General features: G+C 38.7%; 3 protein-coding genes across 7 annotated transcripts; all 3 read left to right on the top strand.

The window, feature by feature from the left end:
• The first annotated feature begins 23,590 nt into the window (after window positions 1–23,590).
• On the top strand, window positions 23,591–35,637 carry LOC105929467 (papilin). Of its 5 annotated transcripts, none has more exons than XM_021318847.2 (19): window positions 23,591–23,680; window positions 23,880–23,956; window positions 24,896–25,005; window positions 25,126–25,186; window positions 25,292–25,394; window positions 25,643–25,773; window positions 25,953–26,273; window positions 27,786–27,962; window positions 28,056–28,206; window positions 28,289–28,366; window positions 29,407–29,512; window positions 29,605–29,683; window positions 31,719–31,955; window positions 33,039–33,215; window positions 33,307–33,457; window positions 33,538–33,615; window positions 33,930–34,086; window positions 34,186–34,264; window positions 34,945–35,637. In XM_021318847.2, exons 2-19 carry the CDS (start codon window positions 23,903–23,905, stop codon window positions 35,245–35,247), a joined length of 2,553 nt encoding a protein of 850 aa, XP_021174522.2. In that variant the 5' UTR covers window positions 23,591–23,680; window positions 23,880–23,902; the 3' UTR covers window positions 35,248–35,637. The 5 variants fall into 5 exon arrangements, with proteins under 5 accessions (XP_021174522.2, XP_021174517.2, XP_021174518.2 ...); XM_021318842.2 differs by having other exon boundaries at window positions 34,942–35,637; XM_021318843.2 differs by having other exon boundaries at window positions 23,607–23,680; window positions 23,890–23,956; window positions 34,942–35,637.
• Window positions 35,638–38,817: 3,180 nt separating this feature from the next.
• On the top strand, window positions 38,818–42,496 carry erh (ERH mRNA splicing and mitosis factor). The gene is made up of 4 exons (XM_012867432.3): window positions 38,818–38,959; window positions 39,449–39,536; window positions 41,606–41,726; window positions 41,820–42,496. Exons 1-4 carry the CDS (start codon window positions 38,957–38,959, stop codon window positions 41,920–41,922), a joined length of 315 nt encoding a protein of 104 aa, XP_012722886.1. The 5' UTR covers window positions 38,818–38,956; the 3' UTR covers window positions 41,923–42,496.
• Window positions 42,497–42,863: 367 nt separating this feature from the next.
• On the top strand, window positions 42,864–61,828 carry smek1 (SMEK homolog 1, suppressor of mek1 (Dictyostelium)). The gene is made up of 15 exons (XM_021318863.2): window positions 42,864–43,955; window positions 44,261–44,316; window positions 44,398–44,496; window positions 45,123–45,740; window positions 46,328–46,405; window positions 46,511–46,627; window positions 49,415–49,531; window positions 49,619–49,750; window positions 51,589–51,691; window positions 51,788–51,946; window positions 54,413–54,582; window positions 57,164–57,306; window positions 57,735–57,925; window positions 59,447–59,658; window positions 60,602–61,828. Exons 1-15 carry the CDS (start codon window positions 43,814–43,816, stop codon window positions 60,719–60,721), a joined length of 2,457 nt encoding a protein of 818 aa, XP_021174538.2. The 5' UTR covers window positions 42,864–43,813; the 3' UTR covers window positions 60,722–61,828.
• The last annotated feature ends 9,955 nt before the right edge of the window (window positions 61,829–71,783 follow it).

The following is a 71,783-nucleotide window of genomic DNA, read 5'->3' as shown; positions in this document are numbered from 1 at the left end:
TCCAGCGCCCTGAGAGAACAAACAAAAGTCCTTCACTTGATGCTACAGACATCCAGACACCTCATCCTCTGGACAAAGAAGCTGGCTTGTTTCCACCTGATCTTATTCAGCTTGCTTAAAGGGGCTTTCTGAGTAACACGTTTTTAAAAAGCAGACAATAGGACTGTCTTAGAATTTATTCAGGAAACAGTGATATCAGGTGATAGCTTGGTCAAAATGTACTGTGATTTTCTTTTCTTGTCGTTTTACACTGCGTATTTGCCAATAAATTTCCTCATATTTCTCTCTGAGTCTGCAACTGGATTACCTTTTTCGCCTCGTGTTGAGAATTTATCACAGATGGATACATTTCAGTGAGATATGAGATGATGTCAGCATTTTTACGTTTTTTTTTTTTTTTTTTTAAGGAAAGCTAAAGTTATTCAGTGTGGAAGATCTCAGCAGGTGCCAAAACAAACTCTGCTGTTCCTTCATCCATCTGCTGCTGTTTGATAATCTGTCCAGGAGTAAGAAAACAAAAAAAAAAAAACTAACTGGATCTAGTTATAACATTATAGCCAGTGTCATTAGAATATTAATAAAAAAAAAAAAAAAACATTTTCAGTGAGATAGTGCTCTTGAAAACTGATGTCTCGGTTATATAAGATCATTTTCATAAAGGGTAAGTGTGACAGTTTATCATGCCTCACCGCTGTTCCTCATTAAAGCTGAACTCCTCGTCCTTTCCATCCGTCCCACAGCACTTAACATTCACCATCTCCAGACGAGAGGCTGTCGCCGCCCCACAGGTCACCCTGCAACCTGTTCCACCATAAATCCCACCCATTATCTTTTATCAGCGTTCATGCGTCTGCTTTTATCTGGGCTCTACCTGGCCCGCACACCTGTTTTGAAAGATCAGATAGCGCGGGAACTGTGCCCCGGGGTAATTCATTAAACACTCCACTCCAAAATGCTTTCTGCTCATCATAGACAAGAGCTGCTGTTATGTTGTCACTCACAGGGTTTCTCTGAAGACGTCTTCGGAGGAAGCTCATATATCCTCGGCTCCCTGCGACCACTGGACACAGGACATCCTTCTGTAATATAAACAAAAAAGGTGGTCAGAAGTCCACCTTAACAATTCACTTCCCTGCACCAGCGCTGTAGCCCAGGTGGAAACTTTCACAATGATATGTCGTTTTTCATTATTATTGGTGTTGCGTCTTGCGCGTGCGTATCAGCTCACGAGTTAAAGTGAGATTTTGCACTAAATTCCCAAACAGACAACTTCTGATAATCACATTCGGTGGGTAATGAATTCACAACTGAACAGATGTATTAAGCAAAATAAAATTGATTAAGAAAGATGCATTGCACCCTGTCGGTATGTCATCTGGTCAGCTAAACTAGGTTGTGTGAAATAATCCACGCATCATCCTAATGTCCTAAGCACTTTACATGCCCCGCCTTAAGAAATAATAAGGATATATTTTTATAAGTAGGGAAATAAGCAACCTTTATGGTAATTTCATTTCAGCCTGGAGGCAAAATATCCCACCACGAATGACGCATTGTATGGAAGTTATTGGAGTTGCATACATTCAATGAAAGTAGCTTTATAATATAATTTAGTGGAAAATAAATGCTGCGATAGACTGCCGAATTGTCTAGGGTGTACCCGGCCTCTCGCCCATTGACAGCTGGAGATAGGCACCAGCACCCCTCGGGACCCCACAGCGGTTAGGTGTGTTAGAAAATGGATGGATGGATAGATGAATGGATGGATGGATGGATGGATGATAAATGTTTTCAGGCAGAGTGTTGCAAACATAGGTTTGCACACATCTCAGAAAGGGATTTTGTCCCGTCTTTCTGGTGGTCCTAAGGATCCACTGTCCTGCACGTTTTAGATGTGTCCCCTGCTCAACCACATCTCATTCAAATAACTGAATTAGTTAGTCTGTGCCTTTTTAGGTGGGTAGGATTGGAAGTTTTTAGATCATAACTGCAATAAATGTTACCAGTGGTGTAACTCACTTCAGACTGTTTACACCATCCTCTTGTGAAGAGGTTATCTTTTACCTTTCACATGATCATCCTTTGAAGTGCAAACCTCACTTCAAACCTCAAATAACTACCTCGACAGTTGCCGATGTTCTCGGTAAATTCCTTGATGGTGTCTTGAAGCTCATTCCAGTGGTTGACCGGCCTTGCTCATGATGGGGGGAAGGTTTGAATGGAATAAATAATCCTCTGTAAAATTTTGTTTTTACAGAGGGATTTGTTTCTTTGGAGAAGTTACATATGTAGCAATATTTACACAGTTGCTGCTGTGGTTTATACAGTGATGTCATTGCACCTCTAAGTAAAATGTTCATGTTTTTTTTTTTTCAAATTCAGAAGTTTGCATATTTTTAAATAATAATTTGTTTTAATTCTTTTTGGAAAGCCCAGATAAAGAAAATAAACCAGACAAGATATCAGGAGAATTGTCCCTCAACAGATCTTGTTCATGACATTTAGAAAGGAGATAGCTTCTGTGTCCCAGAGTTCTGGGTGTGAAGTGAAAGTATCAAAAGGCCCTGTGAAGATGCTGGGTGAAACTCTTAACCATTTCATTATCTGAAGTGAAACATGATCTGTATGAACAAGAGCTGAAAGGTACTCGGAGATGATGCAACTATTACTTTTAAAGCAACATAAAAAGATAGATTACACTTTGTGATTCCACTCAGGGACAAAGACTTTAATATCTGGAGATGTTTCTTTTGGTCTGATGAAATCAAAACTGAAGTGTTTAACCATCATGACCATCACTACATTTAGAGGAAAAAAGAACACCATTTCAAATGTAAAACATGTGGGTGGCAGCATCATCTTTTGCCACAATAAGGACTTCACAACATAGAAGGCATCTTGAGTAAAGATCATTATGTGCAAAACTTTGAGCAATCAAACAAAGTTAAATATTGTGCACAAATTGGTCTTTCAAATGGACAATGACCTAATAGCTGGATGGAAACCCAAAACCTATCAATTGCAAGACAACTACTCTACCCATTGAGCCACAGTCACTTAGGTGGTGTATGAGCCGGGCCCATATTGTAAGAAGCTTGTGCAAGGATACCCAAATATATATATATTTTTGGTCATTTTCATTGTCCTAAAAAAACAAAACAAAATTGTAGCTTATTTATTTTTCCATAGTTTGTGTTTAGAAATCTGATTTCAACTGTGTATGCTGAATGTTAATGAAACATAAAACTACATTTAGTTTCATTACACGTCTATATTTGCCAGGTGTCATTACATGTATAATGTGAAGGATATTGGGTCGTCATAACCAAAGTTCAAGTTTCTTGAAATCTCATTGTTATGAGTATGAAACAAGGATCCCATTATGTGGTTTTGTGGCTTTCCATGCATCTAAGTAAACCATTTTCTTTTGTCCGGACGGCTTTGTTAATAAGCATAATCCTTCCCTTACATCTTGATTTAAAGATCTCATATTTCATCCAGTGAGTAACTGCCTTTGCTGCGGATGAGCTCACACCCTGAATGATTATGCCACAGAGAACGTGCTTCACATTCACGTCCATGCTCTCAATAAAATATCACCTTTCTCTCAGCGAGGTGACTTCACTGCCAACCGAAACCACTCAAATCCTTGGCATTATAAAGGATTTTCCCCCTCAGGTAGCCGTTTGAAAGCGAAACAAGAGCAAAACTGTCTGTTAACGTTACTGTCCTCCCAACATTTCAGTATCTTGTTTTCACGAAGAAAAAAAAAATCTTGCTGGATAATAACTGTTTTTCTCCATACTTGCAGAAGCATGCCCAACCAGTTTCGGTGGTATGGAAATGCCATACAGTGCAGATACTCTGCTGACAGAAGAGGGCAATAAACTGTCTGGGTGGTAGGGGGAAAAAATGCATTCAGTTAGTATGTTCTGAAAAAAACTTGCATGTTCTATTGTTATTTATTTCATTCAATACTAGTCTAACTGGGCGTACTGTTTTTAATGCAGCTCTAAATGGTTTCCAATGAACATTTCAGTTTACAAGTTTGGAAAGTTCAGAAGTATCATGTAGCTTTCAGCAGCACAAGGAAATGATACACTGTTGTAAACAGCCATTTATCCCAAATGACTATGACTGTGGGACACACATAATGACTTCCTGCCCTCCAAATGGAGATTTCCCGCATTTAACAATGTCTGATTAGTGCACATATTAGCTCAAGGAAGGGTTGTCCGTTCACATCTGACGCCTTGTGGGAACATGTTTTTACTACCTGCACTACGTGTTAAATATACAACTTTCTGTGGCAAACTTCAAGTAATTGTTCAAGCTGTGAATGGGAACTGAAGATTGAAATACAGTTTCCCTTTAGTTATTTATTTGCTTGTGTGTGTGTGGGCAACCAATTGGTTATGCTCTCATAATTATTAATAGTTTGAAATGCTAGAAGCACAAATTATAAAACTCTACTTGGTGTATTTATTATCCTGATATGCTTCAGGTATTTTGTCTGTTGGGACATTTTAAGTTTCTGTTGGATTTATTAACCTGATTGTGAAAGGTTTTGGGCTTGAATTGGACCTGTTTGTTTTTTTTAGTCAAAAACTCATTGAGACAGCATTTGAGGAAAAATGTTAATGTATAAATAAAGCGCTTAAAATGTAGGTCAATTATTCCTTAGAAAATATGGATTAGGACAATTAATATGTCATGCCATGACGTTTGATAATTATTGTTAAAAATCTATAGAACATCTGTAGATTATATGTTTTTATCTATAGAACTAAACCAATGAACTTAAAAGCAATGTGCAGAGGCTTAATTTCAGACAAGTATGCAGGAAAGTAAGTGAATACTGTCTGAATCTATTACAGTTTGTTTGTATAGCTCCAGATCACAAATTCTATACCAAGAAACTGCACAGGTTCAATTCATATTGATTTATACGTAATCTTATTTGTTTTCAGTCCAATTTCTAACATTATAATCTAATAATATAGTCAGAATCATAATCAGATTACATACATTTTAGTTCAAGACAAATTATAATACAACAAAATCAAGTTTTTGGTTTCCAGTGATAGCTTGGTCACTGGCTTTCCTGTGTGCTCATTTGATTTGATTTTTGAAGCCTGGAGCACTTTGAGCACCTTTATATTTAATTGAATAGTATTGGTTGTGTTTAGATGTTTGTATGAATGTTTGAACCACTGCAAAACAAAACTAATTACTAAATTATAATTTATTTATTAATTACTGATTAATAAGGTAACATTGAACCTTTAATGGACAAAGCTAAATATATCAGGCCCAAGGGGAAAAACATAAAAAAAAACAATAAAAAAAAAACATAATGGCAGCAAAGCCACGTGTATAGAAGAAAAACAAAGAAGGTACACAGGCTTGCTTTCAATGAAAAAAAAAAATAAACAAAGTTAGTTGGAGCAATAACTACTTCTGTTGAGTCTTTCAAGAAACACTAGCTATGTTTACATGCACAAAATTTCACGATCGGATTAAAATATATTCAGATTAAATAATCTGATTGCACCAAAAATATGGGCACACAATCAATTAATCTGATCATAGTGTGCGTGTATACGCCCCTAGCTTTTTTCAGAATAGAACCACTCTGATGTACACAGTTATCAAATTCCCTTAAATAACCACAGAAGAAGAAGTACTTCCGTCTTTGCTAAACAACAATAAATAGCAAACAAAGCAGCATTGTACGAGTTTGTTTGTCTTCTGAACACCCAGGCTGGACTTGCATCATGCTCTAATTACGGTTGAAACATTACTGAATAAGCAACAATTTTGAACTCTTATTTTTTCGACCAGAAAGGTTGTATCGGGAGCCTTGACAGTTTTGCTATCCGATGTATTTCCGCCACTCGCCAACGTGGAAATACGTCACGTTTTTATCAGATGCACATGCGCACTCGGGTCAATTTGCCACATTAAGAATAACTTGAGTCTGACAAGCGTTTATATGCACGTTGATAGGATTATTAATCAGCATAAAAACCACTCATCACTTTTGGATTACAATTTCATTCCGATTAAGTTCATTCTGATCATCACATTCCGATTGGCTTGTTTACATTACATTTTTATTCCGATTACTTTTGTCCATGTAAATGTAACTATTGTTGCTTAAGCTTGGAGTACTTTCTATGTAAAGAAATACAAAGTACACAAAGTTAAAGGTAGTAGCGTCTGCAAATAATACATATCTGGAAGGTTGCAGGAGAAAATATTAGAATGTAGAAAAGCGATCAGTACCTCCTCCAGCAGTCTATAGCAGCATTACTACAGCTAAAGGGATTGGTTAATTCAAGTCATGTCAACTATAAGCTTTGTCAAAGTGAAAATGTTCATGTTAGAATTTAATCTGATTTTAGAGTTTGTCTTGCGTGGCGACTCTGCTGACTTGTGTAACGCTGCATGCCGTGAGAATGTTTGAGGGAGATCTTGTCTGTGGCAGTCTATGGGGAACACTGTTGATCTGTGTCATGCCGTACGAGATAAATGATGTCTGGTGTTTATTGTGTCAAAGGGTAATGTGACTGATGAGAGGCTAAAAATAGACGCAGTGACTTATCTTTCCAGCAGGCAGGTTGTAACTGAAAGAAAAATGAGGGCAGCCACAATAAAGCATATATAATGGAGGTCCCTTTGTACCAGTAATTTTTGTTTCATGACACATGTCTGCAATGCAGGTTATTTATTTTTGTCAAATCTTGCCAGCAAGATAAAATTGAACAAATATCATTACAGTTTTAAAGCACGTTTACTCAGTTGATTACATTATGCTCATATTATTAAATTGTGTCCTTCTAATTTAATTAGAAATTATTTGCAAATGGCTTTAATATTAGTTTATGAATTCCCAGTGTCATCAGCTGTGAAGTATTTGAAGTTCTGTTCTGCTCAGTTCAGAGTTTCAACTCAGAGTGTGAGGGATAGAGAAAGCCTTTGTTGTGCTGAAGGCAGCTAAAAACTGCCAAATCTGGCTGGATTAATAGACATCAGCACATGAAGTTGTGGAGGAAGCAGGACATGCCACAGGAAATGCCAAAGATGGTGTGTAATGCCATCTCAGATCACTGCCCATTTGCACCCACACTGTCAATGCTGATGTGGTGGGAAAATAGGGGGGTCCTTTGTGCTTTTGACACATGAGTGGGATGTTAAATATACAGTGAACACTATAATGCTGCAGAAAAAATGTAATCGTCCTGTCATTTCTCATAAAACAAAGGTTTTTAGAGGTCTTTCCAATAATTCCTTTGGAAAGCAAATCAGATATATTTGTCCCGCTTTCAGCTATGAAGATTTTCTTACTGTGATAATTGTATTTGATGTTGCACAACTGTAATGAGATATATATATATATATATATATATATATATATATATATATATATATATATATATATATATATATATATATAAATTCTTATGTCCTTTTTTTTCTTTTTTTCAGTCTTAAATGTTTCAGATCATAAAATAAAATTTTCACATCAAACACAGATGACATGAGTAAATATAAAAGGCAGTTAATTATTTCATTTCTAAAGGGGAAAACCAGCATGGCTCTTCAGAAAAAAGTTTCTTTAGCTCCAGTTCCACAGACAATCCTGATTACTGTCAGAAATGTAAAATAAAACAATCACTTTTAAAAAAAAGTTGTTACTTTTCACAAAAAGCAACAAATCATGCCCCTATCTAAAGAAGTTCAAGAACAAGAATTAAGTCCTATGCTTCGTACACATGTAGTTATGTATTTCTAAAAACAAATATCTCCCTCACACAATTTTAAAAAATTATATTGTACATACAGGATCGTTTTCAGAAAAGTAAAAAAAAACAAAATTAACTCCAATAAATATGCTATTTCCCGCGACCCCATGAGGGATTAAGCGGGTTGGAAAATGGATGGATGTAAATATGCTATTGAGCTGTTTTAAACATGCCAAACACATAGGAGGGCAGTGTACTGCAAAGCTAAAATCTACGTCTGCCAATCGGAATCCTTCAACACAACCACAACTTCCTGTTAGAAAGACATGGTTAAAGGGAGAGTTGGTACAAAACGGCTGACCTCCAGGCTCTCTTTCTCAGTTGCCCCTCAGTATATTGGAGCAGTTTTCAAAAACAAATAAGCAAAAAGCCTCTGAACCAACGTAAGAAATCAGCACTCCTCAAATAGCATACAATTTTCTATAGTCTATAATAATGGTCGCACGTGACGTCAGCGCCGCATTATTTGTCAAAGACTGTGACACGCGGGACCCTAAACTCACTTTTGTCATTTAGACATGTAAAATCTCCACTTTGTACAGAGTTTTTATAAATTATCTTGTTTAGTGATGTAAAACGGAGTTTTCATGTGGACGAAAGGGCGAAAACGCACAAAAATCTATTCGGTTTACTAGATATCTGGCTTTTAGTAGCCAAAGCCTTAGATATCTGCATATTTAGTCTGGAAAGTGTTACAAAGTCATTTTTAAGGCTCCAGAACTCCAAAAACCATGAGTGAGCACAACCACAGATAATTCCAGGAACAATCATGGAACATTGATGGACCTTCCCCTGGAGAGGTCGACATACTAAAATTACTCCTAGAGCTCGTTAACAACTTATCTATGAGTTCACAAGACAACTCCTGGATGGACTTCACAAGAGTTCACAAGATAACTAAGAATAACATCTAAAGAATTTGTTTCAGTTAAGGTAAGTGTTCACAAATTGGACTCCATATGAGGCCAAAACCACTGCTGACCAAAAAGAACATAAAGGTCCATCTTACATTTTCCAAAGAAACATCTTCATGTTCCCCAAAACTTTTGGAGAAATATTCTTTGGACTGATGATACAGTGGTTGAACTTTGTTAAAGATGCTTCTTATATAGGAAAATCCTAAAAAAAATAAAGGTGCGGCCATAAGTTCAAGACCTTGACCTTAAATACGGTTGGGTTATGCAGCAGAACAATAACCTAAATCATAATTTCACCTGTGAATAACCTTGAACAGACTGTATGGTCTCAAAAACTAATTTCATAGCTAGTTATGACAAATGCCTGATGGCATTTGCTGCTGCCAAAGGTGGCTCAACCGTTTATTTAGGTTTAGGAGGCAGTTACCTCTCAAATAGAGCCAGGTTAGTTTGGATACGTTTCCCTTCAGAAATGCCGTCCTGATCTGGAAACTGCATTTTTCTTTTTATTTGGGTTATCTCTGCATGAGATTAAAATCTGTTTGGTAATCTGAAACATGTAACTGTAATAAACAAAACAAACAAAAAAACAGACATATCACTATGAGGGTGAACACTTTTTCACAGTATAGGAGATTTCTTATTCTCCCGAATGGCTGCTTACAGCCTCGCCCTCACGGATAAAAGAAATTAAGATAAATAGAGATTATCTGATCAGCGCAGGAAGAATCCTCTGTGAGTCTGTCATCACGCCCTCACAGAATCCTTTGGAAACATTTTCATTCGGACTTTATCAAGAAAAACTCTTTCTAGCGTAGCACTAGGTGAAAGCTCAACATTATGAGAGGGAGCAGGTGGTTGAACGGTCCCAGCCAGCATATCAGGAGTTAAATCATGTATTATTCAGAGCAGGCGTTATCAGCGTTTCACGTTCAGATTTCCTCCCTCAGGAAAGGAGCTCAGAGATTCCATTTGATGCAAAAGAGGTAATGGAAAAGATTCCTGCCTTTTGGTGTGATGTAATAAGATGTTAGCGTGGGAAGAGCACATGCAAACCTGCAGGCACTTAATCCATTAGTGTCTGACCTTCAGGAGTGAACATTTTGACAAATCGCCCTGTTCATAGAAGAAAAATGCACCAAGTACTAACGATTTTCTTCTGTTTTTTAAAGATTTTTTTGGGTTACATAACTAACTGCTGTAGAGCTGTCCAGACCTGATGAGGATGCACTGAAAGAATGATCCTGAACACCTGCGCCAACTGTCAAGGGAATATAAAATAGGATCCACATTTCATCCCTTTGTTTACCCACTTCTCCTCTCTGGCACCAAGTCAGGAGTTGGCTGCACCTGCTGAATATGCCATCACCAACACTTTTGCCATTAGTGCTGAATTTCAAAAGAAAAATGGAGCACTTCCACTGACACACAGATTCACGTGTAAGCTACAAGATTTAAACACTCAGATTTCATCACAAATAATAAAAGCAGTTTGCTTATACTTTCTGCAAAACAACACGGGGAACTCTTAATGTAAAAGGATGAACAACCCGTCTGCGGATGTTTTTGGGAACCTAGAGTAAAATGTTTAGATTGCAGGGAAAAGCAAATCTGATCTTTTTGCAAATATGCGAGCCATATCCGCTTTTTTCATGGCTATGTGAGCGGCCCAAGTCTAATCTTTTCACCCCCCCCCCCCCAAAACAATTGTCAGAAGTGTGCTTCTTCTATGTGTGATACTAATTCAGACACGTATCAGATATTTTTCAAAGCCTCCGCAATCTGAACGGTCATGTCGCATTTCATCCGCCATTTATGTCACTGTCCTGGCTCCCACTACACATCCACACACATCAATAGCAGTTACCGCTACACCAAAGACGCTGAGCAGTATCCACGTTTTTTGATTTTGAACAAAGCTTTATTGAACACTTCTAGAAACTATTACATTCGCCATTACTTCCGTAAACAGTGCACTGCTGTGTGACGTCTTCTTCTGTTATCTGCACATGCGGGTCGCTTTGAAGTCTTAAACTGCTCAGACAGCAATCTGATGGCAGTTGCGTTTCATTAGTAGCATGAACGACCACCCAAATAAAATAAGATTTCAGGAAAAAAATCGGAATTGAGCATCAAGATCTGCAGTGTGAACATTGCCTGTGTTGTCTTTGGCCCTAGATACATATAAGTGCAAAACGTAACAAGATCAATTATTTTAACCTACCTAGATTCAGTCATCAAAAGAGAGAATGTTGTGCAGGGCCTGACAGATTCATAGTTGTACGAGTTTTACAAATTTCTATGAGACTTTACAGGTGAATAGGTTTTTGGGCAGGTGTCGAAACAGCTTTGGAAAAAAACTAAGCGAAAGTCCGCTTGCCTACAATTTAAGTTTCTTATTGCCATGCCTGGATGACTGAGAACTTGCAGAGACACGATTTCAGGTGAACTTTCTCTTTTCCTACAGGAACCTCTTTAAAAACACAAAAATATATCAACATATTATGTGGGAAATAATCTAAATTCATAGCAAGTAATGGGTTTGTTGACCAGTACTTAAATTTATGGGCATGACATCTTTTGCTGTGAATTGACGCATTATGTTAGATTATATTAGATATAGATATTAGATATTATATTAACTGATTATATATATTAACTGATCTATAAGACCTTTTTCTATGATAGTGAGCCAAACTCACAATCACGATCAACAGTCCTTCCTCAATGGCCTCCTTCAACTACAGAGAAGCCAACTTTGTACTCTATCTCTGGTTGTAATTTATTCCCTTTATCTCTCCACTTTTCCTCTAGCCGCTCCACTCCATTTCCAGAAAATGTTGAACCAGGGACTCGGAAACATCTCCTCGCTGTGCATGCGTCATTGCTTGAGAATTATTGCAAATAAATTCCTTGATTTTACCATTCTGTGCATGTTTTTTTTTCCCTGACACCAGGAGCCAGAACTGAATTTCAGAAGTTTTATTGTTCGGTTGTCTTACACGAGACAGGGCTGGGAGTAGGTGACATTTAAAAAGACATTTAAAAGTGATGTGTTTAAAGGTATAGAAAAAAACAGACAAAAATATGATTGCAAAGTATTATCAAACTTCTATTAATATTCTTTTACAATAACATGTACAGTATTTAATATCCGCCTGTTTCTATCACTCCAGTAAAAACAGACATCAGGATTTCTATAAAAATTTTTAAAGGAGAAAGCTTCAGCTATGCACTATTTCACTATTTAAGCATGTTTACCTAAACTCACAACAATGTCAATCAATAATTGTTTATTAACTATATGGGCTGTTTGGTGTTTTGTACAATATGATGTGGTCTCTTTAACTTCACACCCCGCTCCCCACCAGGTTGCAAAGCGTTCCACCTGACCCTGTTTGGCCATTAATGTAGTATCCTGGGGGGACGGCGTACTGAATTGTGTGGGTTAATACAACCAGCAACCGAAAATTTTCACTTATCCACTTGTGCCTTTTGCATCCTTGAGCTTGCAATACAAATTCTCACAGAAAAAAATAAAAATGGCAGCTTTGCATAATTGGTTTGCAGGATATCCTTGTTTAGCAGCTCTGCAGAAAATACTGTGATGTAATTGATCAATAAGCATAATGGAGAATAGAGGAAACTGAACAACTCAGAACATAAAGATATCTGCGCAGCACCCGGTGGACTACATTTAAACTTTCTGCACTCCTGGGGACTCTGAGTACACAACAGAATTTATATAAAGGCCAAAAAAGTTGATTTTGAATACTATGTCCCCCTTAAGCAATCCAAAATTACACACAAAAACATTAAATCGGACACCTGTCAAGGTTATATTATAGACAGAAGCCACTTGTACATCTGGACACGTAAAGTAACTCAGAGGTCTTGCTGTGCTCCATGTTTTTTTTAGTTGTTACTCCTGTGTGACCTGCAAGTCAGTTTCTCAGAAACCTGATCCACAGCTTCCTACAATCCCTGTCCTGATCCATATTTCATCCTCTTTCTTCACAAGTTCGTAAGTCAGAGGAGAACACGCCTTCATTCGCCCACTTAACTTCAGCGCCCGCACATTATGGCAGTAAAGACCTTCTAAATCAGCACAATGACAAGATATGGTCAGTGTTGGGGTTGGCTGCAAGTGGGAAACAGCTTTGTTTTTCAATCTTAACCTAGCAGCAGGATCCATGGAAGTCTGGCTCCCTTTTGATGAACTTTGGTTTCATCTACCACAAAGAAAGCAGTGTTTACACTACTAACATTGCAAAAATAGTGCATGTCTCAAGCCAACAGTGTTTCTGATGATTTTTTATTCTCCAGGATAGAACTATTACAAACTAAATTTGAATAAAGGCCTCCCAAATAAAACTTCTTGCTGAAAAATTGGAGAATGAACATGGACATCTCCAGCAGGCCTCTCTCTGCCCCCCCCAATCCATACTTTGTAGATAGCGTTAGGATGGAACTAGGCTGTCCCTTTGCTAAAGTTAGGCACCCAATTAGTTCAGACTCTAATTAGCTGTGAGAGCAGGAGAGGCATACCAGATTTCCCTGGTGTCCAAAACCCATTTCCCAGCCTGATTTGTGTAAATGAGGTCCTGGCAGAGACATTGCAGTATATCCAAAAACTGTTTCAAGAGAAAACGTACGGGTTCGTATCACACCAAATATTTAGCAGAAAACCCCTCAGAGCTTTTTTTTTTTCAGAGCTTTGCTTTGGAAACAGTGAATGGAAATGTTATTTTTTCCTTTGAGGCAAGAACAAATGTTTTATGGATCTCTTTCATCACGGTGTGGTCCCAAGCAAGAAAACGGAGACTTGACAGTGCTTTACAAGAAAAGTGTGTTCAACGGCAAAAGAAAATCACTTTCTTAACTTTTAAAGTCTTTGCTCAAAAGAATTACTGAAATGCGGCCCCCTGACATATGAAACAGAGATTAACTGAGCAAATATAGCACAATATCTGCATTATGTATGGATTGTACTCGCTGGGTTGAAGACAAGCACAGTAGGTAATAAAACGTCCAGTCTTCCCTTTTCTTCTGGGATAAAATGTCCTTTCACTTGGGGCGGCCAGTTCCTGAAATATCCCCATTCCACATGACTCTATTTGTTAAACATCCTGTTACCGCTGTTGTTGAAAGGAAGAAAGGTGTGTGGTGGGTTTTGCTTCAATATGCGACTCCATATGTGCTGAAGTGTATACAAAGGTGAAGCTGCAAGCCCAAGAATGTGGAAGGGATACGAAACAATCAAAGCTCTGTGAAGGGAGTTCAGTTCTGGCAAACAGCTTGGATCAGGTGCAGCGGGGACCGAAAACAATGAAGCGCTCTGGGCTGGTGAGCAGATCAGTATCAGATGTATCACTTATCAGGAGCAGGTCCAAATGCCTCCCTCAACAGACACTCTCGACACATTAGACATTTATAAAAGGCACGAGTCATGAGAGGGTCATGCTTAAAATGCATTCCACTCTGCAGTGGGACAAGGAAACGCCTCCCATCATCTGAGGTTTCACGAACTGGATCAGCACTCCTGTCTACGATTCCCGCTCTCATAGTCCACCGACCAGGTCACACTGTGGAAGAAGGTTTAAAAGACTGCATTGATGGCCAAGAATCCAACCAGCAGAAGTGATACCATACCAGTAAAATGAGTCAACTTATTTTGTTGTCAGCACCTGTCAAAATTGCAGCCCATAAATCACACGAATTCCACAATCTGGTTCTGTTCTGGAAGTAAATATTTAAAGTTCTTTGCCTCAGACAACATTTAGTAAGAATCTGGTTTCAGAGCAAAGCACAGAACAGATTTCACATTGTTATTTCTGTCGCAGCAGTGAGGAAGTTCTCTGGCTTTAAATCAAAGCATGGGAGGTCTGACTGAGACATTAGAAATTCATGCACTCCCACTCCCCTGAAGGGACGAGATCGGGAATCCCACCCATTTACTGGAAAAAAGCAACGTCCTCAGGAAACCGATCCATATATGAAGAGTGAAACTTAGCGTTGTTTTACAATTTAGAGAACATACAAAATGTTATCGTCTTTGCTGTGTCAGTTTCCATGTCAGGTTGTAAGGGAAATGTACGGTCTCCACAGCAAAGTTTCTATTGACTGTTAATAGCGTCTTCAAAGTGATGTTTTAAAGTAACGGTAAGGATTGGTGGAAGATTCCACTGCACTCGGAACAGATATTAAGTACTAAAAAACAAACACTGAACAAAAACATAAAGTTAAATTCAAAATGATCCAGAATTTTCCCTATGAGCCAAATGGTCAGTTTTAAGCAAAAAAGTGATTTGATTGGGATGTGTAGTAAAATGTAAGTGCTAGGGCTGGACGATAATTCAATAACGATATATATCAATCGATAGACGTATGGTTCAATATAAAAAAACAGGGGTCAATAAAAAGTTCACTTAAAGAACAGTGCATTCTAGCCTATCATGTAGGTTATTATTACTACAGTCATTGCATCCTCCCAACCAATCACAAACCCAGGAATGCTCCATCAGTGTTCAAAGAGTTCACAGAGCACGAGTTCTTTTCTTCTTTTTTAACATTTACAGTTTTTGTAAAAAGTTGGTTGAATAAAGGGTTGTGTTTGAATCCATTTATTTAAAAATAGGACATTAAGTAACAGCATAAAATGTATATTTGAGGATGGCAACTGAGCAAAGAGAATTAATTAACATGTATTAAACTGAACAGAAATATTAATAAACTATCTAACCAAAAATAAATTCTAACAGGGATCTACTCCAAATGGGAACTAGCATTTTTTTGTGTTTAATTTGCTTTAACTGGAATGAAAAACAGCTTATATTTTTTAATTTACTGTCAAGACCTGAGGGTTTTTTAGGAGCAATTTTCCCCGAAGTTATATAACTGATATAAATCAAGTACAGCTCCACAGTTAGGAAGTATAAATGCAAACATCTGGTACCTTTGTAACTGTAAATAGGCTGAGCTGTGATTTTGGCATAGTTTCAGTTTCTTTTTTTCTGAGAAGACATTTAATTTGTCCTTATGGGCACCTTCAAATTGAAAATCAGCTGGAAACCGTTTTGTGTTTTGTTTTGTACTTGCTTCACAGTGATGCGCTTGTTTTGGTCCTATCCAGGTTTCGTCTATAACAAAGCAAACACACACACACATTTATATGTACAGTATATACACATACATACAAATATATATATATATATATATATATATATATATATATATATATATATATATATATATATATATATATAGACACACACACACTTTTTTGTGGAAATTTATGAGCTAATAGTAGCGAGCCCTCATCCCTATGTGTTTGACCTACTTCAGTTACATGTCCGTCCCTGCTATTCCACCCCTGGCCATCCCTTTAGAAAGACCCCATCAATAACTTCATGTCTCAAGTGTCAGCCACAATCCCCCAACAACAGCAAATGGACATACATAAATTTTGGGACCACGTATACCCAGGAGAGTCCAGAAATAGTCATATGGGTAAAGGAGCAGCAGTAACTCGCTCATCCCCTTACAATCCAGAGGACAGACTGTGGGCATCTGGGTAATAATTCTTACTTTCTTTCAGGGAGGCTGAGGTTTCTTGGTTGTATTATAGTTCTAAATGCTAGAAGTAGAAACCTAATAATCTTCAGGTCTATCTTAATGATTACTTGCATGGCCAGCACAAACCACATACAACTTCAAAAAGTAGGTGAATTGATACATTTATTCACAGTGCTATAAAGCAAAGTTGTGGAGTTGAAAGGGTCAGGCAGTTGTTGCGAGCATGTTTCTGTTGAGAGCCTGCGACTGAATCTATTTTCTGAGGCCACAACAATGCCCCCTTTCTCCTCTCTGCCTCACGCTTGATTGGCCCCTCTGAATGAGACTCCAAGCGAAATAATCCATACGCCTGAACCCCCACACAGCATTCTCAATACACACAGGAATCCACATGTTGACACTTAAATGGTTACACATGTTGAGGCTCATGAAACATGGGCACAGCCTCTTGCAAGGTCTGCAGCTATAATCATATCTGTGCTATTTTAAATGTGCATGTTCACAGGCACACAGTTAAGTAAATAAAGCACACAAAAGCAGGAAAATCAGCAGGTCGTGTGTTTTGTTCAATAAGGAGCACATAAATCTCATTTAAGAGCTTGGAGAAACATATTGAAAAGTTATGATTATTATTAGGGCGCCCTCGTGTGAAAAGTTGAAAGAAATGCACAAACGTTTGATTCACACTTAAAAGTGTAGAGAGGATTCTCATGATTTATCATTTTTATTATCTCACAGTGACACCAAACTCTTAAAATACAACATAAACAAATGAACATAATATGATAATAATTAATATCTATCACTTGGTATAGGTGAAATGAATCACAACTCTTCAGAAAGAGATATAACTCAAGAAATTATATATATATATATATATATATATATATATATATATATATATATATATATATATATATATATATATAGTGAAAACATATTGTCTGACTTTTTAGGACAACCAACAGCCTTTGTATTTTTCTAATTTACGTGGACATACCAATTGGTAAGTATTACAATACAAACAATACTGAAGAAAATCCTGATCCCCAGTGGCAAATTTAACTAAATTAAGAAATTTAGGAGTATGGTAAGGGATTACAAAAGCTTTCAAATTTACATTAGCCAATTCCTATCATTTTTAAACTATTGACCAAGACCCTTTTTTAAATCATTACAGTATATTTTCTTTACATTTTGGACACAAAATAGAAGAAAAGATACTTAGTCATTTTAAAAATGTATAACCCTATTACTGTAACTTGTAAATTATCAGTGAGAACAAAGTAGAACAAGTCAGAGTTTTAACAATGTTTACATTTTGAACAGCTCATCTGGCATGTAACTTTAGCCCAATAAGTATTTTACATGACTTTTTTTTTTTAAATGTTGGAGAAAGTTGTGGTCCACCAATTACTGGGGAACCTAAAACAGAAAAATCATTTATATCCTTTACAATCTGCCTTCCATACATTATTCTACAGGCTTATATATGCTTCTGTATTTAATATTTCAAATCATCACGAGAGAGAGAGAGAGAGAGAGAGAGAGAGAGAGAGAGAGAGAGAGAGAGAGAGAGAGAGAGAGAGAGAGAGAATGGGCAGACCCTCTAAAAGGGGAGATTAATGAGTCCGTAGCCTTAGCCCCGTTCTAGACGTCTTGGTTGCAGATCGTTGGCAACAGCAGAAACAAGTAAGAGCTGACAAACTTCCTTGATTTTGGTTTGATCTGAACATAGCTTTAATAATCCTATATTTTTAAATCTAACAGGTGCTGCACACAAAGAAACATACATAGATATCGGCATGTTAAGTTGCTTAGTACGTTTTCAATTAAAACATTTTTGTTCATACTGTTATTTGATTTTAAACCATTAATAATTGGTAGGTCACGATAATTCATTGAAGATCTGTCAGGTCAAGTAAACCTATTTATGAAAGATCTGAGCTTTTATAGAAGTTCTTAGTAATAAAACTAATATGAGAATTTATATGATATCATTTTGTGTCTGTATTGTCCCATATGGCTGTAATACATGTGATGGACTCAACATTTTTATTCAAACGCAAACATTGTCCCTTTTACCAGCGAGTCATAATAAATGAGACTAAATGTTTGTCACAAATAAATGCCATTAAAGTTTAAAAGTCTGTACTTTGAGCCAATCAGAGACTAAGACGAGTTTACCCCGAAGTTGGCCTCCTCAGAGCAAGTTGTTTTGTTTTGATAAGAGGTTTGGGGAGTTGAGATCATCCTTATCTTTACAGCCATTTAAAGGGAAGGTTCTTCTGCTGGCTCTTTAACACGCCTGAGAACACGTGGGTTTTAATTATTACTGCAGTGTTTGTTTTTCTCATTGAACAGTTTTCTTTGAGCAAGAAAAACACGTAGGGTTGCACACCTCTCAGATATCTTATAATAGTTGGAGGTTTATACAATTAACTTTCTTTTTGACAAAATTAATGTTTCAACATTAATATCCTATTCTAACCGAGCTTTCCTTTTGATATTCCATTGTTTCAGTTTGCCAAAAATCTTAATTAAGGAGAGCAGAAACTCTAAGGTACTACGTTGTGCTTGATGTCTCAACCTTTTGGCTGCTTTTATGAATGATGCTCTCCTTGCCCAGCCTGTCAGATCAGTAGGTCGACTGTGTGCTGGCAGGTCTGCAGTTTTTTTGCTCTTTTCATGTTTGGATCAGAACTGAACAGTGAGGTCTTCAAAGCTTGGGATACTGTTTAAAAACTGAGTCTGGCAATACACTTCTCCACATCTTTATCTGTGTCCGGTACCGTGTTGTTCACTGTTGCTTGTTCACTGGTGTTTTCTACCTAAAACCTCTGGGTCCTTCAGATATCAGCCATATCTAGAGGGAGCACACAGAAATAACAGCTGGGACTTATTTTCAGGTGACCATTGAAGACATTTGGGTTCACTGGATTTTATTTATCAGAGTAAATTGGCACAGTTCAATTTACTGAAATATGGCACATTGAAGTTTGCAACTGTAACATTGCAAAAAGTACGGTGGCCCATTGGTGTCAACACTAATGAAAAAGTCGCAACGGAAAAATACAAAAGTTGTCACCTCTGGGAGAAAGGTGAAAAAAGTTCAATGGTTATGAATGCTTCTGCAAGGCAGTGTAAATCCTTTACACGCTCAAAGCACCTACAGTACAACCTTAAAGGAACTGGTTTGACTGTAATTCCTCTACAGTTCACAGGAATTATCCTCACAGTAAGAGCAGTAAGAGGTCACTGTGCGTTGTGTATGTGTGTGTGTGTGAGCATTAAGGCCACCCTCAGGTAACTTTTACGATGACGGAGTTAATCTTTCTCCTCAGACAGTAAAAGCGGTCAGGCAAGGAGGAGGTGCTACGTAATCTCCCGTCCAGTCTGCAATGATCTGCAGCGGGAGGGGCTTTGCTTTGCTTTGGCCCGATGCCCCAAAACCGGATTACGGTTCTTTTGCATGGTAGTGAAAGGGGACTTGGGACAGAAATACACTGACACCTGTGGACAAACGCACTGAACACGCAGGTGCACAAGGGAATGAGATTACGCTAAATGGCCTCTTTCCCCCCACTCTGTAAGGGGATAAACTCCTCACCGTCTAAGAGAGTCAACGGGAGCAAGAGTAGAGCTACCACCTTACATTTCTTTCCTAGAATCAGTCATTCCCTCTTTTTATTGCTTGAATTTCCATTTCCTTTAAGCTAAATGGTTCCTTTTCTTTCCAGACATCGTTTTTTGTGAAATCGGACTGCACTGTCGGCTGACTGGATCGGGAGGATGGAGAAAGAGCTGCAAGCAGAGTCAGATCAGAAGGAAGAGGCAGAGGCCCAACAAGAGGCGCAGGCAGCTTCGGAGCCCGAATTCACGTTGCGGTGCCTGGACAACTCCAACTTCGACACCCTGTTCCAGGACACGCCGGAGTTTGAGGGGGCCGCGGACCGCCTGGAGCAGGTGCTGAAGGGCATGGAGATGCTGCTGACGGACGTGGAAGACCTCAGGAGCCAGTGCAGCTTCCAGGCCTCGGAGTTGATGCAGGCAGCGCAGGATCTGAAGCAGCAGCAGGAGGAGCTGAAGGAGAGCTACGCCGAGATGGCCCGGGAAATGCAGGACATAGTGGAGTCGGTGGAGGAACTGTTCAGCACCAAGAGCGCCTTTGAAGCCAAGGAGAAGGAAACACAGAAACTGAGCCGGCAGCTTTGAGAGACCAAAAGTGGACTTTGTTTTGAGTTGTGGGATAAATGCACTGTGTGGGGTTGCGGTTTGGACTCTGACTGTGTGATAGGCAATTTTGAGCTGTTGACAAACGAAGTAAGGCTTGTTTGATGTGAAGATTGTTATGTTAAGTCTATATCTGATAACCACAATGTGTGAAAAGCCATATGTGATGAATTCAAAGTTGTAGAAATAAACTTCAACTAACTATAATAATAAGTCATGAATTTGTTGTGAACTCCATGGTGCAAATCTGTGTATCATTGCAACTGTTTTGTACTCAGATGTACATTTGATGTAAAGGGCCAACTTTAGCCCTGTCAAGTTGCATTATCATGCTTTACTTTAGTAATGCATACATATATATCTATATATCTATACATAGATATTTAGATATATAGATATATATGGAAAATGCATAGTAGGTTTTGGAGATTTAAGATTAAACTTTTATGTTTTTAGCCAGAAAGACACCAGAATGCTGCTGTCTTTTGCCTTCCCTTGATATATGCTTCAGACTGCATCCATGTGGGGCTTTTCCTAAAATAAACTAACCGAAGCTTAAAAGTGATGTTTTCCTCCCACCAGCTCCACTGCTGTGACTTAGTGGACTGTGTTTAGTGGTTATGAGATGTGTGACAGGGACAATCAGCGGTCAGAATGGCCTGTCGAAAAAAAAAAAGTAGAGGAATAACTCAATGGGAGCCAATGGAATGTTTTTGGCTATATTTAACTTTTTATTTTAGATGTGTCTTTTATTTGTTTTCTAATATGCCGTATTCAATCTCCAACAAACACATGTGCAACCATTAAATGTTTGATGGAAACATGCTATTAGGCTCTTGTTCAAGTGTTTCAGTCAGCCTGCAGAACATTATTCAGATTAAACGTCTGCATTTCTGCATAAACACATAAAAAGCTTTGTAATATAAAGCAATGTTTTTAAAGTTTAAACACCTCCATACAGCATAGCGAAAACGTTTTTGCCCCTGTGCAGATTTATTGGGTTTTGGATTCTTCTGTCTTATACTGTATACTGTAAATGTTTCAGATCCCACCTGAGTAAAATGAAAATGCAGTTTTAAAATGAGGATTTCAATCATAAATGGAAAAAAGCTATCCAAATCTAGATAGATAGATAGATAGATAGATAGATAGATAGATAGATAGATAGATAGATAGATAGATAGATAGATAGATAGATCCTAAAGAGGAAAAGCTGCCCGCCACTTCTTCTTTTAGCCTGCATTCAGTTCAATTGAATTTTATTTATATAGCACCAATTCACAGCACGTCTACTCAAGCCACTTTACAAAGTCAAATTCAATCAAATCATACACACAGATTGGTCAAAAAGTTTCCTATCTAAGGAAACCCAGCAAATTGCATCAAGTCTTAACAAGCAGCATTCACTCCTCATGAAAGAGCGTAGAGCCTCAAAGACAGTCGTCTGCATTGTCCATAGTTTTGCAGCAATCCCTCATGCTGAGAAAGCATGAAGCGACAGTGGAGAGGAAAATTCCCCTTTAACGGGAAGGAAAAACTTCGGCAGAACCGGGCTCAGTATGAACGTTCATCTGCCTCGACCGACTGGGGGTTAGAGAAGACAGAGCAGAGACACAATAAGAGAGACAAAAAAGCACAGAAGCACACATTGATCTAGTAATCTGTTCTACGTTATATGGTCATAGCAGATGATCTGTCTTCCCTGGATGATGTCACAGTTACCAAAATGCTAGATCAGGTGTATCTACTATGAAGAAGAAAAAAAAACATGAAAAGCTGAAATGACAACAAGCAATGCAAATTGGAGAACAGCAGGAGAACTCAGCAAAGTGAGAGAAATAGACCCTGATGTCCTCCAGCTGCATAACTACAGAGATAGCTCAGGATAACCTAAGCCACTCTAACTATAAACTTTGTCAAAAAGGAACGTTTTAAGCCTTAGTCTTAAAAGTAGACAGGGTGTCTGCCTCACGGACCAAAACTGGGAGTTGGTTCCACAGGAGAGGAACCTGATAGCTAAAGGATCTGCCTCCCATTCTACTTTTAGAGACTCTAGGAACCACCAGCAGACCTGCAGTCTGAGAGCGAAGTGCTGTGTTAGGAACATACGGGGTAATCAGAGCTCTGATATATGATGGACCTTGATTATTATGGGCTTTATACGTTAGAAGGAGAATTTAAAATGTTATTCTTGATTTAACAGGAAGCCAATGAAGGGAAGCTAAAATTGGAGAAATATGATCCCTCTTGTTGATTTTCATCAGAAGTCTCGCAGCATTTTGAATCAGCTGAAGGCTTTGAACTGCATTTTGTAGACTTCCTGATAGCAAAGAATTACAATAGTCCAGCCTTGAAGTAACAAATGCATGGACTAGTTTTTCAGCATCGCTCCTGGACAGAATGTTTCTAAATTTGGCGATATTCAGGAGGTGAAAAAAGGAATCCCTGGAAACCTGTTTAACATGGGATGTAAATGACATGTCTTGGTCAAAAATAACACCAAGGTTGTTTTATTTTACTTTATTTCCAGAGGCCAGTTTAATGCCATCCAGATTAGGTGATTAAGAAATGTATTTCTCAAGGACTCTGGTCCAAAAATGAGCTGGACATGAAGGCTCTATTTTAGATATTTCTTCCTTCTGCAGGTCAAGCAGTAATCAGGACTGGGTGAAGCTAATGATATTAAACCAAATAATATGATTAATCTCAGGTAAATTGTGAATTAGCAAGAGGTGCAGTTATGTTTTCACATAGGGCGAAGTGGGTCTGCATTTCTTTTTCACTTTATAAATCATTAAGTCATTTGAAAACTGCATATTGTGTTCATTTTGATTTTAAAAACAAGTGTCTAAATGAACTGAATCTATTAAAGTGAATGCAAGCCTACATTAGGGTGCAAACAGTTGTTCTTTTATGATGCTGTATACAGATGCTGTTAAAAGCAAAAGCTAAAAAAAGCTTTTTTACTGAAAAAAGAAAAGCTGTGTTTTTCCTGTATGGTTGTAACATGACACTTTCTGGGCTGCGGTTTTGGCTAGAAGACCAGATGAGAAGATAGAAATCGCTGCGCCTGTGCCTTTATTTCACCTTGTAGATCCACTGTCTTCTGTGGTGCGGATCTACCAGCTGGAGATTCCCTTAAAGAAGGTAAGGCAGCTCTAACTTCAAGCACATTTTCACCTGTATGTTTTGCGTATGTTGCATTTGCTCAGCATCACCGAATAATTCACCCCCACGTGTCAATATAAATTAAAGTGAACTAAGTATAACAAACGCTATGTGTGTGCTTTCAAAGTGACTCTTTGCATTGAAATTTGAGTTGTTTAGCAGCTATTCTCATTAGTAGTTTATGCAAGGCTTTTGGTGAACATGAACATCCTGCAAGTCCTTTGCATCCTGCAGCTGGTTGGTCCTGCTTTTACGGTAAGTCTCATTTTTGGCATGATAAATAAAGTACACTAACCTACATCTTTGACCAATAGTAGGTTATTTATACAGTTTATGGTAAATTCAGAAACTATATATATATATATATATATATATATATATATATATATATAAACTGCAAAACCTTTTCTAAACAAATGAGTAAAAGTGGCTTTTCTGTTTATTGCATATTTGCCTACCATTTTGAAGTATTTTGGATAAAATTGCAAGATAAAATGTGTTTTGAATTACGGCATTTTTTGTATTTACAACATTATAGTTTTTGCCACGAGGTTACTAGGTTATCTTTTCTGACATTTTCTCAGGTTACAAAATATCACAAGGTTTCAAGGAAGCATTACTTTCAGAAAACTGGATTTTTTTGTAACTGTTAATCCCATCCATCCATCCATCCATCCATCCATCCATCCATCCATCCATCCATCCATCCATCCATCCATCCATCCATCCATCCATCCATCCATCCATCCATCCATCCGCACAGACAAGTCATGTTGACACAGAGATCCCCCAGTTGGTCTACATTTTGTACATTTTAAATTTCAGATTTTAAACTGATATTCCTTTCCATTCTGACCTGCTCACATTTACAGTCAGTTCTAGCAACAATACTAATTTCTTCAGATGAGAATTTTATAAGTAAAGTGTGCTTTTGCTCTCATTACAGAAGTGATTGTGATTATATGCCAAGAAGTGAGCTTACGTATTCATTATGTAACACACAGGGGTTGGTTTGTGGTTTCAAGCTCCAGCTTCTATTTTCTCCTATTGTGCTCTCACAAAAAAATTACTGGTTTGTGGTGGCTAGCATTTGGTTGGAGAAAGCAGCATGTGTTTCAGAGGTGGCACAGGAAAACATTTTTTTCCCCTATGTAACCACATTTCCATTTTTCACTTATGTACTTCTTTTGGAAGCTGACACAGCCTGTGAATGACTACTGGGGGGAGTTTGGGGCCTATGGCCCCTGCAGCCGTACCTGTGGCACCGGAGTGTCAATGAGAACCAGGAGATGTATTACTTCAAGGTAATTTAAACACTCCCAGGAAGATTCTCAATATAATATAATATAATATAATATAATATAATATAATATAATATAATATAATATAATATAATATAATATAATATAATATCTCTCCTGCAGGACAGATGGTGGCCACAACTGTGTAGGATCCTCCAAATCGTTCCTCACCTGTAATACACAGGTAATTAATAATAGTTAAAAAAAAATGTGCACACAGGAGCAAAATACAAAATATGTAGACGTGCAGTGCTTTCTTTTCTTTATTTATTTTTTTTTGTCATGACAGGCCTGCCCAGTTGGTTCGAGAGATTTCAGGGAGGAGCAGTGTTCGGAATTTGACAGAATAGACTTTCAAGGAAAACGTCACACATGGGTGCCTTATTATGGAGGTACGGTCTCTGTTAGACTCTTTAAACACATTACCACAATCAAAAGGAAAAAAAACATTTCTGCTAAATGTAATTTACACTAACCCAATAAAGACACACGTAGTGGGTTTCTCTCTTTTTTTAAACTCCATCTGTATTGCACTACACAATACTTGGATACAAGCTTGTAAAATTACGCAATATTCGAGGAATAAAGTGCAGAAAATGTCTGACTCAGGGTGTTATTGATTATACCTTTATTATTCCAGCCTCCAACCCATGTGAGCTAAACTGTGTACCAAGAGGACAAAACTTCTTCTACCGCCACAGGCCCACAGTGGTGGATGGGACTCCATGCTATGTGGGGCGCACCGATATCTGTGTGGATGGAGTCTGTCGGGTAAGACCTGAAGCAAAAGATTTACGCTGTATTCTTAAAGTACTACTCTTCATTTTAAATAGTACCCTTTTTTTTGGATCGCTCCACACAAGAAACATTGTTTTAAATCTGAAACCTTATTTTTCCATCTCGAAGACGTCACATCCCAGGTCATTGCTGACACTATTGTCCTTTTCCAGTTACTGGTCCATGGGGAGTTTATGGGTTTGGACAACGACACTTTCTCTGTCCACTCCTCTGCTCCCGTCGCTGTTGCCCCCCATCCAAGAGACACGCGCACCTACATCTACCGGGCCGGGGTCTACGGAGAGTGCTCTGCCTCCTGCGATGGAGGCATGCAGTACCGCAGCGTGGACTGTTTGGTTCAGGACCCGTCGAACCCTCATGTGGTGGACGAGTCTTACTGCGTCGCCCAGCGCCTGCAGAAGCCGCAGAGTCAGCAGGCGTGCAACATGCACCCGTGTGCTGCAGCAGAGTACAGCGTCTCCAGCTTCAGCGTGGTTTGTATCTTACAGTGTGGGCATTTCAAGAGAGTTGTACTGGTTAGAAGAAGATTAACATTATGCAATTTTTTTTTACGTTTTATTGCCAGTCTTTGACTTTCCAAAAAAGTAAAAAATAAATAAATAAATAACAACTGGACTTTTTTTCAAAGTTTGAAGACGTTTCGCTTCTTATCCAGAAAGCTTTCTCAATTCAAAATGTCTGGAGCAGCCCAACAAAGGCCTTGTAATGGCTTAGATGACATGCAAACCGAAACAGGTCCACCTCTTATTAATGGGGAGTCGTTAAGGTCACTGTTGGCCTGCAAATTAAACCGAAACTGGTCCACGCCTCTGCAATGAGGAGTTGTTAGGGTCGTTATTGGCCTGGCTTACCAGAGCGATGTTTTGCTCATTGTATGGAAGTGAGGATTGAGGTGAATTTGAAGGAATCAACCCTATAGCTGTGTTGTAAGTTTTTGAGAGATGGAACCTAAGTTGTCCTCTTATGTTTAAGGTTGTTTTTTTCTCTCTTAATGTAGATGGCTTCCTTTACACCCCTATCAAACCATCTGTCTTCTTTGTCCAAAATGTGAACAATTTGGTCCTCAAAAGAGTGTCCTTTGTCCTTAAGGTGGAAAAAAAAACCCACTAGAAAAAATGCCTTTTTTTTTTTTTTTTTTTTTTACTTTTTTGGAATGACCTTGATCTGGATGACTGAGAATCTTCACCAGCATATTGCACGCCATTTTGGGAAGGGCAGTCTTTGATTTATTTTCATTTACGGTGCCTTATAAAAATATTTATACCATTTGAATAAATGAAAATCTGGAAAGAGTTGGGTGGCATTGCATTCAAGCCCTGTGAGTGAATTCTTTGAATTTAGAGCCAGCTTTTGCTGCAAGTCTTTTGAGCTATTTGTCTGCAAGCTTTGCTCATCCTCCATCCCGGTTTTAGTCTTTTTCAGCCTCTCACAGTTTTCTTCTAAGCTAACCCTGCTCTGACCAGCTTCCCTGTCCCTGTTGAAGATAAAAAAAAAAAAAAAAAACATTCCACCATCATGATGCTGCAACCACTATGTTTCATCATGGCTGTTATGTGGAGTTATTGGAGTTATCTGCCCCTCAATACCATTTTGCATTTACATCAGAAAGCTTTGAGGCAAACTGGATCGTATCAAAGATTTTTCTTTCAATAATGTCGTTCTTTTTATTACTCTTCTACAAAAGCCATGTTTGTTGAGTGCATACGTAGTTGTCTCACCTGAGCATAGAAAACCCACCAAATGCATTTATAGATTAGTTATATTTATACTCATATTCATTTACTCACAGATGGATTATTCACTATTTCAATAACTTCTGAGTAAAGTTGACAGAAATCATCCTTATTTATAAAAAAAAAAAAGAAACAACAAAAAAAGCAAACATGAAATGCTTGCGGATTAAAGCTTTGGCTAATCTGTAAATATATTTGGTCATAACACGGTTGAACTGATTGATGATCTGAATCTGTGATTGCCTTTCTCAGTGTTCAGTGACCTGTGGGGAAGGGCAGCAGACGAGGGAGGTGGTCTGTGTGGGAGCGAGAGGGGAACACCTGCCTGACCACGCCTGCAGGGGACTGACCCGACCCGCTTCTGTCCAGACCTGCCGCCGACCTGCATGTCACCAGCGCGTCTCCTGGCATGTCACTGACTTTGGACTTGTAAGTTCAGAGAAAAGTCTCTGTGAATGCAATAAAACCGCTGCGCCATCAGTGTGAGCATCTCAGCACTGACAACTCCTCTCAAATCTGCAGTGCTCTAGAAGCTGTGGCGGTGGCGTGAGAGAGAGGAAGATTGGTTGTTTTGATACGGATCTGAATCCCTTCCCTGAGGATCAATGCGGATTGGATAGCAGGCCCACATCTGCTGAAACCTGCAATTCACAGCCTTGTCATAGAGCACAAAGTGAGTTAAATATTGAGTGTGGATATATGATTTGGTTTGAATATTTGTGTTCTTCAGCCATTATAGCCTCCTTTCTGTCTAGTGGTTCCAAGCATTCAGGACTCAGGGCCAGGTAGAAGTCCCATAAGGTTTGTGCCCCATGTTCCAGGGGAACCGTCAGGTTTGTTAAGTTGTATTTTCTTTCTCTTCTTCTTCTAGTCTGCATGTAAAAGTACTAAATTATCAGTATGTCCAGCTAAAAATGCAGGAAAAGTGCATTAAGAAGGTGTAAAACTAATGTGCAGCCAATTCCTTTCAGCCTGTCAGGTATCAGCCGAATGTATAATTGTTAGACAACAAAAATTGTCTATGACTTCTTGCCTGTGATTGGCTCAAGTTCTATCTGAAAAACAAATAGAAATCCCCCTTTTTTTTAGTTTCTTACTGGTCACAACAGAGCCAGCCAAGATCGTAAAGGCCCCTATGCAGAGTTTAATTTTGGGAACCACTTCCAGTTAAACCTATTCACCGCCGGGCCCCAGAGCATGAACCGTATCTCTTTTAAATTGTCCAAGTTTGACATTTTTTAAGTGTAATTAACTATCCTAAATTTCATGATTCACTTGTAAGTCACAGTTAGTTTATTATCCACTTCACATTATTAACTAAATAGATAGCAGCGGTAGCAGGCAATAATTTATTAATAACACATCCTGACCTACTGATATTGTATTATGTCAATTAAAAATAACTATTAAGATTGTTTTCTTTATATGAATGCAACTATTATTTTTGTTACTACTTTTATACACGAGAACATCTTTGAAGAATTTTAATTTTGCTATATTTTTTTATTCATAAACTTCTAAGTAAATTTAAAAGAACATCAGATATATCAGTATAAACTGAAAGCTTTTAAAATCCTTGTGTGTGAGAGGTCAAATATTGTTGGGGGCAGACAGCACCTTAGTTTGCTTATGCCCCAAGCAAACTCTGGCTCACAGTCATATTTCTAAAAACTATGGCTGATATCAAATGTTTCAGTAAGAATATAGTTCTTATTTGATAGTAAATGATTTTTGCCCCTCCATTTCTACTTCATGTAGAAAGCTGTTATGCAAACGTTTTTTTAGTTTTTTTGTATGCCCCATACTGATCATTTTCTTTGGCCTTAAGAATAGAAACATTCAGTGACATTGGTGTCCTAACCTCGTGTGTTAGGTCATCCTTGTGCGCAGACATTATACGGATGCTGCGCTGACGGCCATACACCTGCAACTGGACCCAGGAACCAGGGCTGCACACAAGATGACTGCGTTCGCAGCAGGTAATGTCCTCCCTGGATTCTGTCTTTTAAACCAGTGTTTGACCTAAAGTAAGGGTTTTTTTTTGTCACAGTTAAATCTTTCTCGTTCTCAGATTTGGCTGTTGCTCAGATGGCGTGACAGCAGCTCGAGGGTTCGGTATGGCTGGATGTCCTGACTACCAACCACCTGGGGTAGGACTCACATTCGGTGGATGTGCTTGGATCTTGAAATCTTAGTTTTCTTGCATTTCTGTGAGGGTGTTGATGGTATAATTGCTCATAGGTCACTTCACTAGACTTCAGCACATCAGGCCATACACTGCCACCTACCTGTCTACAAGCATAAATTCACAATAAACGTCTTCAAGTAGAGCTCGTACAATCACAGCAATCCCAATTAAACCTTGATGACTTATTTTTATTTATAAAATTTCAAATCAAGTTCAGAGTAAATTTCTGTTAATCGTGTGTTCAGTAAGGTGAACATTGTGCATCACTGGCCATATTTGAACTGAAATTCCTAATAGTTTTAGCTGTAAAAAAAAAAAAAAGACTGACAAAATGTTTTCCTTTAACTTTTTTTGAGCCCAAATAAATTTCTTTTGGAGATTATTTTGTGAGTTACAGTTGTCTTGGTTTCATGTTAGAAGTTCAACATACAGTACCTGACACAGCAGGGTGATGGGCAATAGTGTTAGACCCTATCAATGACTCTCAGGAAAGTAAGCAGTGGGATATGCTAGATTGAGTGAAGCTGCAGCTGAGGATGGTGTGGTAGATAAGTAGCAGAAGATTTGACATCTAACAGATTTCATGGGTAAAAAAATGTATATCTAAAAAATATCAGTTCTCTGGATGCTTAGAAAGAACACATTTCAGTGTGGCAGCATTGTCTCTGTTTTTATCCTTTGTAATGACAGATTGTTTCCATATCAGGTGGGCTGACTGGTGACTCATATATTTTCTATTTAGTGCAATGAACTTAACTGGTTCTTCTCTAACCCCCCGTCATTCAAGGCAGATGACCGTTCACACTGAGCCTGGTTCTGCTGGAGGTTTTTCCTTCCCGTTAAAGGGGAGTTTTTCTTTCCACTGTCGCACCATGTTTGCGGTATGAGGGATTGCTGCAAAGCCATGGACAATGCAGACGACGCTCCCTGTGCATCTACGCTTCTCCAGGAGTGAATGCTGCTTGTCAAGACTTTGATGCAATCAACTGGGTTTCTTTACATAGGAATTGTTTTGACCAATCTGTATAATCTGACCCAATCTGTATAATCTGATTGAATTTGACTTTGGAAAGTGCCTTGAGATGACATGTTTCACAAATTGGTGCTACATAAATAAAATTTAATTGAATTGAATTGTTTCACAAATATTGCTGTAAAAAAATATGAGGGGCGAAGGTGACAGGATGTAGAAAGCAAAGGCGGGGACATGGTTCATTTTTTATTCATTACACTAAACAAAACCAGAAAATGGAAGAATGTGTGGCATATCAGTTTAACACCAGTATGTTTTATATTATTATATAGTTTTTGCTCAGTAGATAAAATCATTGAGGTTCTTAAAGGGCCCTGGTCACGTGTTTTGATCATAATGTGAAAACACACAAAAAAATAAAACGGATACTCATCTTCAAATGCAACAATATAAACCAAGCTGTCATCCTTTAGCCTGAAATGAACTTTGCACCAGGTGAGATTAGCAGACTTAAATACTGTTGTGCCATCTGCCGGTGGCACCGCAGCAGTATCAAAAGGCTAAATGACACAGCTTCTTTAAGAGTCAGTAGACCGTCCTGCAATGCTTCGCAGCAAAGTGACACCTTACGATAATTTAGTTGGAAAGCCTTTGTATGCAACCAGAGTGAGTTACTGCCATAGAAATGTGTAAAAATCATACGACATGACTAGGTCCTCTCAGGCTGAAGTTGCCCAGAGGTGGGCATGTGAAAAGCTCTTTGTAAAGAACATAGAGCATTTTTTCATGCCTAATGTTGATTAAAGGTGCATAGAAACATAATTAAGCGTGAGATTATCCGATTTCATGCATGAAAGAGTTAATATGGAGTATTTTTTTGGCCTACTGCACATGAGTCCCTCGTTTCATCATGTCATACCATTTACTGGTATTGTGTGTTTCTTGTCCCACAGTGTAAACCTAACTTTGAAATAGTAATGCAAATAGTTTTGTTTCCAATCTCCCGTTGCTGGTGTCCCCCCAGCCAAGAGAGACGCTCACCTACATCTATCGGGCCGGAGTCTACGGGGAGTGCTCTGCCACCTGCGACGGAGGCATGCAGTACCGCAGCGTGGACTGTTTGGTTCAGGAACCATCGAACCCCAGAGTGGTGGACGAGTCTTACTGCGTCGCCCAGCGTCTGCAGAGGCCACAGAGTCAGCAGGCTTGCAACATGCACCCGTGTGCTGCTGCAGAGTACAGCGTCTCCAGCTTCAGCGTGGTTTGTATCTTTCTCCATTTTATGGTTTATGGCACAGATTGGTGCACGAACACCCTGAACTAAACATAAAACTGAGACATGAAGCAATGCTCTTTTACAAAGCAAAACTCCTTGAGTCACTCTGGTCCAACTAGAATACTGTTTGTTCAGATCCTTTTAGGAGTCTTCCAGTGACGCGCGGTAGGGTTCATAGCTGTTGAGGCACTGACGTCAGTCAGGTTTACAAATACATACACTACAGAGTAGACTCATTGCAAAGTGCTGAAGGAGACTGATTGAGCCAAATCAATTAACCAAGAGACATTAAATGTTTGATTCTTTGTTAAAAAAATAGATAAAACTAAATTATTTGTCATTTGATTGGTAACAGTTTATGAGTTATGATCGATTTGTGCATTTGTAACACATTTAAAAACTATAACCCACACTATGCACATTTCATTACAAAAACAAAACATAAGTAATTATCGCTGTCTTACCTCTACTTATAAATTAAGTCCAGCTGCGCTCTTTTTGAAAAAAAAAATTGTCTTTTTCCGGTAAAAGTTCTCTTTATCTTCTTCAGTTTTAAAACTCTCTCAATCTCAGTGGAGCTCACTGCCAGGGAGGAAAGCCTTCCTTGATCAATCCCGTTCCAGCTGTATGTTTTAAGTCTTTTTAGTGCTTTACTTGTATATCAAAACTCGCTAATAATACCTCCATAACTTGCTTTGACTCTACAATTTGGGGATCACGAGCGCCCCCTGCCTGGAGGCCTCACCTACAACCCGTTCTTTGGCTTTTATGATCGCCCAGCAACACACGAAAAACACACAGTTTTCGTTATATATTTTCTTTCTTTCCATGATGACAAGTGAAGCCTATCCTCACTTGCCTCCCCTGATTGCACGTCACTGGAGTCTTCTATTTATTTCAAATGAGACAATTTTCAAAGAAGTGTATATTTTCCATGCCTCACAAGTCATAAGAACAGTCACTGGTTATAAAAGTATTTACAGGCCTTACACTGCAACCATCCTAAACAATCTGGCAGCAGAAGATCAACAGATTTACATGACTAGGATGTGCTTGTGCCTTTGTCAGTGTTCAGTGACCTGTGGGGAAGGGCAGCAGACGAGAGAGGTGGTCTGTGTGGGAGCGAGAGGGGAACGCCTGGCCGACCACGCCTGCAGAGGACTGGCCCGACCCGCATCTGTCCAGACCTGCCGCCGACCTGCTTGTCACACGCACATCACTTGGCACGTGACCGAATTTGGACTTGTAGGTTAAGACAAAGTATTTCGCCACTATCGTTATTGCTGCCGCTACTGTATCTCCGTCTCTTCCTCCTCCGTCTCTCTTGACCCTGCAGTGCACCAGAAGCTGCGGAGGCGGCGTGAGGGAGAGGAAGGTCGGCTGCTTCGATTCAGATCTCAACCCCTATCTGGAGGAACGATGTGGAGCAGCTAGCAGGCCTCTTGCCGTGGAGTCATGCAACACGCAACCCTGTCCAGGAGTGCAAAGTGGGAAAAGAATCTTCTGAGATCTTCCGTTTTGGTTTAGTTTCTGTTGCTATTTTTTATTTTTTTATTTATTTTTACAGTGGTTCCAAGTGTTCAAAATCCAGGGGCTGGAGGAAGCCCGAGAACATTTGTGCCACATGTTCCAGGAGATCCTTCAGGTATATAGAGTGGAATATATGCTTTATGAAAATATCACATAGTACACGATTATTCCTTGTGCAAAATTGTAAGATTCACCTGGAAAAACTAGACTGAATACTGTCTCCTATTAGATTATCTGGTCTTCTAAAATTTAATACAAGAACAGAAAGCCGCTGCCATTTCTGGCCTACTTTGTTGTGAAACTTCAGATTGATAGTATACTGCACAAATACCCATGAAACTATAGCAAAAGATTACAGTCTACAGCATTTTAATGGGTTTACAACAAGTACCTTAAAGTTGTGCTTGATCTCATGTTTTCTTGCTTTAGTTTCAAGGCCGGATACATACAGTGAGCGGGATCCCTACCCTCCTGTGTATGGTCCTCACTGCTCGCAGTCGTTATACGGCTGCTGTCCTGATGGCCATACCTCTGCGACTGGACCCAGGTACCAGGGCTGCCCACAGCATGACTGTGCTCAGAGCAGGTAACCGGATGTCTTTCTCTGATCTTTGAAACCAGTGAATGAAATCCAGCGGAACGATCGTTCCGCTGGATCGTTCTCTAACAGAAAAACTGCTCTTAGGTATGGCTGTTGCTTGGATGGAGTGACTCCAGCTCCAGGAGCTGGAAGGGCCGGATGTCCTGAGTTTCAGACAACTGAGGTAGGAAGCAAACTTTTGGGCTACCTTTACACAGAAAGGGGAAATTCACAAAGCATAAAGCAGTCGGCACCATTTTTCACAGCTGTTTTGCCCCAGCTGTTTATTTCTGTACTGGACTCACAAGCAAATTACTCTAAATACACGCAGTGCCACAGGCTGATGACCTCCATGACACGCCATATTGGTCCAGCAATTCACGCAAAAGGAGACCCAAACCAAAGAAATTAACATACTTTAAGAAGCCCGACATTGCTATTTAAAATTATTGATCTAATGTAATATTCTAATTTTCTTAGACAATTTTTGTTTTATTATTTGAAAGCCATTATCATCAAGGTTACAATAAATAAAGTCTTGAAATATTAATTTGTGTAATTAATCTAAATAATAGAGAAGTTTCACTTCACTCTGAATAGAGAGAAAATAAATGTAAAGTTTTCATAATATGGATGGAAAAATTCCATCTTTCCATCCCAGTCTGCCCTGGTTCCTCTTAATGGCCTGCTTTTATGTGGGGCTGTAATTAGATGTAATCTATATGCATAAACTGCACATGTGACACCTTCTATAAGACATTAAACGTGTGAGGTATTAAATCATGTCAAGATGTGCAAGCTACTTCCTACTTCCCAACTCTGGGTCTAACCTTTATTGTTTTTTCCCCCTTCTCTGAACAGCAGCGTCCATCTCGCCCTGTCGATCCACCCAGCGGGAATGTGTGCCTCCTTCCCCAGGACGAGGGTCCTTGTGACACGTGGATTGTTCGCTTTACATTTGACTACAGCACTGGCAAATGCAAGGAGTTCTGGTATGGAGGCTGCCACGGCAATGCCAATAACTTCAGGTCAATGGAAGCTTGCAAGAGAGAGTGCAGCGGCGCAGCAAGGGAGCCTGCACCTGCCAGGGGAACGTCCAGAAGAGGGTCACTTGGTAGCGTTGCAAGGGCAAGGGCTCAGCGCTCACGTCTTCAGCATACAGGATAAAAGAAAGGGTTACTGTTACTCACAGATTAGTATTCAGAGAAATTGGAAATCACTGCAAAATGTTTCAAAACAATATCTCTCATGATTACATTATTTTCAGATGAAAATGCTTCTTGAAGCCTTTAGAACTTTCTTTAGCTACCGATACTCTAGGTGACTCTCCAATGTCACCTAGTCTCATTCTCTGCGTCAAATCAACTTAAGACAGGAAGATAATAGTTTTTTTTTTAATCAAATGACATAGTTACAAATCTTTGATCTGATTTTACATTTGATTGTTTTCTTTCACAAATCTATGTTGTGTCCATTATTTTTGATTGGTTCATTCAGATTAACATTAAAACATCTTACAGGCCCAGTCAATAAAGAGTTTACCTGGTAACCTTGCAATTGTCGTTATTTAACTGTGTTCGTGTGTTCATGCAGTCTGTGATTGAGAAATTTTTTGAAGGGGTCAAACACATGCGTTTTAAACTCTGAACTATGATTTTTGTTAAATTGATTAATATGGCATCAACTGAAGATTGGCAGAATTTGGAGTTTCATAAAATGAACTACTTTATTTAGCTACATCATGTAGGTTATCCATAATAAAGTTGTTAATCTTTAGTCTGGCAATAGAGTTATTGGTAGCATTATGTTTTTCTAGGTTAAAAAAGTAACGGGTGTTCTGTTTTCCCTTTTCTAGCCACTTTCACCTTGATCTGACAAAAGCTACTTTACTTTTGTTAATGTAAAAAATATCCAATTTAATTTGTAACTCAGTTTATTCGTGCCTTTCCAAGTAATTTAAACTAGAGGTATTAAATTGAGAAAGCTCAGATATCCTTCATAGAATTTTGGTTTCTTCTGCTCTATTAGCTTTGACTTTGTTACATCTAAATTGTCGCAGGAATTTACCAGATTTGAATTTAAAAAGTTCCCAATTTGAACCATAAAGATGATCAAACTCTGCTTTATGCCAGAAAAATGTAATCTGATTTTTTTTTTTATCTTTGTAGAGACCTCTTTGTAATTTTGTAAGGAGTTGTTCAATTTCCAGTATGAAGGGAAATTAAAAGACTGTCTATTGTCTGAAAATCTGATAATTAGTTCAATAGCTTCATGGTCTGTAAGGGGGGCAGGAAGAGTATCAACAGTAACAACTTCCTTGTTTACCAAATCTGAGATTAGCCAGAAGTCTATGCTAGATTGTGGATTTTGATTTATTACTCCAGGTAAATACATAGTCATGTGGATGTTCAGCCCTCCAAATATCGAGGAAATGTTTCCACAAAGGATTTGATAATCGGGTTTAAAGCATTTGGACTATCAACAGGCCCTTCATCAAGATTACAATCAAGGACAGAGTTGAAATCTCCTCTCATGAGAATTGTGGCATTAGGGTATTTTTTTAACCCTTCTAGAAAGATCATTCCAACCGTGAGAAACTATTTATAATTTTCCCCTTTAACACTGCACTTAAGTAGTTCCGTACTGTACCTCTAGATCTGAAAGGAGAAAAACATGTCTAATACATGGTTGATGGAGACGACCAATTGTTTATATGGAATGTTACTTCTGTTTTAAGTTATTTATCTCCCATTTCAGTGGCTTTAAACATTTGTTTGATTTTATTCCTCATGGCTTGATTGCACAACACTTCCATCCCAGGTGACAAATGGGAATGATTTAGGCTGATTTTGCAGTAAATGTCTTACTTTTTATAGTAGTTGTGGCTTTTCTCATTTGTAAGTTCTAACCTTTTTTTTCTTTTGCTTCTAAACAATCCTTAGAAATATTCTAATTCAGAAAAAAATGTAAGAACTGGATTTTGGGTCAGAAATAATATTAGCAACACATTACTTTGAAGAGAAATATTTAAGACTGAAAAATACTTTTCTGGTGCATTATTACGAGCCGTAGTAATGCATAATGCACATTATTATAGCACATTATTATAACTCATATGATTGTGTCCATGATGGAAGCACTATCTACAGCTTGCTGCTACATGTTTCAATGACTTAGAAAATATCTACATGCTTTTTTAATTACATTTTTCTTTTTTTCCCTTTTTACATCAGAATTTATTTTTGCAGTTAAAAAAAAGACCAGGGGTCTCATTTATAAAGTTTGCGTACGCACAAAACAGGGCCTGAAACGTGCATACGCCACTTCCCACGCAAAAGTTGGGATCTATAAAAAAAAAGAAAAAAAATACTGAACGGAAAATGTACAGTCCTCACGGCAGCTCTGACCCAGGCGTACGTTAATTTATGAGACCGGAGACATTGGCGACGCAGATGGTGAAGTGATGAATTGCAGCCAGACTGCATGAAGATTCCTCTTAGATGTTCAATTTCACTCCATTGCAGACTTCAATTATAGATCATCCTGATCATAAGCATTAAAATCTGCGGTGTTATTCATTCTTGCGGTGTTATACATACAGGACATTCAGTGCCGGCCCGAGCCTCTTGGGGGCCCTAAGCATAATTTGATTTGGGGGCCCCACTTCCACCACTCAGAATCACCTATGCTAGAAGATTATTGACACAAATGTCACGCTATAATGTTATAGCGAATATTATAAACGAATACAGTGAGGTTATGTATTAATACAAAATAAATAAACGACGGGTTTTCTACCATCACATTGCTCTCTCCAATGATCACCAGGATGAGGTATACCAGAAATTAACAGATTATTTAGAAAATGTGTGAGGCAATGACTTTAATTGCTGTAGACACTCAAATGCACTCGTGCGTAATGCTGCTAGGTAGATGCATTGGCATCCACGAGAATTGAGGGGACCGAATATTTCCTGGCCAGTAATGAGTGGCCAATATCCCACTTTTGACGTTCTGCGTTCTGCTATAACCTACAGGGGAAGGTGGTTACACCCGCCTCCAGATGCGGAAAGGAAGCTCTCCAACCCCCAGAGCGCAAATGAGGTGCACTCACCGCTCACACCCTACGCTCAGCGCCCATCGACTCCCTAAAATGCTTTTTGCAGTTTTTCTTTACTTGTTTTTAATATATAATCGTGGGGGAAACCACTCATTTCACCTGGTCTTCCTCCCACCTCTGAATGTCAGTCACAGGGGAATTTCAACACTGTTGTTTACTTTTCTTTTTAAAAGCATTATTTTAACACTTTTATTAACAAATTATTTTAATCTGGGCAGCATATGTGCTTTACCTCTGATTTACACACTCTCTGAACTTTTCTTTGCCTTTTCTCCATGATGAAAAAAAAAACGATCAGATTACCCATTTTAAACATACATTAACTTTCATGAGGTGATTTTCATCAACCAAGGGCTGAACATGAGGGAACCTGGTATGCAAACATTCAAGTAGGGGTGATCCATAAAGGAAAGTTGCGTGCTTGTGCGCATGGTTTTAAAAAAATATTAATATTTTTTGGCGTACGCCATCTTCTTTTTCTTGGCGTGCGTACACTTTTAGTATGGATTCCACGCAAAGTGTTATAAATGAGACCCCAGTTCATTTGACTTTAGAGTAGGGACTTTTATTTTGAAGCCATTAGTTTTATGTTGAAGGCGTGTTGGCATAAAACCGGAAACACGTTTGCGTCATTTCCCTTCAGTGTTTTTTCTAGAATCACTCTCTTGCGGGGTGAGCTGAAAACCGAATAAAAACGATTCGTTTTTTCTATTTTGCCCCCACCGTAAACCCAGAGGGTCTGTAGTGAATGCAGATATGGTGAGTGTTGTTTGTGCTGGAGTTTGAAATGTAAGAATTACTCATGTTAGGCGACACTACTAGTTATTCTGTTATTGCTAAGCTAGCAAGCTGCGAGGCTAACAGTTGCTACTGGTTCTTAGATGTCAATTCTGCTTTTTTTTTTTTTTTGTAGTAGCAAGATTTATTTAGGTTTAAACTTGGCCTATTATTTGATACCCATCATCTCATGTTGCATCTGTTGGATTGGTGTTTGGCCTATTTCTACGATATATTGTAGGTTATTATCAGAAGTCACGGCGTTTGCCTACCCAACAATGGTCTATAATTATAACGTTTGAAAATGACAGAGGCTGTTATATATATATGTGTGTGTGTGTGTGTGTGTGTGTGTATATAGTGAAAATTAAAATATATACGTAGGTGTAGTGAAGAATAAAATATATTTAAAATATAACGTATGTGTCATATTCCTACATTGTGTATTAAATTGAAATTTCTACTTTTTAGTCGCACACAATTTTGCTTGTCCAGCCGACCAAGAGACCAGAGGGCCGCACGTATGCAGACTACGAGTCAGTAAACGAATGCATGGAAGGTATGTTTTTTTTTTCCCCCTTCCTGCTTTAGAAAATCAACTATTTATATAAATGTTAATACAATGTAATGTTTTATTAGTAAATAATGAAGTAAGATGAAGAAACTGTAGCAAGCTCCAGTTCCCCCCCCCCCCCCCCCCCCCCCCACATAAGTTATTCACCAAGTCTCTGTAGGGGTGAAATTATAAAGCAAAAAAATATTAATAATTGTATTAAAATACTTTAATTTAAATATTAAAAATAAAAAGTGACTTGGTCTGATTAAACATGGTCTGTTTGTCCATTGTCAACATATGCTAACAGGTCTCTCTTTTCAATGAGACTTGATGCCTCAATGAGACTACCTGAATAAATAAGGGTTTGATAAAAGAAAAACATTGGTTTAATGTGCTAACCTGTTTGTGGAAATTAATACTGAGAATATATATTAGGGCTGAACGATTTTGGAAAATAATCTAATTGTGATTTTCTTTCTTAATATTGCGATTTTTATTTTATTGCAGGTTAATTTATCATGTGTTTTAAAATGTATACAAACAACAAATCAATTTGTTTCCTCACCATGTGGATTAGTTGCTAAAAGACCCACAGCATCTAAACTCGGAGCCGTAATGATTGCGTTCTGCCTACGATATATTTCAACCAAAATTGCAATTTTGACTTTTCTCTGCATTAACCACAAGCAACAAAAATGGCCTCTAAATAAAGATGTTTGTAAACAAGGACTATTTTAAATATGAACTTTTAATGTTTCTTTTGATCAGAATATTATTCAAGAGAACAGCTTTTAATTTAATTGGACATCAACCCTTGTTGAACATAAAGTGCAAAGTCCAACCAACAAGCAAGTCTATGTATTAAACTGATTGACATGTACTTAATGCTTTGTATGATTATACAAACTCTAAAACAAGTAATAAAATTAGATTATCCCACTACTGCAACTGTTTTCCCTTCCATGTGGAGGCAAACCCACTTCAAACATATTGCTGACACCTAATGGACGTGTCTAATTCCCTAATTGTTACATAGCCAAAAATTGCAGACCTCTGCGATTTGGAAATTGCGTTTTTTCTTTTGATTTGCTGGTTGTGATTTTTTTTTTTTTTTTTTTTTTTTTTTTTTTTTTTTTTTTCTCCATCCATTTGAGTGAGGTATTTGCAAGCAATACCTTGATTGGATAAAAAAAATGCCTATCTGTGATTGGCGGGTGTGGTTCAGATTGGTGACTCTGTGCTTAATTTGCCAGTACAAATATCTGCAAGCGTAACACAGAGAGAACTGAAGATAGAGGAGCGATTATGTAGAGGCAGAAATACAGCCGTTTAATTATTTACTGCACGCTGTGATCTTAAGGTCGGCGGGCAGTTTCGTTGGTTGGCGGGGATTGTCCACCAATGTTAAGACCGCATTTTAATTTTGGCATTCAAACAACCCCATCATGCTTCTGTTTGTCATATAGTCCAAATTACTTTAGGCTTTTTTTTTCAGTCTGAGAAGGATTTATGCAAAATCCAAACTGTCTGCTTGGTGAGCTGTTAACTGCACTTGGCTTGATTTCATATAGGAAAATTTACTCCAATTGATGCACTCCATACTGATAATTACTCCCAATATTTTTAAATACTTGAATATATAGGAATATTTTAAAATGATTGTAAGTATATTTTCAAATTGTTGTATAAATATTTCCTGTGGTCCAAAATGAATTAGTATTGGTATTCAAATTTAATGACAATGGGTTAGAGTTAGCAGTTTATGAATTAGAAGATGAGGCTTTGTCCTCATTGGATTAAGTATATGTTAGTTTATTAAACAATGCTTGTGATTTTAATTTAAAAGCATTAAAGTTAAACAGAGCATTAACAATGTTTTTTTTTCTCTCTGAAGGAATTCAATGTTGTCAAACTCAAAACCTTGTAAAATCCCTTTTGCATTTAAATAGATCGTTGTATTCGCTTTGCCTTTTTTAAAAAAATAAAGAAAATACAGTTTCCCCGAATTTCCTTTTGGTATTTTATTTATTTGCTGTTCATGTTGTTCAAAACCGTTGTACCTTGTCTTCCAGGTGTTTGCAAAATGTATGAAGAACATCTGAAGAGGATGAATCCAAACAGTCCATCCATTACTTATGACATTAGTCAGCTGTTTGACTTCATTGATGACCTTGCAGATCTGAGCTGTCTTGTGTAAGGATGCGTTAAAATAAAAACAGCCTGCGAATTTCTTGAAGGCTGTTGATCGCTCTCTCTAAATAAAAATATTTTTTGTTTTTAATGCAGGTATAGAGCCGACACACAGACATACCAGCCGTACAACAAAGACTGGATTAAAGAGAAGATATATGTCCTCCTGCGGCGTCAGGCTCAGGAAGCGGCAAAGTAAAGGCACGTTTACTTTGCCGCGTTAGCCGTGTTGTCCTTTTACATGCACCTGGAAGGATTTAAAACTGCTCGTTTATTGCAGACTCCTTCAGATATGTCTACAAGTACAACACTCTCAGGCTGGCAAGGGAAGGGTTCATTTTAAATAATGCATACATTGGAAAATGTGGTGGGGTGGAAAAAAATTTGGGGCTTTATATTGAAATTTTGTTATGTCTATTGGTTTTACATGCATTTCCAATTTATTACACACTGATAATTGGGCTAATGGCTGCAAAGATGTTCTCTCTGCAGTATTTGCCTTCAGAAGTGTTTTACGTTACGGTTGGATTTTTTTTTTTTTTTTTTTTTTTTCTGCATTTACTGCCGGCTATAAATGTAGCTGAGTTGTCTTTAAATTAGAGTGAAGTGAAAATATTCATAAGGTAATTCTTTGTCATTTCATTTCTTTTACTACCATAAAACCAGTAATTATGGTGGGAAACTGTTTTTGTAACTTTTAATTTTGTTAATTTCAGACTTTCTAATGTCTTCTATCATCTTTTGAGTTAAATAAAATAAACTTGTTTTCTGACTTTTGTCCATTATTGAGTATACAATTGGTATCATACCACGCATTTCTTTTTTTAAATGTGTTGTGATGGAAGTGGAATGAAGGAATCATGTCTAAATTGCTATTATAGCTAGATAGTATTAACTATTACACTTTGTTAATCAGCAAACTTTTACATTCAAATTAAACATTTTAATTTAGACATAACTGTATTCCTTTAATGTATGCAGAATGATGGTTCAAATCAAGATTGGCGTTATTGGTAATACATAAACATTTTATATGGGAGAAATAATATATAATGCTGTGTGCATTTGTTTTGTAAGAATGTGTTTTTTCCCTTGCCACTGTCTCTTTAAATGTGGCGGGCTGCCCTGTTGTTGCAGCGTCGGAAACCCCGTGCTGCCTGTGAAGGGACCCAAGATGGCTGAAAACTCAAGGGGGGCACTTAGCAATTATCTGAGCAAGACGTCTGCAATGAATGGCAAATAACAGTATAATGTAAAGCGCTGTCTTGAATTAATTATTCTGCTCTACTTTCTTAGTCTGGACTATTATTGGGGCGTCTGAGTATTAGAAATGAGAGGGCGGTCTTTCCGCGGCCCCGAGCCAGAACATGGCGGAATACTTGGGGAAGAGACACCAGCTAATGCTAGTTAGCTGGCGTAACATTTAAAGAAAACCAGACGCGCCGTGCTTGGATTTAAGCAGTGTTTGTTTTCCGCGATTGAACAATAATGCCGTCGGTGCTCAACAGTGGTGAGATTGCTTCAAACATTAGTTTTAAAGTGAATATGTAGCGCGTAGGCAGCGAGCGTACTAGCTAGCTCGTTAGCTAACGTTACCTGTAAGCGTACAAACTGTACTAAAAGGGAACGAGTGCGTTTTTGTGAGGCGGGATTCATTTTGTATTCGGGTATTTCAGCTCAAGACGTAGACTCCGCCACGACTTTCCATTGTGTGTTTTTTGTAGGTAACGGAATATAAACGCCTGTGTCCTTCGTTCAGTTAATTACACTGTCTTTACCTTGGCACAATGGTTTCTGCCTGGCGCACTGCCTGCATATCCCTGGCGAGATAAGTTTCGAGGCAGCTTGGCAGAACTAAGCAAATATACTCATACATGCACAATCCGTAGTCAAAGTCTGCGATTTTTTTATCTCTCTTTGGATATTTTCAAAGCGAAGATCCCCATTTTTTTTATAATTTTTTTTTTTAAAAAGATACTTCAGAAGTGGGCAGGTGTTGGAGGTGAAACTTAAAGTTGTGTTACTAGGTGAGGCCGCCCCCCAGTAAGAGCCGCTGAAGTTCGGGGGAAGGGTGACAATCACCTGCCAGGATGACGGACACTCGTAGGAGAGTCAAAGTCTATACCCTCAACGAGGACAGACAGTGGGACGACCGTGGGACCGGGCATGTCTCCTCATGCTACGTGGAGCGTTTAAAAGGCACTTCTCTCCTAGTTCGAGCAGAAAGTGATGGTAAGTGAGCAGCTGAAGATTACTATAAAAAACAAAACGTCACAAACACTTGTAGAGGTTGTATGCATATTTTTTTTGCACATTATTTTCCAAACAAATGTGGATTTTTTTGCTATTGCTGTTATGTTTCTGTTACCACACAGCGTGTTTGCTTTCATTTCCGCTGCTGCAACAGTGAAAGTTCCCATGCTGGGCTCATTAAACTTCATTGGTTCCAGTGGATGACAACATTGCTTAAAAGGAGCTTTTGGTTTTGTTGCACGTCGTCTTCGCCTCTTACGGCTCATCTTTGTTTTGTTTGGCAGGCTCACTACTGCTGGAGTCCAAAATCAACCCGAACACAGCCTACCAGAAACAACAGGTCAGTACACGGCACAGCACACATTTGGGGAAAAAGAAATGTCCTGGTTTGTAAATTTGATTTTTTTTCTTTTCTTCAAAGGACACATTGATAGTGTGGTCAGAGGCTGAGAATTATGACCTGGCACTGAGCTTTCAGGAGAAGGCTGGCTGTGATGAAATCTGGGAGAAAATATGTCAGGTAACTTATGTTGTGTGTGTGTTTGCCTCTTTCCATCTGTGTCGTGGAGATGCACTAATCAGTCAGACAGAACTTGTATTCTGCCAGTCTTTCCTTTTGATTTGCGATCGTTGATGTTTGGCAGGGCAGATACCGAAAAATATGAATTACTTTTAAGCGTGGAGAAGAAAATGGGCACAAATCACATCTGATATTGTCATTGCAATATTTACCAGTAATTATTGCCGTTGCAAGATTTTTTTCTGTCATGCAGCCCAAATTGTTGCCCTATTTCAATAAATGTGTGAAAACCAAGAAGAGTGTGCTTTTTAATGTACTTTTGGTCATTTTATAACAAAATTTGTAAACCTTGGGGAAATGTTGCGTAATTTTGTCATCCTGTTTTTTACCTTTTGTTTCTAAGCTACATTAATCAAAAAACCTAGAGTTTGTTTTTCTTATGGATGTGCTAATAGTCCTTGGAAAAGAACATGTAATCTATTAAAAATAGAAAACTATAGTAAGAACTCAAAAGAAATCAGGGTCGGCCAGGAAAAGCTTGATTGAAGCATCCCTAGTTGTCATAGTAATATGGCATTTATGAAGCCCTGCTACCTTGTTGCTTATCTGTTCGCCTCATTGTTCAGGTACAAGGAAAGGACCCTTCGGTGGATATCACGCAGGAAGTTGTGGATGAGTCCGAGGAGGAGCGCTTCGATGACATGTCCTCCCCAGGTCTGGAGTTGCCACCGTGTGAATTAAACCGCCTGGAGGACCTCGCTGAGCTGGTGGCTTCCTCGCTCCCGTCGCCGCTGCGGCGTGAGAAACTGGCGCTGGCGGTGGAGAACGAAGGCTACATCCGCAAGCTTCTGGAACTGTTTCGCGTGTGCGAGGACTTGGAGAACAGAGAAGGACTGCACCATCTGTATGAAATAATCAAAGGCATCTTCCTGCTGAACCGCACTGCACTCTTTGAGGTGATGTTCTCTGACGAGTGCATCATGGACGTCATCGGCTGTCTGGAGTTCGACCCAGCGTTGCCGCAGCCGCGGCGGCATCGAGAGTTTCTGACTAAGACGGCGCGTTTCAAGGAGGTGATCCCCATCTCCGACCCGGAACTGCGTCAGAAAATACACCAGACATATCGCGTGCAGTATATTCAGGATATGGTGCTGCCCACGCCCTCTGTATTTGAGGAGAACATGTTGTCCACCCTGCACTCCTTCATCTTCTTCAACAAGGTGGAGATAGTGGGCATGCTACAGGTGAGAAAGCACCGCAATTTGCTTCAACTTGTTCGCCTTAACCCAGTGAGAAGTTTGAGTGTTTATGGTCATTATGACCTTTGTGTTTTTGCACCATGTCAACTCGCCAGTGTTTATGTACGGCTGTCTCCATGGCGATGGAGAAGTGTTGTGTAAATCAGTTTGGCTGCTCTAGAGACAAACCAAAACGCACATAAACACACGTGGTTGACTCGGGCACACTCTGCATGTGGCGCTCTGACACCGAGCTGAAGTTTAAAAAGTCAATATTTTTTACGTGTTTGAACAGCTAAAAGATCGCTCAGTCACTAGTTTTTGGCATAAACTGTCAGTTTATCAACATATAAGCACCTGGTTATCTTGTGGTTAAATTTCAGGCTCTCATAAAGGGAAATATAAACATTTATTTAGATAAGTTACTGTCATATATTGTTTTATTTCTTTTTGTGACCCAATACTATTGCAATTAATTACCTGTTGTGTTACATGTTGGAAAGTGATGCTGTGATCTTATTATCATTGTTATTATTATTATTATTTTGTAGTAGCTACTCACCGCTTCATAATGTCTGTCCTTTATGTGTCAGGATGATGAGAAGTTCCTGACGGATCTCTTTGCACAGCTAACGGATGAGGCTACTGAAGATGACAAAAGACAAGAACTGGTATGCAAAAAGCTGATTAGTGATTTATCTGTTAGCTTTTAAAAGCGAATCAGACACATTTTCTTTTTCACAGTTCAAACAGCTGTGCTTTCGTATTTGTTTCAGGTAAACTTTTTAAAGGAGTTCTGTGCATTTTCACAAACATTACAACCTCAAAACAGAGACGCCTTTTTCAAGACGTTGTCAAACATGGGCATTTTACCTGCACTGGAGGTTATACTGGTGAGTAATTTGACATTTATGTTTTTTTTTTTGCTAACTTCAGAATTTCCTAATGTAAAAAAAACAAAGCATGTAAAGAATATAAATTAAAGCATTTAGACCAAAGAAAACCTTCGAACAGATTTTAATCAGTGAATGCAGTTGTCTTGCTACACAAAGTTCACAAGTTCATGATGCTCAGAGAGTAAAATTTTAAACTGATGCGTTTTGCAAAACTTTGGAGCAGAAATAGACAGGATCTGTCTAATAGATGATCTATGTTTTTGGAGATAAACAGGTTCTAATCTCTCATAATCAATTATTGGTATATCTTTCACCTCTGCTTAGATTATAAATTAGGTGCCAGTAGCTTGATTGAAGATGCTTTCCTGTTTAGATACACCTCCAGGCTTCTTGGAAGTAGATATTGGGCAATCCTACATTAGCAGATATTTTAAAACCTTAAATGAGGACAAAATGGTCTCAGTTGTGGATAAAGTTAACATGATTTGTGCCTGAAAAGAAGTATTTATGAGCAGCTCGTATGAAAAGGCAAAAATTTTAATAAATCTACTGTCTGTATGTTTTTCTAACTATTAATCTCTCGTCACAGCCACTTGTAGGGTCTGTAAAAATTCCAGTTTCAGACTGGGATATAATAAAATAGCCTTTTCTGCATAGGATGTACTATAGCTGTACTATTGCGATATATTTCAACCGCAATTGTGATTTAGTTTAGACTTTTCTCTGCCTTTCCACAAGCAGCAACAAAAAATGGCCAGTAGATAAAGATATTTGTAAACAAGGACTATTTAAAACAAGAAATGTAACTTTTTATTTATCAGAAAATTCTTTTTCAAGAGAATAGCTTGCTGAGTTGGACGTCAATCCTTGTTGAACATAAACTACAACCAGCAAACAAGTCTGCATTAAACAGTTTAACCGGTACTTAATGCTATGTTGAGATTCCTGAAGTTTCTGGTAAAAACAGTATGATTATATAAACTCTAAAAAAAATAACTAAGTTAGATTATCTCACTGATGCAGCTGTCTTCCCTTCCATGTGGAGGCAAACCCACTTTAAACACGTTACTGACACCTGAAGGATGCGTCTGATCCATTAAATTGTTACATGGCCAAAAATTGCAGATATCTGAGATTTGGAAATTGCGATTTTTAAAATTGTGATTATATTGCAAATGAGATTAATTGTGCAGCCCTACTAAAATAAATTTGGCTTTAAACACCCAGCGTTTGTGCTGCAGATAATAGTTTAGATTATTAATGAGCCTCTGTCTTTATGAGATAATTACTGCACAATCTCCTCACTAACATTGTAAAGTACTGTAAACTTTCTGTCATGAAAATATTTCTTTGGCCCCATGTAACATTTTGGATGGTAGAAAATATAAGGTTTTTGAATGTTGTCATAGTTAAATAGACATTAATACTTTATTGACTTTAGAGAATTGTCTTAAAATCTTATGATTTTGTTGCTGCACTCCTTAAACATCACTGTATAGTTGAGTGAGGACTTGTTTCACTTTCACTCTGTAAAGAAGGGATGGGAAAGATAAGGTATTCTGTTTTGTTACTTTTGTTTTTTATATTTCCATATTTATTGGCTATTTTCCCATTGGTTTAAGGAGCTGCTTTAAGGATTACAGGTACAAATCGAAATTTGATTTCAAGAATGGCAATTATTTTTCTTTTTTTACATTGCACAGCTCCGTTTTCATTCCCTTTTGCATAATTAATCTCTTTATTCAGCAAAGAAGTGAAAGTGATAGCTGAGGGCTAAATACTTATTCATTTTGGACCACAGGAAACATTTATACAGCAATTTGAAAATATATTTACAATCATTTTAAAATCTTCCCATATCTTAAAGTATTTAAATGTATCGGGAGTCGTTTTCTGTACGGAGTGAATGAGTTGGAGTAAATGAATCTATATGAAATCAAACCCAAGACTAGAAAGTGTTCAGAGTAACGTCTGTGATGCTGGTATTGTGTTCTTGTGGAGGTCTGCGGCCCAGGAAGATCGTTTATGATCTCAGAATGAAGAGTTTCTCATTGTGTCTTTAAAACACATTTCACCTGTTAAGTTTATCGATGCTGTTTTAAACGACTGGCAGTTGTGTTGTTTTTTTCTGTTTAGTAGTAAAAGCTGTGCTAGATCCTTGTTTTTAAACATCTTGGTTTTGTTAATCTCTATTGCTAATCCCTATGTAGCAAAGTTTTGTGGCACCAGTTCTTTGGGGGCTTGTGTTGTTTTTTTATTATTTTTTTTTTGTTTGAAGGTCAAAAAATGGATAACAAGTGGAAAGCTCAAATAATAACATATTTATGCTGTTTAAAATACATTTGGCTAAAGTGGGTCAGATAATGGATGGATGGATGGTTAAAAATAATGAATATTAGCAGATCTAGTCTTGCATACAAGTTAAATCACAAGATGGAGAATTCACAAATCAAATATTTATTAGATCTGAAGTATATACTCCCACACTGAAGTGAACTCGAATTGAAATTGCAGCTGTGAAACATGCAGAATTTAAAAGTTTATTGTAGATTAGATTGTTTTTTTTGTAGATTTTTTTTATTTTTATTTGGAGCTGAATTTGAAATCCAATACAAACTTGATTAATTGCTAAAGCCCGTCCACACCAAAAGAGAAACAAATAGCATTAAACAAAAAAAATCAGCTGTTTTTGTTTTTTGTTTTGTTTTATTATATTTTTAAAATCAAATTTTCTTTGTTTGAAGAATCTGGCCGATAATGAACAAATGCTTCTATGCCAAACAGGGAATGGACGATGTTCAGGTGCGCGGGGCGGCCACAGATATCTTCTCCTATCTGGTGGAGTACAACCCCTCCATGGTACGAGAGTTCGTCATGCAGGAGTCTCAGCAAAACGATGACGTGAGTCCGTACGAAACGACACCCTGAAATAAAACAAAGTTACAGCCCTTTGCCACAGGCGGGTACGAACTGTTTTTTGCCTTGCAGGATATTCTTCTCATCAACCTGATCATAGAACACATGATCTGTGATACTGACCCGGAGCTCGGCGGAGCGGTGCAGCTGATGGGTTTGCTACGGACTTTATTGGATCCTGAAAACATGTTGGCGACTGCAAACGTGAGTTGCACGCTGCTTTTTTTGATGCATCGTTGTAGGGGTGGGCAGATACCCCGTCATTTATGGGGGAATTAAATGTTTGGGACAGCTTTTATTTATCTAGACTACAATAAGCTATGAAGGAAGATGTTTACCAGTTTGAAAAGCTCACAGTTGGTCCTGTAGCGCTACCGTTTCAAAATATGATTGAAAGCAATTATGTGGTGCTTAGTGGGACAATTGCGATGTTGCACAAAAGTGACCAACCTGATAAGGGGTGAGTTTCAAATTTAAAGCCATATCTTTGTTTGGGGCCTTGACTGGAAGTAGTGACAGATTCTAAAAACACTTATTAAATACATTTTATCATCACCTTTTGTCATTATTTCAACAAAAACATGTCACAATAGAAATTTGTAGTCCATGTCGGCCATCCCAACATCAGCTTTCAGTCACAATAATTGGATTCCAAGACTATGCAGCATATTTAAAATGATGTTGCTCAGTTCTGCTTTTATCAAATGTTTTTATTTTTTTTCTTTAAACACAACCCTTGTTCCAATGAAGAGCTTTAACAGATGAGACAAGTAGACAAATCTAAGTTTATTGTGTCGTAGTTCTGGCATCAGTTGATTAGATAAAAAAATAAAATAAAAGACTGTGACCATTGAATGAATGAGAGCACATTTACTGATTACATTTTCCTGTAATTGAAGTTAATTTAGGTAATGAAAGCACAGACTTAAGCTTTGCCTATTTAATCAGTGTACATCTTTACATACCAGAAATAAACTGACTTCTTGTATGATTGGTTTCTCTAAACCAGCGGTTCCCAAACTTCTTTTTTTTTTTTTAGCTGCGCACACCCTTTTGTGTCCCAAATGGGTTGACGGTTGCAGTTGCAATAACATAACCATCATAACAAAGTTCATGGAAATAAAATTAGAACATAATTTGAATTAAATTACAATAAAGTTGCACACAACATCCACATCAGGACCCGGAGGATTTTCAGGTGCATCGGTGGCTCAGCCTGGAGCGATCCGTTGCGATTCTCTCCTCTGTTTCCTCCGATTCCTCTCTTTTTCTCGGTTCCTGTCCTCCTTCATCCCCAACTTTGAGCTTAGATGTCTCACCTGACAGTTTCCCTGATTTCAGCCATTTGAGCATATCTGCAAGAACAAATCAACTACACACAAGCTAGGTGCGCATATACAGCTCAATGCGTATATTTCATCTTAAATAAAGCGTAGAAGAAGACTTAATAATAATAAATACATTTTCGTGTGAATGCGTCTTTATTTATTTATTGAATTTACAGTTTTTGATTTTAATTTTTACAAATGAAATGTTTATTTGCACATCTTTATGGTGTGGGGAAATAAAACACTGTCAGACCACCATTAAACTTTTCAGCCCATGCGCCACACTGGGAATCCCTGCTCTAAACAATACGCCAAGCTGTGCCTTAGACCTAAATTGCACACCAGTTAGTATAACTTACGTAAAAGAAGAAAAAAAATGTTTTTCCACAAGTATTCTTGTATTGCAAATACTTTTAAACATGCTTATAAGACTACTTCAATTTTACAGTCATTTCCAAGGATGATGTGACAGTATGATTGCTGCTGACCCACATGCTGTTGCTTACTAGGTTAAAGGTTCTTGTTTTTTGCAGCCTTCTGCTCAGCCTGCAGTTACAGCATGAATATAAAAGTCACAATAAGCCCTGGAGTAAATTTCTCACAGCCAGAATAAAATGTATCGAACCAACTTAAATTCAGACCATCAATTGGGCAGCATATTTCAAACTAGAGCAATTCTGAATCTGCTACAACTATTTTGTTTTTTGTCTCCAGAAAACAGAAAAGACGGAGTTCCTGAGCTTTTTCTACAAGCACTGCATGCACGTCCTCTCGGCTCCACTATTAGCCAACACAACAGAGGAAAAGCCCAGCAAAGGTACTGAATGTTTTTTAAGATGTAGAAAATGTTCATTGTTCCTTTTTAAAATGTCATGTTTTTTTTAATGTAGTTGTCATCTTCTGTCCTCTGCAGATGATTTTCAAACAGCCCAGTTGCTTGCCCTGATCTTGGAGCTGCTAACGTTTTGTGTTGAGCATCACACGTATCACATCAAGAACTACATCATCAACAAAGATATTCTAAGGAGGGTTCTGGTTCTCACTGCCTCTCAGCACGCCTTCCTCGCTTTATGTAAGTCCCATTTGTCTCAGCATGTATATTTCCCCCCATTTCCTGATAACCTATATACAGTAGGGTGTGAATGTTCATTACAGTTTATTTATAAACACCTGAATGACCCACGTGTGTTTGTAGAGAAGCCATTATTGGCTGCAGTTTTAGGATGAAATCTAAATTTATAAAAAAAAAAATAATAATAATTAATTTGACCAGTTTGAAGGGAAGTTTGTAACTTATGCCAAATGCTATCTCTGATGTAGAGCAGAAGTATCTTTTTCAGTAGGGAAGCCTGCTGTTTGTAGAGAAAACTACCATAAGTGTGGTTTGATAAATGTTGAAAAATACATTTTCTAGCATTTATCAGTCGATTATTTATTAGTCAATAAAAATAGCTGAAGTTAGACTTTAATGCTCGGGTTGTGGGGAGATTACCCGCCTGACTGAGAGAGACCAGTGTCCTTTTTTTTATGCTATAGAATTAATTTTTATTTTTTTAGTCTCGGTTACAAGTTTTCACCACAGCTAAGCTATTTTATCGTCATAATTAAATGCTCTTCAAATTATTGATTCATTAATTTAGAGGCGTCTGTGACTAAAGCGTACAGAAAATTATGATGCAGGCCTATGTTGTGAAATATATTAGGGCAATAAATTATGAATAATTCTTATTCTTTGTTAAGGCATTGGTCTAAATTGTGGGGAGGCGGTAAATCGTTAATAATGTCTTTTTTATATTTATCGTATTGGATCGTTGGCAGCACTTTAAGACTCATATCAACTTGGCCACAAATGTCATCAGGAATGACATTAGTCAGTTTTTGCTTGAAGACACAGAGGAGACTTAGAGTTGAATTTTGGCCAGAAAACAGATTTCTGGACCTCAACTGTGGGTAGTTATTATTTGGGGCCTTTTGCTTCAAGATCGAACGCTTCCAGAAAGGATCTCTAGCCACTCCTTGCTGCCGTTGATTATTTTCAAGATGTACATAGGGCTGGGTGATATCGACCAAAAATAATATCTGGATATTTTTAGGCTGAATGGCAATATACGATATTTATATCGCTGTGTTTTTCTTTTCATAAAATAATTATGAAAAGGCATCTCTGAATCAAAGCTTTATCCCGAATGTCTCACAGGCAAATATTCCAGCAAAAAGCTGTTGATACAATATGAAAAACAGCTGAAAAATAAATTGCAGAAATACGTAAAAGTATGATTATAATGCAACATAGACCATCTCGATATAAACGATATATGTCTCAGCTTATATCTCTCTTTTTTTTTTTTTTTTTTTTTTATCTCAATATTTTTACAACCTCGATTTATTGCCAAGCCCTAGATATACAGGGCTGTTCAAAGGTTAGGACTTCCCTTTTATCATTTAGTGGCTATTTCTTATTTTTATTACATTATACATTGTAGATACATAGCTAAGAAAAAAGCAAAACTAGATAGTTATATAACTCAAACCATGTTTTAGATTCTTCAAAATAGCCTCGACTTGTTTTGATTACTACTTTGGGCAGTCTTGGCCTTCTCTCCATGAGCTTCATGAGGTTAGTCAGCTGAAATGGTTTTCCAACAGTCTTGAATGAGTTCCCAGAGTTAGTAATAAAAATAAAGACAAACCACTGAATGCGAAATTATGTCCAAACTTTTGTCTCGCGGTGTATTCATTGATGTGTCAAATTCTTATCATGTGTTTCACACTACACCCAGACATTATAATGCTATTTGAACTAGGGCTGCACAATTAGTGGCATTTTCAATATAATCTCGGTTTAAAAAAACGCAATTTCCAAATCGCAGAGGTCTGCAATTTTTGGCTATGTAACAATTAGTGAGTCAGACGTCCTTTAGGTGTCGGTAAAATGTTTAAAGTGGGTTTGCCTCCACATGGAAGGGAAGATAGTTGCAGCAGTGAGATAATCTAATTGTATTACTTGTATTAGAGCATATATAATCATACATGGCATTAAGTACAGGTCAATCAGTTTAATACATAGACTTGCTTGTTGGTTGCAATTTGCACTTTATGTTTAACAAGGATTGATGTCCAAATCAATTAAAAGCTGTTCTCTTGAATAATGTTCTGATTAATACAAACATTAAAAGTTCTTGTTTTAAATAGTCCTTGTTTACAAACATCTTTATCTAGAGGCCATTTTTGTTTCTTCTGGTTAATGCAGAGAAAAGTCAAAATTGCAATTTTGGTTAAAATATATCGTAGGTAGAGTTTAGATGCTGTGGGTCTTTTAGCCACTAATCGGCACGGCGAGGAAACTAATTGATTTGTTGTTTTGTATAAGTTTTCAAAAAGACATGATAAATTAAACTGGGGGGAAAAATCAAATTAAATCGCAATATTAAGATAAAAAATGTGATTATTTTCCAAAATCATTCAGCCCTAATTTTAACTCAACTGTGTGCATTTGGAGCTCTGTATAGATGTATATTTCTTCCTTCTTCCTTCTCAGGTGCCCTGCGCTTCATGAGGAGGATTGTTGGCTTAAAGGACGAGTTCTACAATCGGTACATCATGAGAAACTTCCTCTTTGAGCCCGTCGTTAAAGCTTTCCGCAACAATGGGTCACGCTACAATCTACTAAACTCGGCCATCATCGAGATGTTCGAATATGTCCGTGTGGTGAGTATTCTCCCCATGCAACTTGTTGTTTTCCATCAATTGTTTGTGCTTCAGCAGGAAATGCACTGGGCGCGCGGCGTAATCGGCGCGGCTTACGGGTGTGTTTTAAATGTGAGAGGAAAGAGAGCTCAGCAAAAATGGTGCAGCAACAACAACAAGATGACTTCTGCCACCTTGTGGCCGAACTGAGAATCAGCTATTATTCTGGGATGCTTTCGGAAGTGAACTTTGACACAGACAGGATGTTTTTCCGTTAATTCCCTGTTAAACACGAGCACATACGTGTCTGAAATCAGAACTGCAATCTGATTTAGGCATAGCATAAATGTGTGTGTGGTGTGCGCGTGTTATGCTTCTAGTGTAAATTAATTGACTGATTAAATGAAAAGCTAAACGTAGGACGTGCATATCCTGCTTTGCTGCGCTTACGTGCTGGAACACGTCTGGTGTATTTCCTCCTTTAAAAGGGAATTATAATGGTATAAAATATGAATTTTGATAATGTTTTAATTGTATTTTTGCTGATTTTATAGTTAAAGAGAAACAATTTGTGGGCATAATGATTTAAGACATTGTTTACATTTTGTATCAGGTTTGGTCTGTTATTTTTAGCAGCTTTTCAATGAGTTTTATTATTCTTCCTCTGTTGCATGTCCAATCAGCCCCTTCCTCAATTTTTATAGAGTAAAATGTCTTCATTTTTATTTTTGTATATAATGCACAACTTGCATGTTTATTTAGGTAAATTACAATTTTAGTTTTGAAAATCTTTGTTTGGCCAGAATTTCTTTTTTTACGTGTTTAAGTACCCCAAAAAGTAAGATTCTCCCCTAACTTACCCACCACCAACTGTGCTGTGGCGAGAAATATATCGACAGTTTAAAAATATTGAGATTTTTTCAAAAAGAGATATAAGATGAGACCATATCTTTTATACTGAGATGGTCTATGTGGCGTTATAATTGTACTTTAACATGTTCCAGTAGGTTATTTTTCATATTTATCTTCAGCTGTTTGTTAAAGAATGTGCGTTAGACACATTTTGGATAGAGCTTTATATATAGATGCCTTTTATATATTTACTATATGAAAAAAACCCATTGAGATAAGTGTTGCAAATTGGCAATTGGCTTAAAAATATTGAGATATTGTTTTTCTTAAGTCCACATTGCCCAGCCCTCCACCTGAGAGGCGTTTTTGTTTGTTTCTGAAATCTCCACTGCGAAGAGTACCCCCCCCCCCCCCCCCCCCCTCCCTTAGACACGGAGCGGAGCATCCTCCCTCTGTGTGTCTGAGCGGGGAGGGGCTACAGAGTACACTGAGGGCACAGACACAAGCTCTCATTTAGCGCAGAAGCAGCAAACAGGAGAGGGAGGAAGGTGCGCACACACGGATCCTACACGCTGTAATCATGAGTGAAAGAAAACTGAGCAACATTTGGACACATGTAGCATTTTAGGGCAAAGTGTAGACTCTGCAAAGTTAGAATATCCTACCATGCAGGGTAGGAACAACCCACTCAAAAAAAAGTCATGCTTCTGCTGGATCTATTTAAGCATCTTTAGTTAGTTTAACGTGATTGTTTCACGTCCTACTCTGCTGACATGAAACAATTGTGTTAAAGTATTTAAAGATGCTTAAATAGATGCAACAGCATGAATTTAAGTAAACTTAGAAACATGTTCACCTGGTTGCAGCTTTTTGTTTTTATTAATATTTTGAGTGTTTAGTTGTATTCAAGTTCGCTTCAAATCTTTGCAAATGTATAAACAACAGCCACAATGTGTGATTGAACCCTCGTTTATTTTAGATGGGTCTTTACTCGGTTGATTTTGTCGCACCGTTCTCCTGTATTTCAGGAGCTGTTGCTTCATTTTTTTTTTTTTGCTGTTCCATGTAATTGAACATTTGATACAATTGAGTCCCCCCCCGCCCCAATAGTATTTTATTTTACACGTATTTTAATAATCAATGCATTAAAATCTTTTTGGAAAATTAATCTTTTCAGTGAGATCCGACTCTCTAAAAAGAGCCAAAATCACTAATGCACTGCAAAAAGGGAACTAAAATTAAGTACATTTTTCTTGAAATTAGTGCATTTTTTTCTCAATTTGAGCGGGTAAATATGATTATTTGCCAATGGAATAAGATTTTTGCACTAGGAAAGATTCATCTCCATCATAATTTTTCAAGTGCAGAATATCTAATTATCTTATTTTAGGGGTAGAACTACTAACCCCATTGGCAAATAGTCTTATTTACCTGCTCAAATCAATGAAAAATACACTAATTTCTGGAAAATTTTACTTACTTTTAGTGCCCTTTTTACAGTGTTTTAACTTTGGTGCAGTGTGGCCAGTGGGTACTATCAAAGCCCAACATATATGAGCCTAGCTCTGTATTTTGTGATTGAAAGTGTACTAACGAGCTTTATCGTTGTGGAGTTTATTTTCTTGCTCACAATCTTTGTGCTTCTTTCTCTGTTTGGTTGCTATGCTTAAATCCCATCTTTTTCTCCCTCCACACGTCAGTTTTCTCAGTGATTAACAATTCGTTTACGCTGCCCTCCCATTCCTCTCAGGAGGACATCAAGTCTCTGACGGCTCACATCGTGGAGAACTACTGGAAGTCTCTGGAGGATGTGGATTACGTTCAGACGTTCAAAGGCCTAAAGCTGCGATACGAGCAGCAGCGAGAGAGGCAAGACAACCCCAAACTGGATAGGTGAGAACGTCAAAGAAGCGCCGTCGCCTTGTTTTATCTGTCTGGAACTATGAATGTTTTTAAAAAAGGGTTATCATCGCTGTTGGGTCATTCAGAGGTTAATTAGGCCAACAAGAGGACAAATTGTCAGTAGATGCCTTGCTTTAGATTCTGCCTATTTTATTTGGTACTTTTTTGGCCTCACGTTCTGCTGCTCACATTTTTAACTCGATACATGTTCCACTAAGATTTATTGTTTCAGTGGAAATGTGAAAGTCATATGAGTCTATCAAAACAAATCCTATATGACGTCTTATTACATTTTTTATGCGGTTTATATGTTTTCTTGTGATTGACGTTAGAAGATCAAGATGAAAGGTGCTTATATTTTTTATTATTATTATTATTCTTGATCACTGAGCTCATTTTCCCCCCTCTGTTGTCACCAGTATGCGCTCCATCCTGCGGAACCACCGCTTTCGTCGCGATGCGCGGACGTTAGAGGATGAAGAGGAGATGTGGTTTAACACGGACGAAGACGACCTGGAGGACGGCGAGGCGGTTGTCCCCCCCTCTGACAAGATGAAGAGTGAAGAAGACCTCATGGAACCTATTAGCAAGTTCATGGAGAGAAAGAAATGTAAGTATCAGAAAACGTCTTTGGCGGTAAAGCTTGAAAATAATTGTATAGTGTAGGAATTACAGGACCAGATAGTATGGAGGAGTATTGCTTAATTATTAAATATTTTAATCAATATTCTGGTTTATTAGTGAACTAGTTATATTTCATCTTTATCCGTCAATGCTTTTATTGCGTGCGCACCTTCTGTTCTCAGCAGTTTTACTGCAGGTTTGTGGCCCATTTTTATTATATAAAATTCCATTGTAAATTAAAATAAAGGTTTCTGAATTGGTTACAGGAATTGGAAAGGGCTAAAAAATCTAAAAGCACTCAAGTCAAACCTGAATTAATTTGTTTGATTCTTTAAACCAGTTTGAGTTTTTAAATCTGTGTTATGTTCTTAAGATTTAAAAAAGACGATATCATTGCATTACAGCACCTTAGTTTGGGTCTAAGCCAGTAGGTTGCTAAAAAACTGAAGCTCAACCTTTTTATTCTGCACTAAGCAGACCATTTGTTTTTACAAAAAAATTATTTTACTGGCTGTTTTAAGTAAAACTTTAGTGTTAAATTATTCAGTTCATGTTTGACCTTAAGGTTAATGTCTTTTATTTTTGAATTAGAGCTAACCAAAGGTAGGCCAGAGTAAAGAAACTGAGAATTATGGCTTTACATAAGCAAATGAGACGCAACCCCAATATCAGTTATGTGTGAGCCATGACACAAAGCTGTGAAAAACTAAATAAAGTTCGCTTTTGGTCTGGATCAGAGGAGTTTGCTGGTGTGAATACACCCCGAGGTTTAGCTCAGTAAGGTTCAGCGTATGCATTTAAATTTATTTTTGTCATCTGCCTTCACAAAAAGATAAAGAACAATGGAAGTTGATGAACTCAAATATATATTTATAAATTTTTAAGGTGTAAAAAGTTTACTTGTGATGTTTATTTATTTATTTATTTATTTTTAATGAAATTCCCCTTTGTCCAGTTCTAGATGTTAGTCGACATGGGCCGGTATGTTATTCTCTGAGGTCCAACTTCGCTGAATTAAAAGCAAACTTGTTTATACAGTTTTGTTTTAAAGCTTTATTTAAAATGGCTTTGTCAATTCAGTGTCGCATTACTAAGAGTGTTCGATGGTACTCATTGTTTCCATAACTTCACTGTTACGGTTTTTGCGACCAGAAATGTCGAGTTTGAAGTACGAGAAAAAGATGTAGAGGGCTTTTCTTGTAGCCAGCTGACTGGAAGTGTGCAGCAACTGGTAGAGAAAGAGGCAGTTTGTCAATTTGTTTGACCATATTATCAGAGGACGCCAGAGAAAGCAAGTGGTTTTATAAACAATGTTTTGAACCTGGACTTTTTGAAACCGTTGTATGTTTTGTTACTGGTGTCCCGGCCACTGCCCTGGTAGTTGTTCATGAGCTAGTTCAGAGTTCCTGTAAACCAATCTTACACAGTCACTCAGCTAAACTACAGTGTAAGTAGTGGCCAGTTTTGTGAGGGTAACTTTTTCCTACGTTGTCGTCTTAACCCACAGTGAAAGACACGGAGGATAAAGAAGTGTTGGGGAAGTCGAGCTTGTCGGGCCGGCAGAATCCCAGCTTCAAGCTTTCCTTCTCCGGATCCACTAAGACTAGCCTGGCCAGTCCTCCTCAATCAGCATCACTGAACCCAGGTTCTCCCGGATCACCAGGGTCTCCCGGCTCAGGGGCGCGGAGCTCACCCCCCACGACAGCCGTAACCACAAAGGTATTTAACATTTAGACCAGGGGTGTCAAACATACGGCCCGTGGGCCGGATCCGGCCCGCCGAACAATTTATCCGGCCCTGTGGCTAAATGCATTATCATTATAAAAAATAATGATAATGCCAGTGTCCTGTCTGGCAATGTGGCAATAAGATGCCACAAAGACCTCATCAGATTTGACTTTCACAAGTGGACAAGATAAAAGGAAGAGAATGATAAAACAATTATTGAAAAAAAACATGTACTATGTTTAATTGAAAATATGCAGTTCCTATATTGTCCACGAGGGGCGCTGTGTTTTAATTATCAGATTAAGCTTCAGGTGTGGAAAAATTTAAATCATTTCTTAATTTTTATCTGTTTGATGTATTTTGTCATGCAGGACAGTGTTTTTAAGTTCCAAAAAATGTGAATAAATGTTTTTCAACATTGTATAATCACTGTGATCAATTCTTATGCATAATGCACTTAAGTAAATGTTTAACTGAGTAAAAGTATTGTTGAAATTGCACATACTTTTCTTAAAAACGCTGAGGTTATTCATAATATATTGTGTAAAAGTGAAATTAACCTAATATAAAAATCAACAACAAGTCCACATTTATTAGTTCTATTTAATCTTGCAATGAGTTTACTCGTGTGGCCCTCTTGAGATCAGATTAAGCTGAATGCGGCCCCTCAACCAAAATGAGTTTGACACCCCTGATTTAGACAATCAAGATTAATACAATACATATATAAAACAGGACTGCATAATGTACTGAAGCAGAAATTCTGAGATGAAACATGTGGTAGACGTTGAAGCTGTTTTAGTTGGTGGCATCTTTGTGAGGAGACGGTTTTTAACTTTGGGGTCAGAGCCTGTAAAGCTGTGCGTATCTAATTAAATCCTACCTGAACTCTTTTATAAATGTTTGATCGATGTTATTTATTCGTCTGCGGCAGGGCGGTTTAGTGGGACTGGTCGACTATCCGGATGACGACGAAGAGGAGGAAGAGGATGAGGACGGAGAAAGTAAAGAGGATACTCTGCCGCCCACAAAGAAGTCCAAACTGAGCTCGTAAAGGAAAGGCTGTTGCAGCTTATGCTCCGCTCAGACAGTCTGGGAGCGTGGACTCTTCACGGGGATGATCAAACTTGTAGACAAATTGAATGAATTAAAGCCCACCCCCTCTGTGTGAGCGGGTGGCTCGACGAGGAGCGGACTGCCGATGGATATAAAGCCTCCTCAGACTCACCCAGTTCATAAGAAGTGCCAATCAGGAGACCAGGAGAGGACAGACGAGTCTGAGAAGCGGAGCGGGCGTCAAAAAGTTTTGGCGGCTGATAGCGATCCTACGAGAGAGCCTAGTTGTTGTTTGGTGAGTTCTCAACTAGAGGAAAAAAAGACCACATACCAACACAAATGTACACACAGAGCTTATCTGCTCGGACCATAACCCACTGCCCCCCCCCCCCCCCCCCCCCCCCCCGCCCCCACCCACTCAGGGAAGGACATCACAGCGGCCCAGATGGGTCAGCCAATTCAGAACCACAAACCACCTATTGCACCCCCATTCCCTCCCTAGAGTTCACTTCCTCACTGTTCCTTTCTGCTTCCTCGTTTCTGCTCTCGTTTCCTTCTCTCTGTCGGTTGCTTTTTTTTTTTTTTTTTTTTTGGTTCCCTTTTTGATTTAGTTTCTAGGACCAGGTGGGAGGCAGCGCGAGGCGAACGGCTGCCCTTGTTGTCATTCGATGTCACCATTGTTGTTGCTCCTCAGTGGACCTTCTTTCTCTGAAGAGAAAAAAAAAAGCCAGCAGTTTTTTTTTTTTTTTTTTTCATTATTTTCCTTTTGTTCTCTATTTGTCTCTTTTCACCTGTTTTTTTGTAAATGACAACAACAAAAAAAAAGACCTGCCTTTAAATGTTCAGGATGTTTTCAGTCACACTTGAACAGGTTTTTAAAGACCTCAGTAGGTGAGCTAGTTTTACCCTCTTTGCCCTTTGAAACTGCAGATTTTTTGGAGAATTTGTAATCCCATCTTGATTAAAGATTGAGTGGAATTCTAGATGTGATGATTATTATTTTTTTTTGTCATATCTTCTCATTTTTTCCCCCTCCCCCCTTTTACGAGTGTACACTTAGTTGTTCGGAAAATTTGGGACCATTAAAAAATGATCTTTCCTGTAAGATGTCCCCCTATCTTTGTCCTGAGAACTCAGTGTTTCTTTGTATCAAATACCTTTTTTTTATCTTTATACTGGTGCTGAGGCAGAACCAAAAAAAAAAAATTCAATGCAAGAAAAAAAAAAAGGGAAGATTTGTTTCGACTCATTACCACTTCGGTTGTGTTTTTTGAAAATGGTTATTCCGTTTTTGAACTGCTGGTTTAGCTTGTTCTCCGACTTTTCACGGTGTCAATTAGTCCTGTGAACCCTGGCAGCTTTAAAGAAGCCACTTTTCTGAGGTTGCTGGATGCTGATGTGTCTTTGATCCACCAGGTGGCGCTTTGGTTACATAGAACAGCTGATAGTTGGGTCATTTCCACTCTGAGCGTTTCACCTGTACTTGCAACAGTGAATGTGTAATATCTATATCTACAGATACAGCTGCTTTATGTCACCATTAGGAAACCTGGGCTATTTCAGTATTCAGCAGACACAGAAAGCCAATGGGTTGTTGACTCTTTTAAAAAGCTTTGATTAGTTAAAACATTAAAAAAAAAGCCAGAAAACATTATACAAACACACAGAACTATTTGAGTTTTTATTTTAAGTTTCAGAGTACGCATGAACAAGTAATTCAGCACCTCACGTCCACACTGTCAGCTGAACAACGGCTGCTACGTTTTTTTTTTCCCCCCTCAAAAAAAAGGTGAGTTCTGCTTTTTAGAAGCATTTCCAGTTGAAGGGTTAGGGTGTGGGATCTATGCGTTTTTTAAAGCTACGGTGGGGAAGCTCAGATTGACACGTCTGCTAAGCAGCTGTGTGCGTACCGTCTAGCTGAGCAGAGATGTTAGCCTGTTATGGTTGCTACTGGAGAAAAAGAACAGTAAAAAAACCAAAATGGTATATCCACACAATAAGCACTTGAAAACTACTAATAAGGTTTGATATTTTTGCTGAACTTTATATAAAATCAAAATGTTATTTTATAGATTTCTTTTAGCAGAGGTCTATCTTAAAAGAAACAAAGTTGATTTTTGTCAAGTCTTTCCTTGAGTAGTAGAACAGGTATTTTTATTTTATGAAGCTTAAATAGATCTCAAAAGAGAAAGTTCACTTGTCACAGCAGCATTGGTTGGAGGGGGAAAACTGGATGTACTAAAAGTATTAGGAGGAAAACTTATATGCAAAAGTTTTAACGTGAGAAATGCAAATGTGCAATCACACCATCAGAATCGCCTAACCGTATTCCCATATCTGTTAAAAAAAACTTGCTTAAATGGTTTATATAAGTGGTTTCCAATAAAGTTAAAAGAGGTTGAGGGGCCACAGAAATAAGTATTTTTCTTTCATTAAAAACACAAGTTTGTGAATCGCATTTGTTTTACCTGTACAAAAATAAACCAAACATTCAATATTTTAGTGAAACACAGTAAACTTATTTTTGTGGGAGAGGGATCTGTAAATGATTGTGTATTTATTTAAATATATAAAATTTTGTAGGTTTTCCTTATTCATAGAAATGCTTTGTTTCCGAAGCTTAGGAGGCAGATTTTTATTTCTTACTAAAAAAAAATATTAAGTGATAAGAACAGAATTTGGGTCACCAAACTTTTGAGAAAATCATTTAAATGCAGATTTGGGTGCAACCGGGTCTGCTTTTGAGTAAAAGTCTGAATATTTTTGGTCCTTTTTTTTCTATGAAAACAAAAAGAATACAAAAACATGGTTAAATAAAAGATGAATACTTTGTGTTGTGCAAATATTTTCCATTTTCGGAAGATTTGCATTTTTGTACAAATCTTTGCTGTAACTTTAAAGAAAAAAAAATCTCCACATGCATCAACAACCATTGCTTGTAGGATATATATAACTTTGGACACCCCTTGTTCAGATCATTATATTTTTGTTTAGTGGAAACATTGATGTAACGTTAACACCACAAATAAGGGGGATTAAGGCAGAATTAGCTAAATGCAGCTTTTGTAGGATCCCCTCTGTGAAACATCTAGAGAAATTGATGTTTTAGCACAGTTATGTTTGTAAAAATGAGAATAATTAATTTAACCTCAACGTTAAACAAGTTTTGTTTTGGTTATAATTACTCATTTTGGTACAGTGTAGTTGGCAGTATTTGATTAATCAAACCTTACCATTACCATTCTAACTAAAAAAAAAAAAAAAAAACACTGCTCTGCGCTGGACCAGAGCACTCCCCTTCTGCTGGTTAAGAGAACATAGTTTTTTTTTAAAAAAATCTCTTCGCCTCACAGTGTATGTGGTAAACTCAGTGGGAGTCAGAGTACAAGTCCAAAACAAACAGCACCAGGGCCACCAAGAAGTCACTGTGTTGTCCCTCCAAGTGCATTGTGGCCTTCAAACATTGTTTTTTTAATTAAAACCCAACAGAAGAGGTTCACTGGGTGCCCAGTGTGCGACGAGAACCATCACACAACGCCTATTAAGGCTCCCATTCACATGAAAGGCATCTCCAGACAACAGCAGCTTTTGAAGAGCAGCCCTCCCTGCCAGCCTCTGTTTGCTCCTCCGCAGGAGTGTGGCAGAGTCTGCCTGTTTGTTTCTGCCTTGTGTCTCTGCCAGTGGAGAGGCCCGCGTGCTCCTGGTGCCAGCTACTGCTGCACCACTAAGCCAGCTGCACTTCCAGTGCCAAGTGGCTCGCCCGACCAGACCCGCCTGTATGTCTGCCAGGCTGAAGAGTCTCCATCAGGGACACTGCTGTCCATCTTCCTGCTGGGTCCATGAAAAACTCCTTTGACAGCTCTCTTGATTGGATCAGCACCCGAAACATTTGCTTCGCTGGTTCTTAACCGTCCGAACATGGATCACATCGGGAAACTTCTCTTTAAACTTTTGACATTTAACACAATGGGATGGGCTAACGTACGGCATTAGGTTGTTTTGGTGTTGAACCATGCGGACATGTTCATGAGACAAAAGCAGTAGCTGCCACAAGCAAAGGTGTTTGGGTGTTATTTGATTTTACAACTGCATTAATGAATAATGGTTCTGACAAGCCATGGGCCTGAATGGAACCAAAGGAAAAATAACACCAGTCCTCTGTAATAAGAACGGATAACATCTATATAAATATATATATATATAAAATGTGCCAGTTGATGCATATTGTACACACAAAAATGGTAGTGAGAACACTTTGCTGCCATCTAGAGGTTAGTTTTATTACCAATTATCCCTAATTTGCATACTAACTGCTTAAATGTATATACTGTATGTGATATATGAACAATCTGCTTGACACTAATATTTGTCTGTATGTAAATACAAATGTCTTCAGGCATTAAGAGGTTAAGCAAATATACAAAAAAACTGCTTTTTCTTTTTTAAAAAAAGGAAAGTTCATTACAAATAAAATGTTTTATTATTATTATTAGCTAAACTAATGGTCAAGTGCTGGATTTAGCTGGGTTATTAGCTGTTCATGTAAGCTTGGCTCTTAGGGAGTCACATACCATGTAGCTTTCTAACTGCACAGAAAACAACTTTCTTTAATCCTTACACCCTCACTATCCATGTTTTTCGCAGTCATAATTGTTTCCAGACAGCACAATTCCTCTTTCTTGTAACAGAGGGGAAAGTGTATGCAGCCTTATTTCAGGCAGCTGACCCTCAGTGCACAGCAAAAGGAGGGGAACGGACCCAATATAGTCCTTGTAGCCAGAGCAAACCTGCTCCTTCTTGCTCTTCCAGTGGCATGGCTATTAATTTGAAATTACTGAAAACGTAAGGCAAAATGGTTTTAACAGTTTTGGGAATATATCTTTTTTAAACAAACGCATGCCCTAATACCAGGAAAGAGCCAATGTCTAGTTGTGGTGATCTATATGCAACTTATTTCAGTCTTATGACGTCCTCATATTTTGCTGATATTCACATGAATAACAAAAAAAAAATAAAAAATAAAAATCCATCAAATCCACATCTTTTGGCAATATTGGAGCTATCAGCCAATATAATTTGCTCATCTACACAGGGTATGTAAGACAGCTTGTACTGAGGGTGTTGCGAGATAAAGCTCTTAGAAAATATGTTCATTTTGATCTACCTTTGATTATTAAGGACTTTTTTTATTCTGTGCCATTGTGAAATGTTTAAAGTCCATAACAGTATGGCAGAAAATGATACAATCTGACTGACTGTAAAGGACGGACGCCTGCTAAGTTTCACACTGACGGTCATAATGTTGCGCCTGATTCGTTTAGCGCTCCTCAATTTGCGACAAAATCACTAGAGGGCGATAGAGACCACACAGGCGATAATATCCAACTTTTTTTTTTTTTTTTTACAAGCGTTCATAAGTTCAATTTTGATATAATTTAAATGATCATTTTCCTTTTTTTTTCAATATGAATACTGACGGAATCACTTTTTATTGACCAATGGAAGACTAAATAGAAAAGAAAAAAAAGTAATATGGTAATTCCATCTGATCCTGCAAACAAAACCAGGATACATGGGAAATGCGATTCACATGCGGGGTTTTCGGAAACCTAACCGAGGTTGTCAAAACAAGCGCACAAAGCCCAGCTTCATGTCTCCCCGCCGGGCCGGGCCGGGCCGGGCGTCGCGGCAGACAGTGACCCGTGTATCCCGGCACAAAGTGCTCTCTGTGTCCGCCGGAGCTCCCCCGCTCTAATGGAGGCGACTGGCCGTGTTCGCCGCCCCGTGTGTGTGATTAATCACCGCGTTAAAAACGCCGGAGCTGCTGAGCGTCCCGAAGGCGGAGAGATGGAGAGAGGTTGGACGACGGAGGGGATCCCGGTGCAGCCGTGACGCCCCCCCCCCACCCCCCCAAAAAAATCCCGACTCCACGCCCCGCCTATCCCGGGTCAGCATCCGTCGGCAGTGAATGAAAGAGCGGAGAGAAGTCATCTTCTTCCGACACATCTGGTTCGCATTAAGCCAGAGGTGAGAGGCTGTCACGAACAGAAGTCCGGCGAGCTTTCCACGAGATTTCCTTTTGGGAAGCGAAATTACTGGGTGACAGATAAATTAAGTCAAAAGGTTCCCCAGAATGACATGATTACAAGATAAAAGGAACAAAAAAAATGGGCCTCATTGCCGTGTCGGTGAAGGCTGCTCCCTGGTTTGAAAGTCATTATATTGACGCTGAGCAGTTGCTGCAACCGCTATTTTACTTTAAACACCTCTCTGCCGTGCTCCGAAGGCTTGAGTTTCATAAACGCAAATCATAAGCAGAAATGATAAATGACCCAGCTAGGGTGGGATTTGATCAAAGAACGCATCCTTTAAGCAAAAAGCCCCAAAACTGACCTAATAAAGATGATTATATATAAAAAAAGAGAAAACAATGGGGGAGTGGTGGGACACCAAGGCCCTTAATTGCATTCTGGGAAGACTGCAGGTTACCCTGTTTGAATCCTAAAGACGGCCCTGAGCAAGACCCCTAGCCACAGACTATTTGCCAGGTGCTGCACAGTGGGCAGCCCGCTGCTCTCTAAGGGACGGCTGGGTTAAATGCAGAGGACACATTTCTCGGCAATGTACAACCAGTCTAATTATACATTTTGATTTGTGTCAAATGTTATATAAAGGCACGGACAGATAAACCGTATACCATATACCAGGGACATGAGTAAATGTACTAACCTTGGGGTTTCTGATCCTCACACTGAGGAAACAAAATGGAAACCAAAAACATAAAGGATGAAAAAATCAGATCAGATGTAAACTGATCTAAAAGAATGGATAGAAAGTTTCACAATTTGACAAATGTATTTAAAGGCATCTGTAATCAGTGAAGGCTAATTTTATCTAGATTTGACCAGTGTGTAGAAGAATGCATTTAATGTTAAGATTTTAACCTACCTTTGGTGAAATACAGCCTAGGTCCCTTAAAGAGCCTGAAAAGAGCTTTTAATTTAACGCTGCTACTACTTATAAGCTGATCAGATATTGAAATTAGCATCATCAGTCACCTATGATATACAGCACTATTTTCCCACATCCCTGACCCTCTGCTCACCACAGTGGGCACCCACTAATCATTGAAAGGAGATGCAAGTAACCGTTATACTTTTTTTGGGGGGAGGCACAACCGACGTATCATGGCACCCCTTAAGGACATTCCTCCCTGGGCAGAAAGCCACATCGCCCATATCAATAATTTCCTCTGCTTCCATCAAGCGAAGCTCAAGGGGTAAACCTTGGTTGCTGTGGTGTTTCTTTTAAATCTTGCCACTCCAAATCACAAATAAATAATACATTTTCCATGAAAGCAAGGGCAGAGGAAAAAAGTGTGACTGATCTGCTACTCCAAAACTTATATCTAAGCCATATCCTAAACATACAATATTTTTGCATTTGAAATGAATAAACTGGTCTAATTTTGTGGAAACAGATCTGTAAAATATTTCGATCTAAAACAAAATTGGGTCTCACAGGTTTGCCTTAATTATAGAAGGGCATACTCTTTCCTCTTCCAAAAGAAAAAAAAAATTGGTTTGTACTTAGGGCTGGATGATAATTCAATAACGATATATATCGATGATAGAGGAAAGGGTCAATAAAAAGTTCAATAGAACAAAAGTTTTCCTTCCTTTTGGATTCTAGCCATCCATACAAATGCCCGATTAATATAACAACTAAGATATTTTCCTCAACACCATGTAGGTTAATATTAGTCATTACATCCTCCCAACCAATCACAAACCAACACCCAGGAAACGCTCTTTCACCAAGCTCCGCCCCCTTCAAAAAGTTCAGACAGCATGTGTTCTTTTTTCTTCTTTAAACCCTTTTAGTTTTGGTAAAAAGTTGGTTGAATAAAGGGTTGAGTTTGAATTCAATGTTTGTGAGTACTGTATCTAAAAATAGGTCGCTATGCAGCAGCATAAAACGTCCAGGGCTGCACTTAAAATTTATGTTTGGAATTTGTTGATAATTATCGATATCGATCCAATATGATTTCTATTTTATCGATAGATATGTATTTATTCTACATCGTCTAGCCCTAGTTGTAATTAAGAATATCCATTTAATTTGGACAGTGAAAATCTTGCCCTGAACAGTGAAAAACAAGGTGTACACCTGCCCTCTCCAGTCATGCATTGCAGTCATGGGCCATGCATAATCATTCACGAGGCCACAAACGCCGCACTGGACCGCAATTTAAACACCCCTGCACATCATTTAGCAAATCTGGCCTTTGTGGAAGAGTAGAAAGGTGAGGTCTCATTTGCATTTTGTACCACAAACCATCTATGGGACACAACACCCCCCCCCCCGCCCCCCAAACAAACAAAAAAAAATTGGTCTTTTCTTCAGCTGACACAAGGAAGCTGTTCAGATAAATGCGAAGATGAATGCAGGAAAAAAAAAAAAAAAAGAAAAAAAAAGCCAGATAACCTGTTAGATGCTGCTAAAGTCAAGCTCTCCTTCCAGCAGGACAACCACCATAAACATATAGCCAGAGCTATGGCGGGTTGGTTTATATGAAAGCATATTCCTGTGGCTATTCTGTGTTGTTCTATGTCAAAATCATCATGAAATACATTGGAGTTTGTGGTCTCAGTTTGAAAAAAAAAGAAAAAAAAGAAAAAAAAACGTGAAAAAGTTCAAAGGGGGAAGAAATACTGTTTCAAGGCACTTCAGCTGTTTGCACACATGCAGACACATTTGGATCTATTACTAGGAACAGCATACTTTCCAGGAGTATTGCGTTTAATGGGGCTTTTGTAACGTGAACTCTCCCATCAGAAGATCTATCAGATAAAATCCCACGCGCACATAAACTTCTGCCGCTATTAAAGTCCCGTAAAACTCGCACCGAATAAAATAAAACCAACTTCGCCAGCCCTCTGGGCACTTATAACTGGAGGTGTCGCTGATAAACTGCCGAGCAGCGGAGCGCTGGGATGTAAGAATGTCTTCTCTTCTGCGAGGGGGGGGGGGAGGGGAATCCACAGAGACACCATGTAAAAAAAAAAAAAAAAAAACACATGGTAAGAAAGTGTATGACCTAACCATAATGCCTGAGCTATTGAATTTACCTCACATAATGCAGCATGAATGAAGCCCTTAAAGGTATCAGTTTCTAGTCAATAAACAAGGGGGCTGTGGACATGTGGTTCAATGAGAGTTGAACATGTGGGCCCAGACGCACGCATACGTCCACGTTCCCTCGCTCAGCATACTCCGGCTCGACATATTTGGCCAGTGGCAAGAAAACGACCCAAACGGGACCGCTCCCAAACACAGTAGCCCCTCCAAACCGTGTTTGACATTCACAATTTGTGTCCGCTTTTGTTTCCAGGGAGCGAGAAGCCCATGTGTAGTCGTATTTATTTCGAATTTTTTTTTTTTTTTGTATTGCTTTCTCAACGCAGCCAGGCGTGATGCGTCCCACCGGCCGAGTGTCTGGGGCTTTGACGGTGGCTCTGTGTCGTGCGGCGAGCGGTGTCTGAGATGTGCCAGGCGGCGTGTGTGGTCAACGGGGGAACTGAGACGACGCCGTAGGGGGGAGCGTGGCAGAAGCTCCCACAGTTCATAGCTGCTATACTCATTCTGTTGTTGTCTATTCATCGTATTCCTCCAGTTACCTCAAATAACTCTATTTATTAAAAATGTGCATTTTCTACATAATGGAAGGACCACCCCTCAACTTTCTCCCCCCCCCCCCCCCCTCCATCCTCCGTTTGCGGGCCAAAGGGGCACATGGTTTTGCTGGGCAAGAGATAAGAGAGACGTGTCAGCCTCGCGGTACTGAACAAACACATCTTTCATTTCTTCCTCAACTCCTCTTCTCCAACCTACTCCTCTCTATGCCTTTCTATGCCTTATCCCCCCCCCCACCTCCACCCCCCCCCCCTTTGCACCTCTCCTCTCCTGATCTCCTCACCTCCTTCGTCTCCGTGACAGCTGGGCACAATTAGGAGCAAGAAGTCTTTTGTCTTGTCGGGGGAGTCAGACAGATTTTTTGTTGTATTTGCGGGTGATGGAGAGGAGAGCCGAGGCAGAGCTCCTCAATGGGCTTCAGATGCTCCGCGAGGAGCTGGAGTCGACGGGGGTGAACGAGGGGCTGGAGGAGAGACGAGGCAGAGCTCCTCACCCTGAATGAAAGGCTCACTATATCCACTCCGGTAAGGGCGCATTATAGACATGCGCTGCCTCGCTTTATGGAGAGAAAAGTGGTTTCCGTCAAGCGCTGCTTCCATTTATGTTTGGCTCCCGAGCTCTCACACATACACATTCCCATTCCCATGCGTTGACATTTGTTCTGCACATGCACACTGCCTCCGTACGCGTGCAGGATTTGCTTTGATTCCTGATTGCTTCGGTTTCTGCGGTGGCTCGATCAGGTTACCGTTGAGACTCTGTGCCAAGCCGGTGTGTGTGTGTGTGTGTGTGTGTGAGTGTGTTGGGAGTAGTACAGTATCGGCCGCTATTATTAGTCCTCTTCTACAAGCCCGACTTTTTCCCCCCTGTCTCCTCACGGACACCAGTGCTTCATTATCATCCAGCTCCAGAGCCGCCGCTCTGTGCTATTACTTCCAGCGACAACAAGGACAGCTCTGTTCCCATTCCAGCTGGGCTTTTTATAGGCTGCCCTACTCCTGTGTACATTGCGCTAATTAGTCAGTGTGTCAAAGGCACGGGGTGTAATATTTTCCCAGAATCAGGTGACACACTTACGCTGTGTGCTCAAAAAACTTGCACCACTGCAGCCCACTGACTTTTAACAGTCACATCCTTGGCCGGTGGAGCATTTTGAAGGGCTGCGATCGGCGCTAAGCGCTCCTCAGTCGTCTGAGCGCAGTCACCACCTCCACATACGGAGACAAATACCTAACCTACCTACCTGTCTTCTGTAACCCCAGTCGGTCGAGGCAGATGACCGTTCATACTGAGCCCAGTTCTGCCGGAGGTTTTCCTTCCCGTTAATGGGGAGTTTTTCTTCCCACTACACCCTGTCCTCTTCC

Source organism: Fundulus heteroclitus, chromosome 15, assembly GCF_011125445.2.
Source record: "Fundulus heteroclitus isolate FHET01 chromosome 15, MU-UCD_Fhet_4.1, whole genome shotgun sequence".
Lineage (NCBI taxonomy): Eukaryota > Metazoa > Chordata > Actinopteri > Cyprinodontiformes > Fundulidae > Fundulus > Fundulus heteroclitus.
Note: the sequence above shows the minus strand (reverse complement) of the source record. Positions and strands in the feature narration are given on the sequence as shown.

What these genes read in the sequence shown, in the direction of transcription:
- LOC105929467 (XM_021318842.2), top strand. Translation starts at nt 23,903, where the DNA reads ATGAACATCCTGCAAGTCCTTTGCATCCTGCAGCTGGTTGGTCCTGCT. An exon ending in TGGTTGGTCCTGCTTTTACG is followed by an intron (nt 23,957 to 24,895) that starts GTAAGTCTCATT and finishes TTCTTTTGGAAG; the next exon opens with CTGACACAGCCTGTGAATGA. An exon ending in CATGACTGTGCTCAGAGCAG is followed by an intron (nt 34,087 to 34,185) that starts GTAACCGGATGT and finishes AACTGCTCTTAG; the next exon opens with GTATGGCTGTTGCTTGGATG.
- smek1 (XM_021318863.2), top strand. Translation starts at nt 43,814, where the DNA reads ATGACGGACACTCGTAGGAGAGTCAAAGTCTATACCCTCAACGAGGAC. An exon ending in TCTGGGAGAAAATATGTCAG is followed by an intron (nt 44,497 to 45,122) that starts GTAACTTATGTT and finishes CTCATTGTTCAG; the next exon opens with GTACAAGGAAAGGACCCTTC. An exon ending in GTTCATGGAGAGAAAGAAAT is followed by an intron (nt 57,926 to 59,446) that starts GTAAGTATCAGA and finishes CTTAACCCACAG; the next exon opens with TGAAAGACACGGAGGATAAA.
- erh (XM_012867432.3), top strand. An exon ending in AGTAAACGAATGCATGGAAG is followed by an intron (nt 39,537 to 41,605) that starts GTATGTTTTTTT and finishes CTTGTCTTCCAG; the next exon opens with GTGTTTGCAAAATGTATGAA. An exon ending in GCAGATCTGAGCTGTCTTGT is followed by an intron (nt 41,727 to 41,819) that starts GTAAGGATGCGT and finishes TTTTTAATGCAG; the next exon opens with GTATAGAGCCGACACACAGA.